At 48.6% G+C, this 60,948-nt stretch overlaps 1 protein-coding gene across 2 annotated transcripts; it reads right to left on the bottom strand.

Moving 5' to 3' along the window:
• Window positions 1-427: 427 nt before the first annotated feature.
• Window positions 428-27,438, bottom strand: HNF4A (hepatocyte nuclear factor 4 alpha). Of its 2 annotated transcripts, none has more exons than XM_037811835.1 (10): window positions 27,227-27,341; window positions 23,190-23,364; window positions 21,988-22,082; window positions 16,584-16,690; window positions 15,885-16,040; window positions 12,171-12,258; window positions 10,685-10,840; window positions 9,124-9,360; window positions 4,421-4,573; window positions 428-3,282 (listed from the first exon to the last, which is right to left on the bottom strand). In XM_037811835.1, the coding sequence occupies exons 1-10, from the start codon at window positions 27,339-27,341 to the stop codon at window positions 3,140-3,142; spliced, it is 1,425 nt and encodes a 474-aa protein (XP_037667763.1). In that variant the 3' UTR covers window positions 428-3,139. The 2 variants fall into 2 exon arrangements, with proteins under 2 accessions (XP_037667763.1, XP_037667764.1); XM_037811836.1 differs by having other exon boundaries at window positions 3,140-3,282; window positions 4,451-4,573; window positions 27,227-27,438.
• Between the last annotated feature and the right edge of the window lie 33,510 nt (window positions 27,439-60,948).

Here is a 60,948-nt window from a genome sequence, read left to right as displayed (position 1 = left end):
GGTAAACCTGGTTGGTCCTGTCCCTGGCGGTGACCTTGAACAGAGCTCCATCTTGGACCTGGATGGTAGACGACAGGCCCGTTGACCCTCTTGCTGGTCTCCCAGATGCTTTCATCACCTCCTCTCCACCCGTCTCCTCTCCAGGAGTGAAGACTGATTTTCACTCTCCAATCCGAGTACTTGGAGTCAAGAGACCACGGTTCGAGTCCAATGTCTGCCTTTCGAAGAAAATCACTTTCCCTGAACTCAATCTCCTAATTTATGGGGGTGGGGGTGGGGTATAATAAGAATGCCTAACCCACTTGTCTCTTGATGTGAAGATTAGAAAACAATAATGAATATGAAAGACTTTTGTACACTGTAAAAGATTATACAACTATTGTCATTTCTAACACCTGAAAGGAGGAATAGACACCCATCCAAGGACTTAGAAAACATACATGCCATTTATTTTGTTTTACAAACTTTTGTTAAAACGCACAAGAATAAGAAATGTTTTTTGCTTATTTGCCCCCTTGGGCGGCAGTGATGCAGGAGGCGGGGCCCAGCACGTCCTGATGACAGTCACACCTGCAGGAAGAGGTGGATCGGGCCGATGGCACCCACTCCACCTCTGGAACTGCTCTACGTGAGTCTGACAATCAGTCCCAATCAGGGTGAATCACAGATCAATTTGGCAAAAATAATTGGCGCTGCCATCACAGGAAATCGAGGCACGTCGATTTCGGACCCTCTCCTCAGTCCACTCTCAGGAGAGCCATGCAGACTCGGGCGCTCCTGAGAGCTGCCTGATGAAGGGCGTCTCAGTGGGAGAATTCTAGGGCCCAGGCCTGCCCGCCCTCCGTTTTTCAGTCCACCAGGCAGAAAGGGGCATTTGGCAGGGAAGACTGACCCCCTGTCCCAGGAGATTGCTACCGTTACCCCACTCTTTCCCTGGGGGAAATTCTTCTCACAACTTTGTTCCCCTGACAGCAACGTTCAGGTGCAGAGGAACGACGACTGGGAATGGCCATGATGACCAGAATGATCTCAACTTCCCTGCCTTGCCCTGTGGCTGGGATTTCTGGAGCATTGGAGGCAGGGGCGCTGAGGGGACCTGAGAGCCCTGAGCAGGGAGCCATTGTCGCTCCTGGGTTTGGGGGCAGGCTTGGTGGAGTGGAGAAAACCAGTTCTGGTAGCACCGGGAGCTGTACTGTATCCTCCAGCCAGAAGGGTCAAACCTGCTGGGGGAGTAGATACACGCTCCTTCCTAATCTTGCATCCAGGATTCACACTGCTTTTTTTTCCCACTGGCCAGTGGCATTTTCTAGAAGTTTTTCAAAGCCACCAAGATTCTGCATGGGTGAGGTAATGGCTACTACATCCTGGGGTTTAGTGTTTCCAGAAAGCTCTTAGAGTGCTGCTCCCCAGGGCAGATCTCAAACCCAAGACTTCTTACCCCTCCTCTGTCCGGCTCCCAGGCTGCCAGGCCAGATTGGCCCATCTCCCAGAGGCCAGTTCCTGCCACCTCTCCCCCGGATTTGTGTATTGGGGAGAGAAAGGGGATCCAGGAGTCATGAATTCTCCTTAATGTTTAACAACAAATGGGATTCTGGTCCCTATATGCATTTTGATGCAGCCTCAGGCCACTCTTAGTCCTAGGAGGGGGCAAAGCTTCTGAGGCCGAAGGTGGCAGAGAGTCTCTCAACATGATCACAGTGAGGCCAAGGGGGCCCTTTTGGAGAGGATGTTCAGCCACCATGGTTAAGAGCAGATCTGAGTTCCAGTCTTGACTCTGTCACTTACTAGCTGTGTGAGTTCCAGAAAAAATCACTAAACCACTTGGAACTGAATTTCATCTTCTGTAAAGATCTGAATAACTGGGAGGATTGAGATGACGCATGTCAAGTGCCTTAAGACAGTGCCTGGCAGCAAGGAAGAGCGCGAGGCAGGCCCTGGGGAGGATTCCTCCTTGCTGTCATTCTGACCTGGGGGACTGAGCCATCCTTCCTCTCCATCCCCCAATGGCAGCTGTTGCTCAAGCCTCCTCACTCTCACCTGGATTACATCATGGCCCCCATCCGACCACCCTCCTTCCTCTCAACCTTCCAATGTCTGCAGGACTGCTCTATTTGTCTTCTGAAAGCCCAGTTCATTGCACATCCCTTCCCAGCTATCCCAGCTAGGAAACCAAATCTACATGCCTTAGTCCTGCTGTCGAGGCCCCCGTGCTCTCCAGCCTGCCCTTTGCCCTGGACAGCCTGTTCTCTTTATGGCCATGTGCCCTGGCTGTTTCCCCTCACTCGGAATGTCCTGTCTCCCCTGCTCTCCTCTTTGGCCTCGGGCGCAGTCTACTTCTTTCTGGAGGCTTCCCGTGACCACTGAGCCCTCCCTCCCTCCGAGTTCCTGAAGAGGGTGTCCACCGAGGACTATTCTCTCACTGTTGAAAGCCTACAGGGATCATCACTCCCAAAACCCACCAAGCCCCTGAGGAAGGGAAGGGAGGCAGGGAGAGGGCAGGAAATGCCTCCTACTTCTCAATGGTCTCCTACACTGTGCCTAGTCGGTACTTTAGAGACGTCCCCGGAATGACTGGGGGTGTCATTTTGGAGTCTTCCTCAGCCTTCCAGAGAGGTGACTTCAGAGAAAATAGGCTGGCTGAGGAAGGAGACCCTGGAGGTGGAGAGGAGCATTTGAGGTTGGGGCAGCACGACTGGGTAGGTGCCACTGGCTGACCCAGCTTCAGAGGTCTTGCTGTGTGGACACTATCACCAGGACTAGACGGGTCTGAGGGAGAAGGGAGCTGTGTTTAAGCAAGGTTCCATAATGTCTCCAGACAGCAGCCTTTGGGGGTGAGGAAGTTGGGGGTAGGTATGGATGAAGGTGGAGGCGGGTAGCTTCGGCATGAGAAACGCTGTCCAAGGCAGCAGAGGACGTTCCAGCTGGGGTATCCCCAAGTCGAGGCCCCATCATCCAGAGCAGGGGGTGATGTCAATGGGGTGTGGCCCTCAGCCCAAGTTCTTGGGCCCTTTGCCCTTTCCATTACTGCTCCGGGACTGGCCCTGTTGACATGCCTTCCCTTGTTGTGATCATGAGATTGCCAGGTGTCCTCTGCAGGGGCTGTGGGGAGCCAGCCAAGCCCCCGACCCCAGGCGGCTTGCTAGATGACCTCCTGCTTGGTGATGGTCGGCTGGGGGATGGCAGACGGGGGCTTGACGATTGTGGAGATGGCTCCTGGCAGGAGCTTGTAGGGCTCAGAACCTGAACCACCTGGTGGTGAGGGCTGTGGAGTCTCAGGGGTGGCTGGGGGGACAAAGAGACAGGGCTGCTCAGAATTCCAGGCTTTGGGGGAGTAAAGGAAAGTCCCTGGGAAAGTTCTTCCCCCAATCTGAGACATAGTTTCCTCTTCTATAAAATGAGAGAAATTAGATCATCGCTAAGGAACCTTATGGCTGGAATCTTCTATGAGTTGCAGATCATAAAGTCTAGGTTCCATGAGTTCTGGAGCCTGTGGCTGAGACAGATTCTGTGGCCAGAATCTTTTCCCCAGGTCCTTCCAACCCCCCTAAGATGGATACCTGGGGTGCTTCTGCCAACCCAGGGCCCAAGTTTGGTTCTCCCCAAGGACAATGGGACCTGTGACAGGGATGCCCTTTCTTGGGAGAAGGAGCAGCAGTTGATGAGACCCAAGGGTCTGGCTAACTGATTCAAAAAATACCATTTTTAAATATTTAGATTAGTAACAGAAGCTAATTGGCTCCACAGCCTTCATAGGTTCAGAGAGTTACTTAGACCCAGTTGGCCAACTTTACCTCAACATGATCACAGTGAGGCCAAAGGGGCCCTTTTGGAGAGGATGTTCAGCCACCATGGTTAAGAGCAGATCTGAGTTCCAGTCTTGACTCTGTCACTTACTAGCTTCAGCCAATGGACAACCTTCCCAAAGAATAATCTCAACGAAATGCTATCTCATTTCATTGGACCACCTCATTGCATCTTACTTTTTGAAGTACTTTGTCCAATGACAAACCCATTCTTTGAGGTTTCACCTTAAAGAAGTCTAGCTCAGTAGAAATCCCCACCCAATGGATAGCCTTACCCAATTGTCTAATAGATAGCCAAACCCAGTTGGGCAGCTTTACATCAATGAAGAATCTTACCTAAGGGACGCTATCACCTAATGGAATTCTCGGTGGATGTCCTCACTAATGGACTGCTTCATCACAGTACAACTTCATTCAGTAAAGGCTGTCAGTCATTCAATGGACAGCCTTGCTGAATGAATGGCCTTAACAAATGGACAATCTCATCCCTCATTCCCTACCCTGGAGTACTGAGGATGGCTGTATATCAGTTCCTGCCTTCTAGACCCAACCTTCTCCTATTTCGTCTCCCAAGTCCCATCCTCACCCCTTGCTGGGTAGAGCCCCAGGTTGCCCACCTGCCTGCCCCCTGGGACGGGGCCACTCACACATCTGTCCATTGCTGAGGTGAGCAGGCATCGTGTTGGCGACAATGACGTTGGTGGCCATGTGTTCCTGCATCAGGTGAGGATGCAGGGGGTGGTGGGCGTGGGGTGCATCACTGGAGGACCCTGCAGATGGAGAGCGGGCTCAGTCAGATGGAGAGTCTAAGGTAGGACCACAGGCCTTGAAGCACCGCCTTCTTCATGTGTGACCAATCACCCTGCCCATCCAGCACTGGCAGTGCCTATTGGGTAACTTTCCTGGGTTAGCAAACTGGAGCTTACCATTCCTATTCATGGGCCTCAGGATACTGAGAGAATCCATCAAGCCAAAAGAGCAAAAGTGATTTGAAAGGAACAAGAAGCATATAAGGACGCTCTGAGATTATTTAAATATTATAGTGTACTGATAGCATAGTAATATAATGGATTTAATCGATGGCTCTCAAAGCTCCTTGATGTGCTAGGCCTACAACCATTTGGTCCCAACTCACCTTTCAGCCTCACCTCTAACACCTTTGCTCCAGCCAAACTTACCTACTTATAGCATCTATTGTTCCCTGTACTTCCCTGTCTCTATGTCCTGTTCATGCTGTGGCTTCCATTAAAGATGCCCTCTCTACCCCGTCCCCATGTCCACAAGTCCAGAAGTCCAAATCCCATCCAGCTAAGATATTTCCTCATTTTAGAAGCCTCTTCTGATTCTCCCCACTCCAACAGGCGCTGAACTTCTCCTACCTCTGAATTCCCAAATAATTTGTCTATAACTTGACTTTTGGGACCAACTACTCCCTCTGTCTATGGACATTACAATTAAAGATATAGTTTTCTCTCTTTGAGGGCCTAGTAAGGTGTCTGGAACTCAGTAACTGCTCAAAACTTGTGCGAGAGAGTGATAATACCATGTAGGGTGTGATTTAGTAACAGGCCATGTTCACTAATATGACAATGGCAACAACAGTGATGGAATCTTAGGGTTGGCAGAGATCTCTAAAATACACCTGCTTCGATGATTGCTAACAATGACTGAGTGCCCATTATATGCCAGGCACTGTTTTACAGCGATTTTCACATTTTAATAAACTTAATCCTCACAATCCTTAACCCTATAAGGTGGGTACAATTATTATCCCAGTTTACAGATGCGGTAGGGGGCACAGAGAGATTATTTTGCCCAAGTTTATCCGTCAACAGAGCACAAGCTCCTGATCCTGATCCCAGTGACAACACATTCATAATAACCCCATATTCACAAGATCAAGGAGAGAAGTAAGTCAGTTATTGTTGAGAGTGGTTCTCAACTGGAAGCGGTTCTACCAACCAGAGTTCACTTGGCAATGTCTGGAGACATTTTTGGTTATTACAATTGTGGGTATGGGGCTGGTGGGGGGAGATGCCACTGGCATCTAGTTGGTAGAGACCAGGTGGACTGCTAAACATCCTACAATATACTGGACAACACCCCCCCAAAAAAACACAAAGGACTACCTGACCCAAAATGTCAACGATCCAAGGTTGAGAACCCTTGCCAGGTAGAAAAGTGTTTTGAAACCTGTAAAATGCTGGGCACATATGCTGGGTTCCTACTATGGTCCCACAGGGAGTCAGGTCTCAGTTTACTTTCCAATCATCAAGGTTGTTAAGAGTCCAAGTGAGATTATTGGGAACTTTCAGGAGGACCCTCCCTATTGGGTGTCCAGGGAAACAGTAACTGCCTTGCCGGGCCACACCCCTGAGACTGAGGCCAGGGCTGTGTCCTGACCACTTCCTATTTGCTCTCAACCAAATGGCCTCCAACACTGGCCCACTCACCCAGGTGCTCCAAGGCCCAGAAGGAACCAAGGGCAGTGGGCTCTTGTTCTGCCAACCCTGGCATTCCTATTCCCATGGAGAAGACATGGAGTAAGGGGCACCAAGCAGCAGCAAGATTACTCAGATGCTCAGGCCAGCAACCTGGCACAATCCTTGACTCATCCCCATACCCGATCATTACCAAACCCTGTTACTCATTCCTTATAAAATCTCCTTTAGTTTGTCCATTTCTCTCCCAATAAAGAGATCAGATGTGACTTCCTCAGAGAGGCTCTGCCTCATCCCTAATCCAAATTATACTCTCCTTAAGCCTATCAGAGCATTTTAATCATTATGATAATATATTCACTATTTAGGTGATGATTTATCTAATGTCTACCTTCTTTCCCTAGAATTGAAATTCCAAGAGGGTAGGATCCTTGTGCATCCTGTCACCACTAGGCACTCCCACTGCCTGGCACACACCAAAGCCTCAATAAACATTGGCTGAATGAAGGAAGACTAGAGGGTGAGGTAGAGGTGAGTCTCTCTACCTCTTTACGGACAATTTCAAGCTGTTTCTCCTCCAGCTCCTTTGATGCTCACATGGCTTGATGCAGATACCATCTGTGAGCTCTCCTTGGTACTCTAGGCCCCCTCCCTGCACCCCACTGCCAGGCTCGGTGTCTTCCTTTCACCCCTGCTTCTCTCTTCTCTCTGGCAACTTCAAAAATCATATGGGAGATTCACTCTTCACCCTTCCCTCTCCTTATTTACCATCCGCACTTGACCGATGTATCTTTTCCTCTGCCTCACCTGTGCCATCTGCTTCATGGCCACACCCTCAGCTACTGGTCTCAACTGGGGATGATTTTATCCTCACTCAGGGACATTTGGCAATGTCTGAAGATACTTTTGCTTGTCACAACTGGGGGTTGCTACTGGCATCTAAGTGAGTAGAGGACAGGGATGCTGCTAAACATCCTACAATGCACAGGAAATGTCAATAGTGCCAAGGCTGAGAGCCCTCTTCCCTAGACCATGTTGTCATCTGTAACTGCATCACCTCCAAAATCTTGAGTTTAAGCACCCTTACTTTGTTCCTGCCTCCCATCCTTCCAACTCACTCAATCTAGTACCATCACTGCAAAAACTCTTCAACCCTATTCAGGCTGTCAATTCACTGATCCCCACTTTTCACTATCACCCCACCCTTATTTCTCTTTTAGTCTAGTCTAGATTCCATGATCCATCATTATAATCACTCTCCTGCAAACATCCTCAGCTCCCTTTCATAGTAGAACATATCCAAAGCGTGGTCTGCGCTTTCCATCTCCACTTCTGGACTTTCTCCCTCACTTGCTCTGTTACACCTTCCAATCTGGTTTCCATTTCCACAGTCCTCCAACACTGCTAGTAGCACACTCACCAAGAGCCGCCATGTTGCCAAATCCAACCAAATCCAATGGATACTCGCTCCCCTCCAGTAGCATTTAACTCCCTTAAACACTCGTGCTCCTTAAAACATGCTTTAGGCTTGTTGCCTGGAATACCACATTTTCCTGTCCCCCTCCCCCCCACCCCCCGCTAGTCTTTCTCTCTCTTGCGATGGCATCTCCTCCTCTCCTGACCCCTAAACACAGGACAGCCTCAGTGCTGCCTTTCACTTTGGGCTGAACTTTGGGCTTATATTTGAGCAACAGTCTCATGCATCTAACTGCCTCCTTGAAAACTCACCTTGGATATCTAATGTCATCTCGAGCTTAACTGAAATCCAAAGTGGATCTCTTGGTTCGCGCACTCACCAGCATCCCCACCGCCAGCCTCCAGTGTGTTTTTCTGTCTTCCCCATCTCAGTCAGCAACTCCACCCTCACTCCTGGTACTTAAAGCAGAAATCCAGGTTCATCCTTTATGCTTCCCCTTCACCTCACTCCCACATCTGATCAATCAGAAAATCCTGTGGGTTCTTCCTCCAAAACAGATTCTCAAGTCCATCTACGTCTCTCCAGCTGCCTGGTCACCCTTTCATCCGAGCCTCCCGGGCCCTTCGCCTCATCGGTATCTGTAATGTCCTAAGAGGCCTCTGGCCTCCTCTCTCGCCCCCTGAAACTCACTCTTCATCCAACAGACAGAAGTCCTTGACTGTTAATTGAACTAAGTTCACAACATTAGCCTGATTGTTTACTCTCATTTTGACAGTTGTCATAAGAATAAAATCCAAGTTTCTGACCATGGCCTATGAGGCCATACATTTCTGATTTATTTTCTACCCAACCTTGGTTTCATGCAACTGCCCCCATCTCACAGCCTCATCCTCCTTTCTTGCAAACAGAAATGCCTCCCGCCTCAGGGCCTTGGCTCTGATTACTTCTGCATGGAACATTCTTCTCTTGGCTTGTAAATATTGTTTCCTTTCATCTTTACATCTTACCACAGAAGTCACCACTTCAGGGAGGTCTCCTCTGACCAACCGTCTAAAGAGGCTCCTTTCAGTTACACCCTATTATATTACCTGTTTGTTTCAAAGTCTGCAGACACCTTGTTTACTATATACATGATTGTCATCTGTTCCCACCAACCCTTACACACACATGCACACACACTTGCACAAATGCATGTGCATAAACACACACATCTCCAGGAGGGCAGAGGTCTTGTCCTCTGCTGAATCTCCAGCACTCAGCACAGTGACTGGCACATGTGAGACACCCAGTGCCTCACCACTGCCGCTACTTTCCAGATGAAGAAACTGAGGAACAGGCAGGTTAAGTGACTTGCCCAAGACCCCCCAGAGAAGAAGCAATGGAGCTGGGAGGTGAGCCCAGGTGTGCGTGAGGCTTGTCTTCTGGAGCAGGACCCCCCGTCCTGCCCGGGGCCAGCACACACCTCCCAGCAGCATCTCCTGCAGCAGGTTGTCGATCTTGGCCATGCCGAAGAGCTTGATGAACTGGATCTGCTCGATCATCTGCCAGGTGATGCTCTGCAGCGTGGGCAGCAGCAGCAGCAGCTCGCCGAAGCGGCCGCGAGAGTCGTACTGGCGGTCGTTGATGTAGTCCTCCAGGCTCACCTGCACCTGGGAACGCAGCCGCTTGATCTTGCCCGGGTCGCTCAGCCCCTTGGCGTCTGCAAGGAGAGGGGGCAGGCGGGGAGGGTGGCGGGGCCCAGTTGAGAGTCAGGACCCAGACCTCCCATGAGGAGGGTCTCCTGCACATGTGGGGCCCAGATTGGGGTGCCTGGTGGGCCAAGGTCACAGAGTGAGTCTTCAGCAGTGCTGGGGCAAGGAAGGATTCAGGGTCCACAGCATCCAGGGGACACTAGCACACCTACTGTGCTAGTGTCCCCTGGTCTCAGCAGAAAAAGGTTTCTGGCACACTTCCTAAGATGAGAGGTAGGAGGGAGGGACTTCAGGAACACACCCATGAGGGCACCTAGCAACTGCCTCAGTTTACAATGGGGAAACTGAGGCACCAAGCAAGGAAAAGGCTTGCCTCCAGGACACACAGCCAGTAGCTGACAGAGCCTGCAGCCGAGATCCCACCCTCCAGACCTCAGCACGCTCTGCTTCTGCTGTCCTAGAAGAGTCTCCCCTTCCCCAGCCACAGGAGGTTCTCTGACACACATGGAGGGAAGGAAGCGAGCAAGCTTTTTGGCCTGAGGCATCTTGACATTGTGAAATGAAAATCAGGCTCTGCACAAAGACATAACTATAAGATGTTCTGCAAAAATGTGGATGACCCAAATCAGTCGACAGAACAGGGAGAGGAGAGTCACGAGCTAAAGGAAAGGGTGGGGATGCATTTTCTGCATCCTGCTAAGTCAGGAGTTAGGAGACACTGTCTACAGGACAAGAAGTAAAGGCAAAAGCACATAACTTAAGGTTACAAGGGTATTCAACAGAGAGAGTAAAAGAGCAAGAAAAATTTGTTGAGAAAGGATGGGAGTGGGGTAAAGAGTCTGCAACTATCATAGGATGCAAAGTTCCACTGAACATGGAAGTCAAGAACTGCAAAGATAACTGCCAGAAGAAACCGTTAAAAGAACTGGAAGTGTTTCCCCCTGGGGAGGAGACTGCAGGCTGGAAAAGTGGCATAGGGGAACTATTTCCATTTTTAAGCATGTGCAGATATTATTTTGATAAAAAAATTTAAGGAAAGATGAAAGGAAAGAAAAAAAGAAAGAAGATAGGAGGAAGGGAGATGGCATGAGGGAGGAAAAGAAAAGGAGGGAGGGAGAGAAGGAGGGAAAGAGAAAAACCAGGCCTTTGGAGTCAGTTTGCCCTGTCAAGTCATTGCATCCCTTTGAGCCTTGATTTTCCTCATCTGCTAAATGGATCTAATAAAATCTATGTCTCCCAGCTGCTGCAATCATGAACTCAGGGTAATAACCCATAAGAGAATTTGACAGTGTCTGGAGGGGCAGGGGTCGGGCGCGGCGGTGCGGGCCACACCTGGGTCGAAGAAGATGATGGCTTTGAGGCAGGCATACTCGTTGTCATCAATCTGCAGCTCCTGGAAGGGCGTCACCAGCTCATCGAGGATGCGCACGGACACCCGGCTCATTTCCGCCAGTTCCGGGCAGTGCCGGGGGACAATGTAGTCATTGCCTGGATGGGTTGGGAGCGGGAGGGGGTGAGACGGCCACCCTCAGTTTCGCCCTTTCTCCTAGCTTTGGCCGTAGGAAGAGGGTCCTGCAGGGATTGTCATACCCATTTTACAGAGGAGGAAGCCGAGGCCCAGATTCTGGGGGCTGAGCTGCCCGAAATTATGGGCTGAGGCTGGCGCTTGGCTTTCTAGGGCCCTTTTCACACCACCCAAGCTCCATTCCCCAGCTCAACTCACAAGATCGATGATGTTCAACAGCCACTTGGGAGGCACCAAAGCATACAAGTTAAGGGCCCAGATTCTGGAGCCAGACTTCCCAGTTAAATCCTGGCTTTTCCACTTACAGCTGGGCATATTTGGATAAGCTACTTAACCTCTCTGTGCCTCAGTTATCTCATCTGTTAAATGGGGGTAAATAATAGAATTTACCTCGTAGGGTTGTTGTATGAAAGGACTTAAAGCATGTAAAGTACTTAGAGTAGTAACTGGCATATAGTGCAGACTACATAAGCATTTTAAAATAATAAATAAAACTTGGTGTGAGGCCCAGGTGACATGGGCAGGAGTTTGTCCCATCCTTGATTCCTTGCTCGCCTCTTGCTCCTACTCCGGAAAGCACATGGGGAAGCAAGGGTAATTCCAGGGATAACCCTGATCGTGCTGGAACTTTAGTCCTGGGAAACTTGAATTTCTTAGGTCCATATTTCCTTTGCCATTTTAACCACTTTTATGTGTCCAATTTGGGGGCATTTATTACTTTTACAATCATCACCTTTCATTACTGCAAACTTTTCATACACTAAAACAAAAATTCTTTCCCCTGTAAGCAGTGGTTTCTCCAACCCTACCCCCCCACCCCCCACCCCCATCCACTCCAGCCCCAGGTAACCTCTAATCTTTCTGTCTCCATGAATTTGTTTATTCTAGAAAGTTCACATAAATGGAATCATACAAAATTTGCCCCTTTGTGTCTGGCTTATTTCACTCAGCATAGTGTTATCAAGGTTCATCCATGTTGTGGCATGTTTCAGAATTCCATTCCTTTTTGTGGCTGAATAGTATTCCATTGTACAGATAGACCACATTTGTTTATCCACTCATCTGCCGATGGACACTTGGGTCATGTCTACCTTTTGGCTCTCATAGACAATGCTGCTATGAACATGGGTGTTCAGGTATCTGAGTCCCTGCTCTCAATTCTGTCAGGTGAGAGGGCTGTTCTTGATCTGTCTCCCCACCCCCACCTGCCATCTTGGAAACCCCGATGCCCAGCATGGGCTGCACTGGGCATGTTCTCCGCAGGGCCCTGGCTGGGGCAAGTGGACCCCTCACCTAGCAGCAGCACATCCTTGAACACCATGGATCGCTTGGTGGCTCCAAGCAGCAGGTGCTCGCCAGCATGGGCTCTGAGCAGGGCCACCTGGAAGAGAGAAGGGAGAGCCTCTGGGTCTGCACCCCCGGGAATTCTGCTGCTAGCCGACTCCAGGACCCCAAGCAGGTCGGCTCAATGCTCCCCTCTGCCTTTACCTGCCCAAACTATAAAATGGGCATCATAAAACCGCTGTCTTCCTCCCATAACCGACAACCAGGGATCTGGAAAAGCTTTGGCAACACCGGAGAAGAAACCTGAAAGGGGAAAGACCTTGCCAGGAGCCAAGAGACCTGACCCTGCTTCTGCCCTTGGACTGCCAGGTCCTTGGGCAAAGTGTTGCTCCTCTCTAGACCTGTGGCCCTGGGGAAACTGGAAGCAACATTCTGTGTGTAAGTTTTTGGGTAGAAGCGCAAAGGTTTTCATCAGACTCTCAAATGGGTCTATGATCCCAGAAAGTTATAAAACGTTGGGTCTCAAATTTCTACCCATGGACAAGTTTCAGCTTTACAAAAACAAGATTCTTAGGCTTCACTGCCAGAGATTCTGATTCTGTATACGTAGGGTGGGGCCCAGGAATCTGCATTTAACAAGCTTCCCAGCTGATTCTATATGCAGCAATGTTTGGGAAATCACTGGCCTGGAAAATCTCCAAGGCATCTGCCCACTTGATGTAAGATTCTAGGATTCTGAGAGAGAGTTACAAGAATTTGGATGTGCAAGTTGATTCTCAGGGCTGGCTTTACTTTTACAGTCACCACTTTTCATTACTGCAACTTTTTCATACACTGAAACAGAAATTTTTTCCCCTTTAAGCAGAGAGGTGAGCCCTGTCCTTGGCAGGGGATCAGCTTGACAGATCTGTTCTCTGCAGGGAGGACAAGGCAAACTTTGAAGTCTGAGCTTCGAGGTAGGTGCCCAGCCAACTCACAGAGCCCTTTCAGAACCATCTGCTCTATTTCCACTTTCGTGCTTTCATTAGGACCAAAGCATGGGCTGGTAAAATACTGGTTGCCTCGGGGAGCTTATCTGCAAGGATGCGTTAGGGAGTTCAGAGGATCTGTAGCAGGCCAAACTAGGAGGCAAAATGCTTTTGTTCATTAATTCATTTAATTGTTCATTCTTTCAGTCATCAAATGCTAAGTGTCTACTAAGTGCCAGGTACTTTTTACATACTAAGGACCCAATGGAAAAAAAAAAAAGAGAGAGAGAGAGAGAGAGAGAGAAGAAGCCTAACTGCATAAAGCTCACATTGGGAGTAGTGAAGGTAGAGCAGATAACAAAGTAGAAAAGTAGCAAATAAATAGGACAAAGTGCTAAGAAGGGAGGAAGGAAAGGAGGGAGAGAAGAGGAGAGGAGAGAGAGAAGGAGGGAGGAAAGAAATGGAAGATAAGAAGAAAGGAAGAAAAGGAGGAAGGAGGGAGGGAAGGAGTAGATAAGGAAAGTAGGAAAATAACCACCCGGGGAGAGAGCACAATGGGGCAGGAAGGGCTGCATTAGAAGGGGAGATCAGAGAACCTCTCTCAGGAGGTAAAATGTTCTGAGGTTTGAAGGACACCTGGCACATAGCAACTGTTCAAGACATGTTTGTATGAATGGTTGGATGGGTGGGTGAATGGATGAAAGAATGAATGAACTTCCTGTCTTCCGCTCCAGATCTAGCCCCTCCTGGGCAGCCATCTGTCCTTATTCCTTTTATTCCCCCATGGTTAGGACCTAGTGAGGATGACAAAAAAAGCGGAGAAATGGGAAACAGCCTTGAGGGTGAGTCTGTTTCCATGAACAGTAGAAAGGCCGGCGAAGGAGGCTCCCGAGCCCCAACTCCACGCAAAACACTGTGTTAGGGGCTTTCACCACTTACCCAGCGGTTCTCCCATTGGGAGGTAAAAGGCCTGGACTGGAATCCCAGCTCTGTAGCTAAGGTGCCCTGTGACCTTGGGTAAATGGCTCCCTCTCTCTAGGTCTTGGTCCCCTTATCCCATTGTACCCGACCTCCCAGATTTCCATGGCTTGATATACAAAACAAATTGACACGCAAACAAACTTGGAAATTGGTTGCCGGGGCACTGTCGACAGATTTCAGGTGTCCTTTGGAGGACGATGGCTCCTAGTTCTCCCAGATGTGTCCCAGCCATGCCTGGCAAGGTGGGCTCCTTATACTCCATGAATGGGGAGCTGGGAACTCTGGTCCCAGGTTCAGCCCCCTGCCATGGCGGCTGTTCTGGGGGTAGGTGGGTAGGTGGGGGGTGGGGGTTAATGATTTTCCTGCGTTATTGGACACCCATCACTGCTCTCCGAGAATGCTCTGAGCTCTAGCCAGGGAGGTTTGGGTGGGAAACCGAGGTTAACAATTGCTCAGCTTGGGGGGATCTTGTTGCCCTGCTGAGCCCCTGGGAAGGAACAGGAGGGATTAAACATTAATGTAGACTCTCCAGCAGAGGGGTCCAGGGCCAGAGCACGAGGTGTAGGGGAGAAGGCAGGGGCAGCTTGGCCCAGATCGCTGCCCTGTCACCACTCCTAAAGGAGGGAGGAGCCTGTGGAAGGGGGCCTCTGTCCAGCCCCCGAGTGACACTGAGGACCAGCCAAGCCAGTGTTTTGACAGGATCCACCGTGGGAAAGTAAGAGGTGTTCCGGGAGAGTCTGGGGTCAAAGGAGTTTGGGAAGTCCTGGTTCCCACAAAGTTAAACAGCTGCTTGGCTAAAGGACTTCTCAGACCCTTCCATATACTGACGTACATTATAAGGCTCTTGTGCAAATGTACAAAACATATAAGCAAATGCTCCAGGAGCTGGTTTCTGGGTCACTGGTCCATCGGTGCCCCTGAGCTTACTTCAGAACTGGAAAGGCAACCCAGTCCAGCTCCCCTTTTCCAGACAGGGAAAACGTCTCAGGTTTAGGGGTGCTATGTGCAGGCACTGCCATCTGCAGAACATCAGAAGCTCATCCATCCTCAGAACTCTAACCCCCAATTCTTCCCCCAAATTTTTGATACTCTGGGAAATAAAATGCTGAGTTAAGCCATCTTGGTGGGATGCAGGGAAGAAACTGACATTTAAGGGGGCCAGCTCTGGTCCAGGTACTGGGTGGGCGCCACATGACATGATTTTTGCACTTTTCAATTAGCAATGTCCTCGACCCTCCCAACAACACTCTCATGTGGATATTATCATTCCCACATCACAGATAGGAAAACTAATGCTCAGAGAGGAAGTAATTTGTCCAGGATCACACAGGGAACCAGTCTTAGAGCCAAGGCTCAAGCCCAAATCCCCTAAGCCCTGGCCCCTGGCCCCTATCAGTTCCCCACCTCCACCCCCACCCCCCACCCCATCCCTAGAAGAGCTGCAAGGTGCAGTGTGTAGGGGCCTGGACTTTGGAGCTTGCCTGCCTAGGTTCTAATCCCAGCTCTGCTGGATGCTAGCTGTGTGACCTTAAGCAAGTCACTTCACTTCTCTGTGTCCCAACTTCCTCATGCATAATATGGGAATAATAATAGCACCTGCCTCATAGGGTTGTTGGAGGGATTCAATGAGTTAATATTTGTAAAGTGAGTAAAACACTTCCAGGCACACATAATCACTGTGTAGTTTTTGTTATCACGAAATCAAACCAGCCCAAGGTTGCATCCTGGGTGGGCCAGCAGCACCCTGGCTGCCCGGCGCCCCTGACGCCCTCACCTGGTCGTCTAGGGGGAGCTCACAGAAGGCTGGGATGTACTTGGCCCACTCCACGAGCACCAGCAGCTGCTCCTTCATGGACTCACACACGTCTGCGATGCTGGCGATCTTCTTGGCCCGGATGTCGCCGTTGATCCCGGAGATGGGGGAGGTCATCTGGGGAGACGAGGAGAATGCTGGGGATGGCCTGTGGCACCTTCCCAGCTCCCTCTGGGCCTTCACCAGCTGCCTGTCCCTCACCCCCTAATCCCCCACCAGCTCCCTAGGACCCCATGGAACCCCTCGGCCGCAGGAGAGAAGCACGGAAAAAATGATCACCCTCATCTGATAAATGAAGAAACCATGGCCAGAGAGGTGATGCAACTTGCACAAGGTCACCCAGTGAGTGGATGCCATCTCTGTCCACTGCTAGGTTCTCTCAGGGCTCAGCTGACCTCAGGCCCTCAGTGAGAATGCAGGCAGCAGGATAAACTAGAAAGTGCCCAGGGTGTCAGGCCTGGGTTCAAGTTCTGCCTCTGCTAGTAAACTGGCTGTGACACTGGTGGGTGCCCTGCCTCTGGCCTCAGAGTTCCCCTTCTATGCTTCAAGGGTCCTTCCCCCTGCTGCTCCAGGACCTGGCTGGGGAGGATAGGGGTACAGGAGGGTGAGGCCCCTGACTTGTGGGAGGGGAGCCTGGGCGGGTGGGAGGGGGTCTGGTACCTGCTGGGACAGGACCTCAGCCTGCAGGAGCACATTGATGGAGGGCAGGCTGCTGTCTTCATAGCTGGACCTGCGAGTACTGATCCGGTCCCGCTCATTTTGGACGGCTATGAGGAAGCAGAGAGAGAGGTAAGGATGGAGGGTGGGCACCAGGTGGGGTGGGGGTGGGGTTTGTTTGTGACTAATGGGAGGTGCTAGGGGAGAGAGTTCAACCCAAAAAGAGATACTGCAGGGCTGTCCTGAAGCAAAGGAAACACATTAGGGCATCAGAGGGGGCGTCCAGAAGCCAGAGCCCTGATCAGCATGTGGGAATGAGAGGAGATGGGGGCTCACTTGGCTTGGAGGAGAACTTTTCCCAATGCCAGAAATGCTCTCACACACCATGGGGTGGGTGCTGGAGTGATCCACCCATCACCAGAGGCATGTAAGACAGTGGTGACTTGGCAGAGGGCTTAAGATGGTCTTGAACATTGAAAAGGGGATCCTTAGAGTATAGATTTTCAAGCTCTGTTTTAGAAAAGGGTTCATTTCTTTCCAGATGTAAATGTATAAAACAAATGAATTGCTCTGGGTGACTGGGAGGTGGCCCGTGGATTCCTGAATACCGTGATAGAAGCTCCAGACAAGAGGGTCTGGAGACCCACCCCTGCCCCGGAGGTCCCCTCACCAGCAAGAGCTGCACCTGCTCTGGACTAACTTAGAGCCTGGAAAGCAGAGCTCTGTCTCCTGCCCGCTACTGGACTCTCTCTCAGGAACTTGGGGATCCAGGACCTCTGTCCATCAGTGCTCGCCCCTTACTGCCTGCCCCCACCCGAGTGTGTCCTGGCTTGGGGTGCAGGATGGACCCTGTCCTGTGGCCTCCAGGAGGCCTCCTGTGCCATGAGGCTTTGCTGAAGCTGGAATGAGGGAGAAGGAGGCAACAGGAGACCTGGGTTCCTGCCTGGAATCTGCCACTCACTGTGGACTTGTGGGAATCACGTCCTCTCTCCGGGCCTCAGTTTCCCCAGCTTGCTTTTCCCTCCCATACCAGGTGCTCTGCAGACTTTCCCTTCTCGGGAACTGGCAAGTTTACTCTCCCAGTTCCTTGGGCCAAACCCTGGGAATCTTGCTGGACTCCTCTTTCTCTCTGGCCCCACATCTGAGCCCTCGGCAGTGTTGTCAGGAATCCCTCCAAAAGGGCTCCTCCTCTCACCGCTTCTGCTGCCCCCACCCTGCCCCGGGCCCTCTACGCTCTCCCTCCTCACTGTTCTCCCTGCTCCTAGGGAGCCTGTTAAAACATCACTCAGGTCAGATCCCTCTGCTGCTCACAAATCACCTGGAGTAAAGCCACAGCCCTCAGCACAGCCTCTGAGGCGACACGAGGTCCTGCCGCTTCCTCCCTGCCCTCCCCTTTCACCAGCTCCCCTGGCTCCCTCTGCTTGCGGCCACTCCAGCCTCCCTGCCCCTCCTCTGACCGGGCACCCCCCTCTCCCCACCACCCCAGGACCTTGGCAGCTGTTGGTCCCACGGCCTGGAATTCTCTTTCCCCCACAGCGTGGCTTCTCTGCTTCACTCATGCTTCCCCACCAATGTCCTGACCCCGGAGACACCCTCCCTGACCATCCTGCCTGTCTAATGCTGTTCCCTCCCTCACGCTCTGCCCCTTATCCGTTTTATTTTTCTTTTGGGCACTTATTGGATAATTGTTCATTAATTTGTTTACTGTCTCTTCACAGGCAGCAACCTCATCCTTCTTGTCCACTGCTGGGCGCCTGGCAACTAGGACAGTGCCTGGCGCGCAGTAGGTGCTCAGTAATTATTGGTTGCGTGAATGAAAGAAGGCATTGGATGAGACAAGCTCGAATGCTCAGCAGCAGCCTATTTATTCCTCAACAGGGCACTGACAGCCCAACTACCAGCTTCCCCCTGGTTTCGCACACGGTGGGGTTGTTGCTGAATGAAACTCATAGTCCAGGCAGAGCCCGGGAATCGGGAGTGTAGAATAGAGATCCCAAGGTAAGTGAGAATCCTCTCTCCCGAGCCCCCGCTGGCCACCCCTGCTCCGCTGCCCTGGTCGGGGCCAGCTCGCAGCCCGGCTCCCTGCCCTGCCCGCCGACACCCCACACCCGGCACCCCAGCCTGCCAGGCCGCCCGCCCGCACCCACTGGGGCGCCGAGCGGCGGAGGCGAGCGGACTAAAAGGGCTGCTGTCAGCAGCTGCGCCTGGGGCTCCTCAAGGTTAGGCCGGCGTTATCAGTGCCCGGCGCGAGCTCAGTCACGGAATGATGTTTTCCAAATGTTTGCTCAGTATTAGCAGGGTCGGGGACCTAATGTTACTTCTATTGAATATTAACCGGCCGGGGCAGAGGCGGAGAGGAAGATGAGCCCGTCTTCCCAGAGAACCCCTGCGAGGGGTCTGGCGGGGGGCTGGGTCGGGGCTTCCAAGGAGGGCCCCAGTCAGACAGCCCCTGGCCCGTCCTGCTTCGTGGGCTGGGCTTCAGATGCCAGGAACCGGGCTGTTTTCCCTGGGCCAGACCTCTGACACACAGGCAGGTGTCCAGCTCCCCAGCTCCTGGTTGTAGGAAAAAGTCTCAGCCTGCTGGTGGGCCCACTGACCCCCAGGTTTCTCCCCAGAGACTTAGTCCCTCCAGGGAACCCCTTCTGACCACGTGGAAAAGTCATCTGGCTATTTGGAGCCCTTTCCTGTGGCTGGGAGGAAGTTTCAGGAAGCTAGACCAGAGAAGATGCCTCCCAATCCAGGGAGCTCGGGGTCTGCTCAGCTCTGGGGACCCCGAGTTCTAGTCCTGACTCCACCCTTGACCCATTGCATCACCTCTCTGGCCTCAGTTTCCCCATCTGTAAAGTGGGAGGAGGTAGATTTGATAACCTCTTATGGACCCACCTAGTCTATAAATCTAACATCCCCAGCTCACATTTTCCTTTCCTCAAGGACTTCTTTCGGTTTTCAGTCCCTGAACTCTACTAAGGCCATCAAGGAAGAGAAACGAAAACTTGTCCAAACCCTCCTGATCAGTGAAGCTTCCACTGAGAATTTCTGTTGGCTTTGGGAACCAGGCTGAGGAGGGGTGTGGGGGAGGACTGTAAGGCTTGGGTGGAACTCCTAATAACCTTACTTCTCAGAGCTTGACCACAGTGGCAACTAACCCTTTGCAACGCTGGCCCATTCTCAAAGCAACCAAGTGACCGCATGCGTCACAATCTCCGGGTCAACCCAGGCATGTAAATAAGCACCAACCTTTGCCAGCCCATATGCTACCAGCCAACTCACTCCAAACCTCCTGGCATAATGTCGCCTCCTTGGGCCAAGAAGCAAATGGTTATTTTCAAGGCTGAGCTACGGCTGAATGTCCTGGCATTCCCACCTACCTTCCAGGAGCCCAGATATGAGGCCTGCTGGCTTGGTGGCAGCTCGGCGGGAGGACCAAGGAACCAGCACACATGTGCTGTGGGAGGTGTGCACTCACACAGGTATATCGACAAGCATCTGACTAGATTCATAGAGCTGGAAGGGGATTGTCAGTCCAAACCCTGATTTTACAGATTGGAAAACTGGAGCCCAGAAGGGGTGGAAACTTCCCCAAAGTAACATATGCAAAAATGACTCTATGTTCATTTTAACACAAGACATATATGAAAACTGACCATGTGCAGGCCCAGGTCACACATAGCCTAGGTGGGGAGCCATCTGCTCAGTCGGTCCTCTCTCACCTGCTTGCCACAAGACCTGACATTTCGACATGAAAGATCCATTCTCTCAAACACAAACACACTCTGGATAACTTCTCTGGACAACCACAGAATCCTAAAATCTTAGACTATTGGGATAAGAGAACCACTGGCTTTTAGAACCACAGACTGATAGGCTCTTAAACTCTTAGTTCCCAGTCTACTTTGCGACTCTGTTTTAATGCATATCATGTTCCCATTAATAACATTTCTCATGGCACAAAGTCGTTCCCGACTTGGAGGTAAGGGTGGGTGGGTGAGAGAGGCTCAACCCCATTGAAAACTGAAAAGGGGAGAGAAGGGGCATTTAGAGCTCGAAATCCTCCACTTTGAGAATCACCGAGGTCTGGATGTTAAAATCGTAGTGTTTAGTGCAGGGGGAAGCTTTAGAGACCACCCTCTCCTTCAGTGGGGTCAGCAGGCCCAGATTTTCCAGCAGGGCTCATGAGCTCAAACTAAGACCTTGTAAGGATGGGACCAAAGATATTCCCCATGGAGGGGGCAGAGCAGACAGGGGCTCAGAGGCAGAGGCAGGGGAGGGCAAGACTACCACAGCCGAGTTTCCCCTCCTTTTCAGTCGGCCCAGGGCAGGCTGGGTCCCGGGTTCCTGCTTCTGGGGTGGCGTGGGGTGGGGTGGAGTGAGTGTGTGTGTTTGTTCTGGACTTGACCGAGGGGTTGGCTGGTGTGGCACAGCTGTGGGCTAGAAGTGCAGGTCTGGGGCTAGTCCCAGAGCTGGGAATGAGGAAGTCAGGGGAGAAAGAAATGAGGAGACTTGAAAATGAATTCAAATTACTTTGAGAAGCAGTTAAAAGCATTGTGATTCCTGAGCTTGGGCAAAAAACACTTTCCAATATATTTGGGTCTGGAGGGCATAGGGCAGGAGAGTTTGGAGTGTTATTCAAATGGCACTGAACTTGAGTCCCAAAGCACTGGGTTCAAGTCTCTGATCTTCCATTGACCAGGTGTGGGGCCTCAGGTGAGTTGCTTAACCATTCTGGATTTCAGTTCCTTCATCCAAGGGAAGGAGAGGATAATAGTGCCAGCCACATAGAATTGTCCTGAGAATGAAACGAGCTCTCAAACTTGGAAAACGCCTAGCCCAGGGATTGGTGAAAATGTCACACTCTCAATAACTGTCCTCCACCCAGGATACTGCCTTGTTCCCATTTAATAGGACAAGAAATCTTCAGAGATCACCTGATCCCCCAGGATGAGGATTAAGGGAACTGGGGCTCGTGTCCCTGGGATAGGAAACTCGGGAATTGAGCTCCCCGCTGTTGCCTTTTGCTAGTTCTTGGTGATGGGACCCGGGATGCACGTTAGATCATTCTCTACATGTCTCCTAACGTTTGAAATATTATATTAAGAAAAAACACCCAGCCCAGCTGCCTTGTGGTGGTGAGGGCAGCCAGGGGAGGTGGCTGCTGGGAGCCTGAGTAGCTGAGAGTGGGAGCTTATCTTTTCAAATCTTTCTCAAGACCAAGCCCAGCCCCTCCCTGTGGTCAGATTTCCAGGCCCTCCCTCCCCTCAGCCACTCACAAGTGATTTCTCCTCATAAGCCAGTCACCCCGGGGCCTGTCACTGAGTCATAAAGTTGCAGCCACTGTCATAAATGACTCTCGGGGAGCTGTGGGATGGGTGGGGTGGCAGGTGGGGGTGGGGGTGGGGCCAAGGCTCACCTTCCTTCTTCATGCCGGCCCGGAAACACTTCTTGAGCCTGCAGTAGCGGCACTGGTTCCTCTTGTCTTTGTCCACCACGCACTGCCGGCTAAATCTGGGGAGGGCTTTGGATGGTTGGCTAGAGGAGGGACACCCTTCCTCCTCCCAAGGAGCTAGGACCTTGGCCATCTGGTTGACCGCCAGCCTCCTTGTGCTAACCCTCCATCCCAGGAATTCTCATGCTAACTGACCAGGTTATGGATTCTCTAAGAGGCCAGTCCTGACATGTTTAGGATGGGGACACTGAGGCTCAGAGAGGCAACACAAGGCCCTGAGCCGCCCAGGCAGTCAGTGGCAGGGCTGAGTTGGGAACCCTAGCCTCTTGAGTACCAGCACACTGCCATTTCCATCACATCCCATGAGAGCCCATCCAGAGCCCATGGTGAGCAGGAGATAGGCAGAGGCAGTGCAGCACCGTGGTTATGGGTGGGGCCCTGAGTGCCGACCCTGGCTCTGCCATTGACTCAACCTGGGTGAGTGATCTTGGGAAAATCCCTAGCCCTCTCCAAGCCCCAGCTTCCCCATCTATAAAACGGGAATGATAGCAGTAACCACCTCAGCGTGGTGTTGGCTGGTGACAATGAGATGATCCGTGTAGAGTTGGGCACAGTATCTGCAAGTGGCAAGTGCTCATCATTGGCAGCTGCTGTTATTTTAGGATTGTTGTTACCCAGAATGGCAGATGCTTTTGAAGGAGGGCTCTCCGAGGCCTTGGGAAGCCCCGGGAGGTGGAAAGGCCAGGGACCAATCCCCTATTTGCCCCAGAGGAGCACCAGGTGGGAGGCACCCCATCCTCTGAGGCTTCTCAGGAGGCCCGATCCTAAGCTGTGTGGGTCCTCGTTTGCTTAGTGGGAATAATAACAGTGGGCTCCTGGGGATGGATCAATATAGTAATACAGGCAGGCTCAGGATGGTACCCGGCATCGGAGTCAGGGCCTGATAAAGGGCAGTGGATGACTTTATGGTCAGGGAATGGGGTTCCTAGAATAGACGCTCCCACCCAGATCCTCAGGACCTGAGAAACCAGAGGTGAGTCCCTTGGAGGTCTTGACAAGCAGGTGCCTTTGGGACCCAGGCTGGGAGAGGACAGACCCTGGGGAACACCAGCCCGAGGGCCTTCGTCTCCCAGCTCAGCACTCGGGGCCCGGCAGGGACTCCTCACCTGCAGGAGTACATGTGGTTCTTCCTGACGCTCCTCCGGAAGAAGCCCTTGCAGCCGTCGCAGCTCGAGGCCCCATAGTGCTTCCCCGTGGCCCGGTCCCCGCAGATGGCACACAGGGCGCTGACACCCAGGCTGTTGGGTGCATTGAGGTTGGCACCTTCTGACGGGGACGTGTCTGTACCAGAAGAGAAGGGAGGAAGGACTCAGGAGGGGCAGAGAGGTACTTCCAGGAGGCCCCGCTGCCTCGATGGTCTAGATTCAGAGACCTTGCCAGGGCTTTGTCTCCAGCCAGACCTGGGTTCTCCTCCCACTCCATCACTTCCACCCTCAGAGACCTTGGGACCATCACTCGGTCCTTTGAAACCTCAGTTTCACATCTACAAGTTGGGGGCAGTTGTGAAACGAATGTCACAGAGCAGCGTGTGAGGATGTGCTTCTCCCCGCGGTGGAGGCCATAGCTCCAGCTTTCTCTGGGAGGGAATGAAAACCCGGTCCCCTCCAAGGGTGCAGAAGACCCTTATGGACTCCTGGCTGGGGAGAGAGGGCTGTGGAGGCCTTCTCCCCAGAACCAGGCCCTGTCCTCATTTCTCACGGAGTGGCCTGGGATGGGCGGATCTCCGCTTGGTGCCCAGGGACCCAGCAGACTCCTCCAGGGAATGGGGAAGACATGCTTATTTGCCCTCTTGGGAGGAACCCAGTAAGGATGTGGGAAAAACTCAGAATACCACCTGTCCCCGAGGCAAACGCTCCTGCGTATAAATGTGAGGGAGGGCGGCTAAGAGGCAGGGTGGCAAAGGACATCTCCGACTGGGTCCCAGGAGTCCTGGGCACTGGTGCTGATGCCACCACTAACTTGACCTCAGGCAAGTTCCTTTTCCTTGCTTCAACTACCTTCGGGCCTCAGTTTCCCTAACTGTAAAAGAAGGCTGTTCCACTGGTCCGGTTCTTTTCAGTTTAAAAATACATAGACTCAGCAGCTGAACCCCCTCTTTTGAAAGGAAATCTTCCACCCTTTGGAGAATGTGACAACACTGTAGACCATCTCCCTCGAAAAATGCAAGCACGGGCAGATCACACTCAGAAACTCACACTTTTTTAAAGAAACGCCAGACTGTCCTTGGATGCCTCAGGGGACAGCCAGTTAAGAAGTGCAGTGGAGCATAGCGTTGTCACCGTTAAGAGCACAAACACCAGAGCCCTCGTGTCCAGGTTTACAGCCCACGTCTCCCGCTTTGCGGCCGTGTGATGTTGGCTGAGTTACTTAACTTCTCCACACCTTGGTTTCCTCCCTTATAAAATGGGGAGTATTATAGTCCCCCAGGGTTGTCACGAGGATTCCATGAAGCAATATGTGTCAAATACTAAGAACATAATAGACACTATATCCATGTTTGCTAAATAAAAACTCTTCTGCCAAAAAAAATTCTCGGAGCAGATGCCTTCCAGCCTCCACAGGCAGACGGGCCACCACGGCACCTCATTTCTGCCGTGGCCTGGCTGAGCGTCTCCTGACTCCCGAGTGTGCCCTGGAGGGCAGCCCCTTCTGCTTAGTGAATTATTCCCGGAGGTGGGGGTAATTGTTAAGCCACATTGGTGCCCTTTCTCCCTCAGCCCCAGCTCCCTGACCCCCAGGGAGAGCTGACCCCACAACTCCCAGTGCTTCGGGTGGAGGTTGTGGGGAAAGAGCTTGTGCCCCTGGGCAGGATGGGCTGGGTGCTGTGGGGTGTGCATCTCACCCCCGAGTTTGGGTGATCACCCCCTTTCTCCAGGTGAAGATGCAGAAGCTCAGAGATGACAAGAGACTTGCCTAGGATCATGCACTGCCATTAAGTAGCAGAGCCAACTTAGAGCCTTGGTTTGCTGGACTATCCGGTGCTGCTGGGGTGTCTGCTGGGGCCTCTGATAAGGAAGGCCCTCCCCCCCACTGCTGCTTCTGAGTCAGGGGCAGGGGTGGGGGAGATCTCCTTGGAGCCTGCAAGCCAACAGCCCAGGATTTATGCAAAACACTTAGAAGGACAACCTCACATGACCCCAACTCTCAGACCACCTCAAACTCCAAGGGTATCACGGACCCTTCTTACAAATGCTCAGAGTTCTTGAGACCACCCACAGTGGGGGCTAGGACCAGCTACCAGTGCTAAGCATCTCTGGTCAGCCCTGGCAGGCAGGCACTGTTATTTATCCCCATTTTATAGATGAGGAAACTGAAGCTCAGAGAGGCCAAGTGGGTTGCCATGTTCACCCAGAAAGGAAGGATCCCTGCCAGAATTTGAACCCAGCTCTTCCTGGCTCCAGAGTTGGAGGCTGTCTTGCCTCCAGTTCCCTCCAGGAAGGCCAGGATTCCTGGGAGCTGCAGGCACAGTCCCCAGGGAACAGGGGGCTGGGCAGTGGCCAGGAAGCAACAGTATATACTGTCCCTGAGGGGTCACACGACCCCCCTCCTGGGGAAGAGCCTCCTCATTTACCATTTCCAGTGATCCCTGCACACTCCTGAAAGCTGGCCAGCCAGCAGGCCTGGGGTGATCAAGCCCATTCTGTTGAAGACACAGTGGCCAGGGGAGGGGAAGTGGTGTGCCCCAGGTCACCCTCCTCTGGTGAGAGGGTGGCAGGGGCGGGTGAGCAGCCTGGGCAGACTGACCCTGGGCAGTGCCGCTCCCACTGCCTGGCTGCTGCCTCCTCTCTCTGGCTGAGCTCACCACAGGCTTTGCAGAGCTCAGCTGAGGCTCAGAGCCACGGAAGGCAGGCAGATGGCAGGCTGGAGCTGCTGCCCTGCATCTCCGAGGATGGCCCAGGACCAGGGGGCCTTCCCCTCCAGGGAGCTTCCTGGCTCCCAGGCCTTGTCTCTCCCCTGCCTCCTCATGGAGGAGGATGGTCCACCCCCTGCAGATGTGTGCTCAGGGATGCCGGAGCAGAGGAACAGACCAGGGAGGGACACACACAGGCCACAAAATCTGCCGACACAAACAGACGTACTGCTGACGGGAATCTCCTTTGGGAATGGCAACCTCACAAATGTGCACAGTGTCTGAATAATTGTGCACACCCGAGAGGGCTCACCCACAGTCCAGGGGCTGCACACACATGAGCAGGTACAAACACACACACAGCAAGATGCCCAGACAGAACACCCATCCAGAAAGCGCAGGCACACACACACAGTCCGCATCCACAAACACATGCAGGCGCTGACCCACATCCAGAGCACGTGTACAAACATCCACAGACACATGCACACACACACGCAGTCACTGGTATACACAAGCAAGATAAACACAGGCACCTCCTAGAGCACAAACAAACCCAGAGCCACTCAACAGGCAAATACAACTGGAAATGTACATGGGACGCACACTTTATGTGCACGCACAGATGAACACAAATATGCAAATGTATATTGCAGGCCCCGTACACACACACACACACACACACACACTTACATGACACTCATATGTGTACACCAAGAGGGGGGCCACAACTGCACATGTGACTATCTACACAGTACACACACTGCTCAGTTGGCTTCATAGTTAGCAAAACTTCTCTTGAGCACTCCATTTTCTCTAAGTGGGGCGTCCACCCCAGGAGGGCCCCTAAGACACCCTGAAATGCAGTTATGCCTCTACCCACCATCTCCAGAGACAGGGCACACCTTTCCATCTCCTTGGACCTAGGCCCAAGGGGATCAAGAAGGGGCTATGTGGGCTGGATAACCGGAGCTGGACACCAAGAGGGAGCAACCGTCATGCCAGCTCCCAGTGATGCGCCAACCAGGAACAGCTCTAAGGTAACAGGGACTGGAGGTGCCTGGCGGGAATACCTGGGATCTGCTTTTGCTGGATATCTGCCGCTGCAGGCCTCCCCTCACCCAGAATGCCACCGGGCACTGTACCTGGGCACACTCGCTGGCCCTGGCCACCCCTGTGCTGGCTCTAAAGAACCACCCTACCATTTTCCATCATTCTCTTCACCAATGCGCCAAAGACCCACTCCGCACCTGGGCACGCCTGCCCCCAACGGGCACACACGTCCCCACCTACCATGGCCCATTGTCAACACCTGCACATTCTCGAACTCCAGGGTGGTGTAGGCTGGGTCCAGCGCAGCACTGTAGTCGGCCATGTCCATGTCGACGAGGGTTTTGGAGAGGCGCATTCTCCCCTGCCTCCAAGCCTCGGCCACTCGCCCTGCCCAGGATGCCCACCCCAAAGGCTCTGGGCTGGCTCAGCCCTGGCCCCCACCTCCGCCCTCCCCCGGCCTCCTCCCGGGTGCCCTCTCTGCCTTCCTGCGTCTCAGACCGTCCTCTGGGAGGATCTGCCGGGAGTCCCGGCCTAGTCCCTGCGAAGGGGTGGAGGCTCTGCGGGGAGGGGTGGGGGTTAATGGTTAATCGGGCCCCCACTGGTGGACCGGCTGGGCGGGGCCGCAGGCATTTGGCTGTTTGTTGGTTTCTGGCTGACACCCGTGGTGCTAATTACAACGAAGACCCTAACTCACCAATATTCAGTTATGGATTCTGGAAGACTGGCCTTATAACTTAGCTCCACTGCCTGACCCCTAACCAACCACCCTCCAAGTCATTGTCAGCCCCCAAATCAGACACTCTAACTTATACGCCCAGATGCTAACAGCCCACCTCCCAGATGCCCTAATTCAATAACTTCCCAAATCATTGACTTTGTGGAGATAAAGCTGCCCCGTGGCTCATGAATTAGAAACCCAAATCCCAGGCCCCAGACAGGAATACTACTTGGCTCCTCCTTCTGGGAAACTCCTTATCAGTCCCTTCCAGTTTCCCACCTCCCTCTTCTTCTTGGGGCTGCCCAGAGGGGGCAGAAGGGACAGGAGGCTTGGGAGACCTTGCTATGGCTCCCACCAGGCTCCCACCAGGCTCCCAGCTGCTCCAGGCCAGACAGACACCACCTCTGCTTTCCCTGCCCCTTCCTCCAGTTTCCCGCACCCCCAGCCTCCATGGCAGGAGCAGACAGAGCTTGCAGCCCCACAGACCTCAATTTGCCGTCAGGCGCCTACCACCTACCGATCACGTGCCTTTGGGTAAATGATTCCCTGGCTGAGCCTCAGTTTCCTCCTCTGTAAAATGTACCATCAGCCTCTCAGGGTGGCTCACATATGAAATGAGAAGGCACAGGCAACGCAGCGGGGGTGGCTAGCGAACGTCCACCCTCCTTTGCCTCCTCCTTCTCACTTTCCCCTTTGCACCCCTTTTCTGTCCCCTTTGATCGTCTCCGTCCATCTCCTTCCTTCGGGGCCAGTTTCACAGGCGAGCCAGCTGTGCGGTCACACAGGGTGCCGCACTGAGAGGGTCCCCCCACACTTGGGTCAGTGCTCAGCCGTCGCTGCCTTGAAACTCTTAATGACTTTTGAACAACCGGGCCCCCCGTTTCTGTTTTGGTCTGGGTCCCTAAATTATGCAGCGGGCCCTGCCACCACCCCCCAGCGCATGGCTCACTCCTTTTCTTCTCACACCCTCTAGCCCTCTATGCAGACACTTCAAGGGCTCCCAGTCTGGCTGGGGTAAAGTCACCAGGTAGAAGGTAGAGAGTGAGGGCAGAACAGCAGGGCCTGCGACTGGGGGAGCCAGGAGCCTGTCCTTGCCTGCCAGCTTCAAGGGCAGGTCCGAGGGGCTCAGTGACATCCGTGCGAAAGCAGGTGACTTAGTGAGGGAGCGAATGAGTGGGGAGGAGGGTGCAAATGAAGGAGCGAGTGAATGGATCAGTGAATGTGTGAGTTAGTAGGAGAGTGACTACTGAGTGTGTAGGTGGCTGCATCGATAGGTGGGCAATGGAGAGGGGGTGTGTGCTTGTGTGAAAGAGTCATCCTCATTCTTCCCCTTACTAGAAGCCCTTTCTCTGCCCCGGGGTGGGGGGAGCTGAGATAACCTGAAGTCCGGTTTCTGGTGTGTGGAGGGGGGTGGGGTAAATGTGCTGGAGAAGAAGAGAGGCTGGATTTGGAGTTAAGACCCAGGTTTGGGAACTGGCTCTGTCACTATTCTGAAGACTTCATTTTAATCACCTTTCTTCTCTAGGCCTCGACTTTCCCACCTGTAAAATGGGGGGATGATTTGGTCCAGTTGTCTGTGGGTCAAGAGGAGACCCCCAAGGAAGAGAGGAAGAAAACCCCTCCTATCCCACCCCCACTTTGAGATTAGATAAGGAGAAGACTTGGGATATGGAGGGTTCCTTCCTCGCCCCACCCACCCCGGGCCAGCTAACCTGGGCCCCACAGGCCTTGGGGGAAGTGCTAGCTGGGAGGGAAGGGAAGGCGGACCCGGAGGCCTAAACACTGGGGAGACGGGAGGGGCAGCTCAGGGAGGGGCCTCCGAGGGCAGTGCCCAGGTCCCTGCAGCCTGCCTGGCACCCAAAAGGGCGCGTTCAGCCATTCCCCACGTAATTGGCAGTGTGTGGCCCACACGGATGTGTCTTCGTGATTCTGAGTCACACTTTTGCACATTTCTGAAAGTGGGATGTGATCATTAGCACATCAGAGTTTAACTGGTACAACAAGTAGCAATGCATCTTTCTGTCAGTGACTTCATAGATTCAATTAAATAAGATCTATGAGCAACGAGGGTTGACCATGGCACGCCACACGCGTGATCCATTATGTACGAGAACTACTAGGTGCACAGCCTGCACACAAGGGTCTACGGAGTCCACGGACCACGGCATACGTGGCTTATTAAACACACAGGACACACGACCTGCTGCACCTGAGAGGCAGCCCAGAAGCCCCTTTCTTACATGGCTCACCCCAGCCGGAACCAACACAGTAACACCAACCCCAGAAATAAATCCACACACTCACAAACCCTAAGTCACATAACCTATTACATTCATGATTACCCCAACCTTTGCCGATCCCAAACACTACCTTGTAGATACACATCCCACATATAAAGACCCACCACATATTAAGATCTACTGATTTGGGAAAGATGGTATTTCAGTCTCTACTTCTCTTTCTGTAAAATGGGCCTAACTTATAGTTTGTCTTAGGGATTAAATGAGATGATGCCATAAGGTTCTTAAGCTTCCTTTTTTTTTTCCTTCCTTTAGAGGCATAAAACACAGACCTTGAAGTCAGACAGACTTGGGTCAGAATCCAGGCACTGCCAGCTTTCCAAGCTCCATGACCTCAGGTTCGACCTCTCTCTCCCTTAGTGATAGTGTCAGAAAAATGGGTTGATACCTTCTCAGCAGGGTTGGTGGAGTGTTAAATGAGCAAGTGTAGGCCTACGGCACAGCGGTAGCAATAGTTACTGTCGGTTGTTGACTCGTGGACCCACTGGCCACATAATCTGTCGGAATCAGGACCCCCCCCCCCCACCTCAGGTGACCTCCTGGGTGCCACAAGCCCAGCCATGACACACAGTGGCCTCGGTGCACCAACTGCACCACTGTTCTCATATCTGTACCCCGACTCCTGGGGGACGTGGGATCCACCCAGTGCAAGTGATGGCAGTCCCTGGAAAATAACAGGGGACCTCAGAGCTCACCTAGAGCCCAACTCCTTCCTGTTCAGATGGAGAAACGGGGATCTCAAGAAGCGAAGGAGGAATTGTTTCAATAGCCTGCCTGGGGCAGCCAGAGGTCCAGGAGACAGAGCTGAGGGCAGGGAGCTCAGGCCTCCGGTGTGGACAGTGGTCCTGGGAGCTGCAGGTATGGGCCACATCATTCTTAAAACATTATAAATAACGGTTAATGTTTAGAAAGAGAGAATTCTGTGGTAGGCCCGGAGCTAAGAACCTTCCACTCTTCCCATTTTCTCCGCCCAAGGAGGTAGGGACCATTGTCATCCCCACTTTATTGATGACAAAACTGAGGATCAGAGAGGTGAAGTGGAGGTGAAGTGGACTTGCTTAAGTTCCCATGGAGAGTAACCCCAGAGGGGGTGGCATTTGAACTCGATCTGACTCCAGAGCTTGAGGGCTTCACGCTTTAGATGCTTCCTCTCCTGGGATCCCCGAGAGAACCTCAGCTTTCTGGAGCATTTTACTGCTGGGGAGCTCAAGGATCTGAGAAGCAAAGGACCTTGCCCCAGGGCACATGCGAGTTCAGGGGCAGCCCCCTGGCCACCCAGGGGCTGCCTGGTGTCTCCCTTTCCCCTGGGCTCTCACCACTCTGCTATCCCTTATCTTCCCACCCCCCTCCCACCACCCGGGCAGTAGTGCAGGGACAACCCGGACTTATCAAGACAAAGAACAAAAGTCGTGGGGGAAAGAAGCCAAGAGCCATCTCCACTGTGGGGTAGGGCCCTTCAGCTTTCGCCCCTTTGAAATTTCAAATTCCAGTTTGTGGACAAAGTCCTAACTATCTCACAATATAGGTCCCCAACCACTGACCGAACTCCAGTGCAGGCTGCCACCCGGCCCGGGGCTGGCCTGGCCTGGTGCTTCCCTCAGCAGCTCCCCAGACCCAGTGTAGGGACCCTGGGCCAGCTGGGGGCTGCCAGGCCAATACCACCCGAGAAGGACCCCCGCCTCCCGTCTGAGAGGCCAGTCCTCTTCCTGGAGCCGGGATCTGATGCTTTCTGGTACCAATGGCCAACGCAGGTAGGCTCCCTCCCTGCTCCTGGGCATATTTTCTCCTCCTTGAACTTCGGGATCACTGCTCATCCCAGCCTCCGTGCCCTGGTAAAAGGCCACTTTGGCTTAATTGAATCAGGGCCTCGCAGAACTTCAAGGCTGGGAGGGATGCCTCAGGCAACCCACCCGTAGGACGGACAGAGGCCCAGGGGCCCGCAGAGAAGTAGAGCTGGCTGCAGTTCCCACTGTAGACCTAGGGCCCCTCCCTGAGCCCCAGGAGGGTGGAAGGGACTTTCTCAAGGTCACACAGAGGTGGTGAGTGAGCCCGTCTTATCTAGGAGACCACAGGCTCCGTGTCAACCCCTGTGCTTCATCTCAGCTCTCATGGGCCCTGGTAGTGCCTCTCTTTGTCCGTGGATCTGGGCGTTTGCTCACTCCCTGACTGATGTCCTCTGGGTTGCCACGGAGGTATTTCCAAGAGGAAGATGAGGGACCTTGGGGCTGAAGGCCAGTGGGTTTGAAAGGAAACAACATTCGTGTGGTTAACTGATAACTGAGCCCATCCCTGGGCCCCCACGGGCCTCCTTCTTCTCCCTCCTCAGCACAATTAAGACGAACTTACCTGCCTGCTAATCATTGCTGAGCCTGTTGATTTTGCCTTAAAAAATTAACTGGGCATGAGTTTGCGGTTTGCCTCACCCCTAACCCTGAAAAGGCCCCGGTGGGCAAGAGGCCTCCTGGGTTATGCAAGAGGCCACTGGCCTCCACACGCAACATCCAGCGGCCCCTCTGCTGCTCTCCAAAGGGTAGGTTTTGCCCAACAGTCAACAGTCTGCTTGCTCCCCCTGCTTTGGGTCCTGAGCAAATTTGCTCTGTTACCAAAGACAGATAATGACAGCTGGGGGAAGAGCTTTCCAAACAGCGATGCGAGGCGGCAGCTTTGAGCTTGGGATTCTAGAATCCAGCAGTGTCAGAGCTTTTAGGAGGCTCTGGGCTGGGGATCTTCAAACTTGGTTCTGAGGTTCTCAAGAGCCAGGGGAGGGTGGCCACTCCTTTCTTCAGCCACTCCCTGCTTCCCTCTCAGCTGCTGTATAGATGGCAATGATGTTCCTTAATATTTCATCTGAAAAAGGGAAGCTGGCTGCTGCTGCTGAGAGCTGGAAAACCACCAGTCCAGCCTCATGGCCTTGGTGTCCAGATGGGGGGGAATGACTCATCCAAGGTCAGAAGTCACCCCCAGCATCCTGGGTCTCTGCTAGGATGGGGAAGACAGGTGCTCTCTCCAGGATGGAGCCATGTGCTCTGAAGGACGGCAGGGAACAAGACGGCTCTGAAAATGCCCTCCCCCACTGCTCTCCCCTCCCTCCCAGAGCAGGCTGGAAGCAGAGGGGGCTCAGGAGACCCCTGGGGGCCCATGTCAGGGGACTCCGCCTGGCCCTGCGTTTTGGGGTCCCCCGAAGGACACAGAGCCCTGAGGTCTGCTCCCAGCTCCGCCCGCCTCTCTCGACCTCTCTGGGCCTCACCAGTCAACTGGGAATCACAGCAATACCTAAATCACAGGGCTGACAGGAGGATGAAATGGGATGAAATGTTGTGCAATGATAACCATGGCCCGTGTTTATAAAGCTGCTTTGGGGGCTTTACACTTGTCACACTGTTAACCCTCACAGCCACCCCATGAGGGAGGTGATGTTTTTATCGCTGTTTTACCAATCAACAAACTGAGGCACAGGGAGGTGGACTAGCATGCCCAAGCTCACCTGGCTTATAAGAACTGGGACTCAACCCCTGTAGTTGGCTCCAGAGTCTGTGCTCCTAACCACCAGTCTACCCTGCTTTTCCAGGGCCTCACACATAGTAAGTGCTCAATGAAAGCTGGCCAGTCTGATTATGAAATAAGCCCCATCCCAGTGCATATCAGGGCCTTGTGGAAAACATGGACTGTGAGTGCTAGAGGAGGTGGGAGGAGGAAGACATCTCTCTGGGCTGGAGCAGTCAGAGAAGGCTTCCTGGAGGAGGTAGCATTCTGGGCAGAAGGAACGTTCATGGATGGAGAACATGGTGAGCAATGGTGAAAGGGCATGGAAGCTGCTCTGGTCAGAGAGCAGGAGATTATAGGAGGTAGGGTAGGAGGTATGGTCTGGAGAATGATCAGGAAGGAAGCCAAGAGGACTTGGGTCTGCGTGGGTGGGGCCTCCCTGCCAGCTGCCTCCCACCAGCCAGTGACTTGTGACTTCTGGTCTGAGGCTGTTGCTGCCCCCGTTTATGTTCCTGGCTTTATCTGCAGGGGTGACCTTGGGAGTCGGATAGGGCCTGTCCAGCCCCCATGGGGCCTGAAGGATGATAGAGCACCTCTGTCTGACTCAGGACCCAGTCTGAGGGTGAGGACTGAGCCTACATCCCAGGAACCCCCTTGGACTCCCAGTAACATTGTTCTGAGGGAACCCAGGAGTTTGCCTAGAGGTCACTGAGGTGAAGTGTTTGAGAGTTGTGAAACTCAGACCAGGATCGCTGTGCACAGTTGTACAAGTTGCTCACTGCACAAAGCTTCCCTGGCCAAGGGGCCAAATGGGATCGAAATCCAGCCCTTGTCCCATTCGCCAAGCCAAGTGCCCGTGGAGCCTCGCCTGCCCACAGGGAGCACCTTTTACTTGCACAAAGGCCCCGTGTGAGCTATTAGAGCCCTGCCCCAGCTCTGGTTCCAGCCACCATGTGACCTGGAGCAAAGTAATTTCCCTCCCTAGCCTTGCTCTCCCCATCTGAGAAATCGCCAAGTATAAAGCAGAGATTCAGCCCTGGAGCTGAACTAGAATCATCTGTGGGCCTTTAAAAAATGCTGATGCTCAGGCACCCTCACAGCCCAAGTGATCAGATCTTGGGGAGAAGGGGTGAATGTTGGGCCTCAGTATTTGTTAAAGCTCCCAGGTGATTCTGACGTGCAGTCAGGACTGAGACCCAATCCTGACTGTAGGGCTTGAAATTTGGAGCTGGAAAGGCTTTACGTGTGTGCCAGTTCTGCTGCTTGTTGCAACTAGAAAGTTGTGAGCCCCACTTTCCCCATCTGTTAAAGTCAGAATGCCGATGATTAAATGAGATGATGTTCAGCCAGGGCTTGGCACTGGGTCCCGCATGAAGGACCTCTTGATTCCCAGGACTGCTGCTGTTGTTGGCAAAATGAGATCAGCTTAAAATAATAAAGGGCCCTTCCAGGCCAAGGATTCAGCGACTCACACATAGGCCTTTTCTGTGCTTGGAGTCAAGTCCTAGTACACAGATATCAGTCTTGGCTGCACCGCTGTCATCTTATTGATGTACATATTTCATCTAATTTGATATTTCATCTAATTTGTTAAACATTTTAAATTTATTTTTGAATCAGAACTATATTCACGTGGTTCAAAAATCAAAACAATATAAAACAGCACCCACTGAGCAGTCTGCTTCCACCCCAACCGCTGTTCACCCGTCCACCCCTCCCCCACAGATAACCACTTCTCTTCCCCTTGTGTCTTCCAAGGGTTCTTCATACAGACAAGCAGCACCTAAGAGCATACATTGTATCACCCCCAGACCCCCTTACATTGTTCCCATCTTGCTTTGTGCTGTTAACACCCTAGCCCAGAGATTTTTCCTTAGCAGTTGAGAACATACTTGGACAAAGAAAGGGACTATTATTGTCCCCTTCGCAGGTGAGGAAACTGAGGCTCTGAGAGGAGATGTCATTTTCTCAGTGGGCTGCATCAGTGGCGTTTGAACCATCTCTGCCTGATTCCACAGCTGGTGCTTGTCCCACGGGGCCTTCCGGAAGCTTTGGGGCCTGGTCTAAATCTCTCTAGCACAGGAGCCTGGCCTTCCTGGGGCAGGGGATGGGTGGGGGTGGGTGGGTCATCAGGACCCTGACTGTCTCCAGGCCCCACAGTCACAGAGGGATTGGAGGGTTGAACAAAAAATGTCTAAAGTCGTCCAGTGGGTGACCCAGCAAGGGGATGTCCCCGGATGGGGCAGTCGGGGCCCGGTGACCGTGCCCTCCAGCAGTGCGGCTGTGTGGGTGGCAGGGGAGGTCAGCAGGAGGAGAGGCAGGGAAGGAAGGGAAGCATGGCCAAAGGGACAGGTCCAGGTGAGTAGGAGACTGGGGGTATCCCAGTTCTGGAGGTCAGGGAGGCGGATCTGGAATTCCAGGCAGAGGTGGCAATGAAGATTTAACCGAATGCTTTCTGCTCAGGCAACCTCATGGTAGCCTCTGGATACTTGACTTGCTTCAGTTCACTGGCTCACTGACTTTGGGCAAATCATTTTCCCTCTCTGTGCCTCAGTTTCCCCAACTACAAAACAAAGGAGATCAGATAGCCATCATTTGAGAGACCTGGAGCACCCCCAGAAATGCTCCATGAAGCTCCCCTCCCCTTGTCGAAGAATCTCGGCCCCACCTTGATCCAGGATGTCATCCACCCACAGGGGCTCTGGGCCTTCCTGGGACAGGGGCTGGGAGTACAGGGTCTTTACATTGCTCCAAAATCTGGGCTCCTCCCTTCGGTTCCATGTCTCTCTCCCACCACCCCTTCCTCCTCTCCAGGCAGATGTGGACTCAGGACCATACCTGGGGGGTCCTGGGAGAGGCCCTGGCCCCAGCCTGTCATCCTCCTCCTGGAGTTACGGGGTCCCACACAGCGGGCAAAGACTTCATCCTAGAGGGAGCTTCCACCACCACCCTGGCACCCCGGACCCCGCGAGGGCCGCCTGGCAGAGCTAATCTCTTAATACTGGTCACAATGAGATTTCAGGGATGGTGGGAGGTGGTCTCCATGGAAACTGTGGAACTGTCTAGGACCCACACAAGGAATTAGCCCCAGGCCTTGACAAGGGGCTCCCAGAGAACTAACACAAACAGTCTCAGGAGACACAGTGGCCTGGACCCCTGGGTCCTGCTCCAGTCCTCCTCTGTTCAAGGCCCTCCTGTTACATAGGACAGAGTATTCACAGGCTCACCTTTCTCAGCCTCAGTTTCTTCGTCTCCAAATGGGGTCATAATCCTTAACCCATGGGGTTTTCTAGAAAAGCGCAGGCTTTAGAGTCTGCGAGACCTGAGTTTGAAGCCCAGCTTTGCCCTCCCAGACTGTGTAAACCTAGCTCAGGCCTTTCACTTACCTGAGCCTCGGTTTCCTCATCTGTGTGATGGGCACAAGGCCAACCTGGCATCACCACTGTGCCTGACTGGTAGGCAGTGAGGCCCAGTGAATGTGAGTGGAAACCCCACCTTTTTCCGACTGCCCCGCCCACACCGCACTCCCCTCCCCAGCAACCTGCAGCTTTTGGAACCCGACAGCCTCTCTCTTGTCTCTGGCCTTTGCACATGCCAAGTATTGGGCAAAGGAAGCCGTCAGGCCTCCTCCTTTGCGTCTTCAACCTTCAGGGCCCATCTTTGTCATTGTCCTCCAGGAAGTCCTCCCTAGCTCAGCAGGGTTGGGGGCTCCTCCTCTGTGTTCCCACAGCCCCCAGCACTTTACATCGTCATAGTTTAATCAGATGGTGGTTACTGGTCTGCCTTCTCCATTGGACTGTGTCCTGTCTACCGTCGTATTCCCAGGACCTGCTGATACTTAGTTTGAATGGGTTGGATGAATAAACGAATGAATGAATTCATCCACCCAAACATTCAACATTCATTCAGCGCCTTCTATGTGCACTGTGGTAGGTGCTGGAAACACAGCAGTGAACCCATCAGGGAAGATCCCTCCCTCACAGGGCTGCAGCTTTAGCAAATGGAAACACAGGATACCCACTTAAGCTTGCATTTCAGATAAACAACAAATAAGGCTTTAGAACAAGTATTTCCCAAATATTACACAGGATAGACTTCTATTATAATAATATGCTGCCTATCTGAAATTCCAGCATAACTGAGCAGACATTCTGTATTGCATGTGGCACCTTTACTTTGTCTCCTGTAGAGCCTACATTTTACAAACAGTAAGGAAGCAAAGAGATAAAAGAAAAAACAAGAAGTGAATTGGAAATGACGGTTAAGTGCAGTGAAGACGATGAAACAGAGCAATGTGAAAGCGCCTGGTGTGGGCAGGGGGCTTCTTGGATAGGGTGTTCTCAGAGGAGGTGGCCTTTACCTGGCTGGACGGTTCTAAGCTTGGAAAAACTCTTCCCGGACCTTAAAGAGCACGGTGGAGAGTTATTCCTGGGAGCGGGACGCAGAAGTGGGCAGAGGGTGCAGACCAGGTGGGAGTGGGGGTGGGGTGGGGGTGCGCTGAGTCTCACTCGACAGACTCCGTAATTTTGCAACCTGGATCTGGGCCTTTGCAAACCTTAGCTAACCCACAGCCCCACCCCTCGGGTTAGCCAATGTCCTTGGCAGGGCTGGGAGCCAGAGGAAGGGGCCGAGGAGACTGTGCAGAGGAGCGTAGCCACCCGGGCCTGGGCCGGGAGCCCCGACGCCCTCTCCTGCCCCACCTCTCTGCTGCGGTTGCCCAAGGACGCGGGGCAGCAGCAGCAGCGCGCTAAGCCGGAAGGCGTCCAGGAGGAGGCGGCCCAACAGGCCGCAGTGCAGCACTCTGCGCTTCTCGGGTTCCTCCTAGTGGCCGATGCAGGAACTGGCGCTCAGAAACTTTTAAATAACCTCACGGGTTTCACCAATCACAGAGGAGGCTGTGCACTATAATCCTCCCGATAGCAGGACGCAGGACATCGGGCCACGATCACCAATCACAGTACGCTGGGTCAGGTTAATCTCCCTCCAGTCACAGGCCAGCACCTGGGCCACTGCACCAGTCAGAATCCAGTTTAATAACCTGGCTTTTTGTGAAAGGAAATGAAATAAGCTTCAGTGGCAGAGAGATTCCAAAAGGAGCCGAGAGGTCACTCTGGTGGGCACTCTTACGCACAATATAGACAACCCTTTTTGGTTCTAATGAATTGGAATAGCTAGCAGTAAATACTTGAAACTCTCAAACGACAACCCAGAACCCTTGAATCTTGAAGACTATTGTAAAAAATGTAGCTTATGAGGGGTGACAGTGTAATTAGGAAAGCCATATGGACCACACTCCCCTTTGTCCATTGTATGGATGGATGAGTAGAACACTGGGGGCAAAAAAAAAAAAGCACCCAGTTCTCTTTTTTACTTTAATTGTTCTTTTGCACTTTAATTTTTATTCTTATTATTTTTGTGTGTGTGGTAATGAAAATGTTCAAAAATTAATTTTGGTGATGAATGCACAACTATATAATTGCACTTTGAACTGAATGTATGCTTTGTATGACCGCATGGTATGTGAATATATCTCAATAAAATTGAATTAAAAAAAAAACCCTAAAAAAGCACAGGCGCACAAATGAGATCACATTTCCATATCTCCCAACAACTTGTTTTTTACCTTAATAATTTACCTTGGACGTCTTTCCATGTCATGAAATAAGTATCTTTTATGCATTTTTTTTTGTGTGTGGATACAAAATATTCCTTGGTATGGATTTTCTTTTAATAAAAATGATTTCAAGCATGAAAAAAAAACAAAACAAAAAACTGGCTTTTTAGAAATTGGCTTCCCAAGGCCAGTACCGTGCTTCCATTCCACGGTCTGCAGAATTTTTGTTTCCAAGCACCGGCTGCAAAGTGAAGGCACTTTTGAGGAGAGTCCCAGCTCCATGTGTATGCCCATGTTTGCATTCAGGAGTACTTACATATCTTAATATTTACTATGGCTTCCCCTCCTAAACATAAAAATCCATGTGTAGGTCAGTAGAGTGGAAAAGTAAGAATTGGAGTCCGGTTACTTGCTGTGTGAAGTAGGGCGATTCAATTCACTTCCCCTTCCTCAGTCATCAAGAGAATCATGATAATACCTCCACCACCTGGTATAGTTTGTCATGCCACCCTCATCTCAGTTTTTCCAGCCCAAAACCCAGGAGTCATTATTATCTTTGTACCTCCCCTCCCCCATCCCTCTCAATCACCTCCAACAGGGATCTCGAATTTTCCTCATCTTTCTGTCTCTGTCACTGCTAACATTGTCCGGGTCATCATCTCTTGATGTTTGCAAAAGTCTTCATTTCTCCTCTGCTCCCTGCTGGCTTCTCTCCCACCAGGGGCCAGGGGTGATCTTGTACAAGCATAAATTGGATCAGGTCCCTCCTTTCTTTGAAACCTTTCACGGCTTCCTATGCACTTAGATAAAACTCATAAAATCCAAAACTCTGGCCATGGGGCTAGAGGCCACACCTGGCCTTGCTTCCATACCCCTACCTCCTCAACCTCCGTTCCTCCTCCTCAGCCCCACCCCAGGTGGCTGCAGCCAGGGTGACCTCGCTGTAGTTTTTCTTCCCTGTTTCAGGGTCTATGCATATCTTTTTCCCTCTTCCTGGAAAAAGGTCCCTCAGTTCTCGGCTTTACTGGCAAGGAAAGATCTTTGACACCTGCCTTAACTGTCACCTTCTCCAGAAGGGAACTCTGCTTTATGTATGTTCCCCACCAGCCCCCCATGCCTCACCCCTTTGTTCTCTGTCCCTACTTCACACATCACAATTTGAAATTACACATATGTTTAGTTACTTGTATATTATCTACTTCTATCCTCCTTCCCTATTAATTAGATGACCCTTGCCAGTTGTATTCCCCAAGGTGTGTGTACCCCACACCTTGAACAGTTTACAATTAAACACATAATAGGTGCTTAAAAGATATTTGTTGGAGGGATGGAGAAGATGGCAGCACAGAGAGGAGTGGAAGCTAGTTTGTCCCCCTGGAACAACTAATAAACAACCAGGAACAACTAGTAAATAATCTGTAATAACTGTGAGGGGACAAATATGACTATCCACTCATCACACAACAGCCTGAATTGGGAGGAATGCCCGAGATTGCAGCATAAAATCTATAAGTAAAACTGCAGATCCAAGCTGGGAGTCCGCTCCCCCCACAGCCTGAACCACAAAGCCTCATGGTGCTAGAGAGCAGCACTCTCCAAGCAAGCGAATATAGCTCAGCTGAGCTCCAACCAGGGTTTTAATTAACAAATGTGGACTGCTCAATACAAGATACGAATCACCAACAAGCAGACTGAGGCTTTGGGTGAAGGCTGACCTTGGAGAGCCAGAGGGTGGCCATGGACTGGCCCTGAAGGGGGCTTTCTGTCTCTTTTTTGGCTGAGTGGAGAAAGCCTCAGCCATTTTCAGTTCCCAGAGCTCTGACCCAGACAAGGGTGGAGATAGACAGGCAGAGAGACAGGGAGAGACTTCTCCCTGGGGGGTGTATCTTCCCTAAGAGGAAAAAGGTGGTGCCAAGCTCTACTACCCATCTTCCATTCAGGACCAGACATCAGAGTCTTGGGGAAAACAGCCATGGCCCACACCTCCTTACACCAGTCTGGAGCTACAGGCTGATAGGTACTACCTGCTCAGCAGAAAAGCACAGTGACTTGAGGCCTCACAGGCTGTACCAATCTTCTAAGACACACCCTCAGGGAAGCTGGATACTGAATATTTCTTCTTTCTGGGACCTGAACAGTTCTGGTCTGGGAAAACCTGACTGGGGTAACCAAGGAAACCAGATGGCTGGACAACAGAAAATTAGAACCTAAACTAAGAAAAACGAAGTTATGGCCCAGTCAAAGGAACAAACTTACACTTCAACTGAGATACAGGAATTTAAACAACTAATACTAAATCAATTAAAAAAGTTTAATGAAGAGATGGCAAAAGAGATGAAGCATATAATGAAAACACTGATTTGATTTCTACATAAGGTAGAAATCAAAAGTTCGAAAAAACAGCTGGCAGAATCCATGGAAATGAAAGCCACAACACAAGAGATGAAAGACACAATGGAAATATAAAACAGCAGATCTCAGGAGTCAGAAGAAAATACTCAGGAACTGGAGAACAAGGTACCTGAAAGCCTACACACAAAAGAACAGATAGAGAAAAGAATGGAAAAATATGAGAAACATCTCCAGGAACTTAAGGACAAAACGAAATGCAGGAATATACGTGTCATTGGTGTCCCTGAAGGAGAAGAGAAGGGAAAAAGGGCAGAAGAAATAATAGAGGAAATCATCAATGAAAATTTCCCATCTCTTATGAAAGACATAAAATTACAGATCCAAGAATCACAAGGTACCCCAAGCAGAACAGATCTGAATAGGCCTATGCCAATTCACTTAATAATCAGATTATCAAACATCAAAGATAAAGAGAGAATCCTGAAAGCAGCAAGAGAAAAGTGATCCATCACATATAAAGGAAGCTTGATAAGACTATGTGCAGATTTCCCAATAGAAACCATGGAGGCAAGAAGGAAGTGGTGTCATATATTTAAGACACTGAAAGAGAAAAACCACCAACCAAGAATCCTATATCCAGCAAAACTGTCCCTCAAATATGAGGGAAAACTTAAAATATTCTCTGACAAACAGACAATGACAGAGTTTGTGAACAAGATACCTGCTCTACAGGAAACACTAAAGGAAGCACTGCAGACAGAAAGGAAAAGACAAGAGTGAGAAGTTGGGAAAACAATTTTGGGAGATAGTAGCACAGCAATGTAAGTACACTGAACAGAGATGACTGTGAGTATGGTTGAAAGAGGAAGGTTAGGACCATGTATGTGGGACACCAGAACGAAAGACAAAAGATAAAAACTGGGACTGTATAACTCAGTGAAACCCAGGGTGCTGGATTTCAGTATCCATAAGAATCATGTAGGGCCATTAAAAATTCAGATTTCTACAGTGTTTAGAGTGCTCCCAGGTGTTTCTGGTGTAGGAAATCCTCAAACCCCACTCTGAAAACTCCTCCAGGAAGGCCTCCCTGATAACCAAAGAGTGTGTGAGTCTCCCTATCCATTTGGACCTCCTCCCTTATTTCCTCTCCTTTCCAGTTGCCCTTCCCTGGATGTCCTTTCCAAGTAGTGACAGAACCCAATCCTAGCTCAGCCAAAGGCCAGCTTCCTCCAGGGAATAAACAAAATCCGACTGCAGAATGCATCTGAAAGCACTTATGAAATAACAGCAACTGCTACCAAACAGAATCCTGAGTTGCTGGCCAGGAGATGTGGTGGTTTGGAGCTGCGTATCCCAGAAAAACATGTTCCTAATCTCAAATCCATTCCCATGGGTGTGATCCTGTCATAAATAAGATCTTGGATGAGGTTACTTCAGTTAAGGTGTGGTCCAAGTGATCAGGATGGGTCTTAAGCCTATGACTTACTACTTTGGGGAAGGCCACAGAAAAAGAAGCCAGAGGGAGCAGCTGAAAGCTGGAAGTCAACAGAAAACAGAAGAGAACTCAGGAGGGGCCACTTTTCTAGGCCCATCTATCAGGCTCCTTTACCCACAGTCTATCTGCAGGCTGTTCTCAACTATTCCACTTCTCTGCTCCTTTCAGGCAAGGGGAGTGAGATTGCACTTGCTTGCTTGCCTTGAAGTTAGTTGTGACCATATGACTTGGCTAAGGAAGCATGAGCAAAAGCACCATGTGTCACATGGGGACAAAGCAGTGCTGCCGTTGTGGCACCAGGTGTAGAGATGGAGTCTACGTCATCCCATCTCGATCACTTCAAAGGAAGCTGTGTGACCTTGGACCAGTTACATCACTGCTCTGTAACTGTTTCCTCTTTTGTAAAATAGGGATGATGACAATATGTATGTCATTGGGTCACTGTGGGGATTCTTTGTGTTAATGTATATAAAAGGCTTAGAACCCTGCCCAGCATGTCGTGAGTGCTCTAGAGGGATTAGTTTTAAATAATGACGGGATCACAATCCAAATGGATTTGGAGAAATGTTGAACGCAATGGAGATAAATGAAAAATCCTCCACATTGGTTAAAAATAATTCAACTGGAAAGTGTGGATGGGAGAGAGCTGCCTCAGTGCAGGTGACACGACAGAGTTCTAGGGGCTTTACTTGGCGGCAGATGCCCAAACCTCTAACCCAGCTCTAAATGCCACTAACGAGGAATATAGAGACCTGATCAAAGAAGCTAAGAGACTCTCTGCATTCTGCCCTTGAGGGAGCACACATGGACAATTGTGGGAATATCAAGTCCAAGCTAAATGACCACATGTCAGAGAAGGTGGTGAGAAGGCTCCAGCAGTAGGCCAGCCATTAAAGCAAAACAGCATCTCTCAGGTGCAAAACTCTTAAATAAAATACTATCAAAGCTAAATTCAGCAACTGCATCATGACCAAGTTAGGTTTACTCCAGAAATGCAAGGGAGATTTAACATTAGAAAATCTATTAATAAAACAGCAGTCTAAAGGAAAAAACAAAACAAAATGTGCTTACCTCAGCAGATGCACAAAAAGCAATTGAGACGATTCAATATTAATTGTCATTAAAAAAACAAACAAAACCCTAGGTTACTTGGAAGAAACCTTTAAAAACCCAGTAAAAATTACTTATAAGAAATCTAAAGCAGACATCATGCTTAAAGAGGCAAAGGATCCCTTTAAAGTCAGGAATAAGACAAGGATGAACACTACGGGGCAGAAGCTGTGAGCTGTATTCTCTAGCTTCTCTGTCTTCCTTTGTAATAGAATCTCCATTTTCAGCTGGGCACATGGATGCCCTTCCAAAAGACTTATCTTAAGCCTTCCTTGAAGCTAACTGTGACTTTTTTAATAGGTTCTGACCAATGAAATATAATCAGAAATTTAGTGTGGCTGCTCCCAGGAACTTTTCTTAAAAGACAATGGAACATGCTTTTACCCGTATTTCTTCTTGTCCCCTCCTCCATCTTTCTGCCTGGAACATGCAAGCATGGCTGGAGCTCTGGTGGCCACCTTGGGCCATGAGGATGAAGACCTCATAGGGAAGGTTGAACAGTAGCTAGGAGGAGCCTGAGTTCCTGAGGACTTCTGTGAGACAGAGGGGCTACACTAGCCTTAGACTGCCGACTGCTGGACTTTTACAAAAGTGAAGATTAATCTTCCATCTTGTTTAAGCCACTATTAATTTGTGTCTCTGTTACTCATTGACAAATTCAATCCTGTCTGATATAACCATTATTACTTCTTCTGTTTGATATTTTACTGGAGACTATAGCAATGCAGTTAAGACAAGTAAGAAAAAAATATTAGAAAAAAACAAAGCTACAATTATTTATTAACAATATCATGGTCCATGTATAGATAACCAAAAAATATCTATGCATAAACTTTAGATCTAATAAGAGAATTCAGCAAGGTTACTGAATATGTTTTAATATATTAAAATCAATTGGTTTATACATACTAACATCACAAAAGAAAAAATGCAATTTAAAAAAAAAAAAACTATTTCCAATTGCGATAAAAATTATAAGTTACCTAGGAACTAATCTAAGAAAAAACCCTTACAGAAAAAATTATAAAATTTTATTTACCTATGTAAATGTAGAGAATATAATAGCCATACCAGAAAGATGCATTATGTAGAGATGCCAATGTATGTAGAGATTGGCATTATGTAGAGATACCAATTCTTCACAATTCTTCTTTGTCCAACCAGACAAAGAAGAAGTTAGCACAGTGCTTGGCAAATTGCAAGCACTCAAAATGTGATAGTTGCTATTATTGCCATGCAGCGGAGGAAAACTGCCAGGTGCCTCTAACCTTCATACTGTCCTTTTCAACTTCAACATAAAATTTATGTGAATGAACTAAGGGCACAGAATAGCCGAGATGATTTTTAAAAGACAACAAGAGAACTGTGGCCCAGAACTTCCCTTGAGGGACGGCACTCACCTGTGACATAGCACAGTCTTCCCTCAGCAGAGACCCTAGGAGAGCATGGCTGGGAAGAGGAACCCACACGGAAATCCCAGAGACCCTACACCAATACCAAGGACTTGTGGGTCAGTGGCAGAGACAATTTGTGGTGAGACTGAAATGAAGGTTTAGACTCTTGCAACAGCCTTAAATCTCCAGGAACACCTGGGAGGTTTGATTATTAAAGCTGCCCTGCCTCCCTAACTGCTCAGACACATGCCCCACATTCAGGGCGGACAGCACCAACAACACACCCAAACTTGGTGCACCAATTGGACCCCTCAAGAACCAGACCCCCATACACTGCAAAGACAAAGTTGGGGAGAACTTACTTGAGGGGAATAGGTGACTCATGGACGCCATCTGCTGGTTAGTTAGAGAAAGTGTATGCCACCAAGCTGTAGATTTGACAAATTAGAGATTGGTTTCTGAATAATCCTTTATATTCTAAAAGAACCCTATCAAGTAAAGCAAATGTCAAGAGCCCAAAAACAACAGAAAATTTTAAAGCATATGTAAAAACGAGACAATATGGATAACCCAAACCCAAACACCCAAATCAAAAGATCAGAGGAGACACAGTACTTGGAGCAATTAATCAAAGAACTAAAGTCAAACAATGAGAGCATGGCACAGGATATAAAGGACATGAAGAAGAGCATGGCACAGGATATAAAGGACATGAAGAAGACCCTAGAACAGCATAAAGAAGAAATTGCAAGAGTAAATAAAAAAAATAGATGATCTTATGGAAATAAAAGAAACTGTTGGCCAAATTAAAAAGATTCTGGATACTCATAGTACAAGACTAGAGGACACTGAACAACGACTCAGTGACCTCAAGAACCACAGAATGGAAAATGAAAGAACAAAAGAAAGAATGGGGAAAAAAATCGAAAAAATCAAATGGATCTCAGGGATATGATAGCTAAAATAAAGCGTCCAAATATAAGACTCATTGGTGTCCCAGAAGGGGAAGAGAAGGGAAAAGGTCTAGAAAGAGTATTCAAAGAAATTGTTGGGGAAAACTTCCCAAACCTTCTATACAATATAAATACACAAAGCATAAATGCCCATCAAACTCCAAACAGAATAAATCCAAATAAACCCACTCCAAGACATATTCTGATCACTCAAATACCAAAGAGAAGGAACAAGTTCTGAAAGCAGCAAGAGAAAAGCAATTCACTACATACAAAGGAAACAGCATAAGACTAAGTAGCGACTACTCAGCAGCCACCATGGAGGCGACAAGACAGTGGCATGACATATTTAAAATTCTGAGAGAGAAAAATTTCCAACCAAGAATACTCTATCCAGCAAAACTCTCCTTCAAATTTGAGGAAGAGCTTAAATTTTTCACAGACAAACAAATGCTGAGAGATTTTGCTAATAAAAGACCTGCCCTACTTCAGATATGAAAGGAAGCCCTACCGACAGAAAAACAAAGAAAAGGAGGGAGAGATATAGAGAAATTTAACAGTCATATATAGAACATTACATCCCAAATCACCAGGATACACATTCTTCTCTAGTGATCATGGAACTTTTTCCAGAATAGACCATAGGTTGGGACATAAAACAAGCCTCAATAAATTTAAAAAAATTTAAATTATTCAAAGCACATTCTCTGACCACAATGGAATACAAATAGAAGTCAATAACCATAAGAGACTTAGAAAATTCACAAATACCTGGAGGGTAAAAATGAGGGGGAGATGAAAACATTCCCGGATAATCAAAAGCTGAGGGACTTCATCACCAGTAGATCAGTCCTATAAAAAATGCTAAAGGGAATTGTGCAGGCTGAAAGGAAGGGACACTAAACAATTGACCGAAACCACGTGAAGAAATAAAGATTTCCAGTAAAGATCACATGGTAAATATAAATACCAATACTACTGTATTTTTGATTTGTAACTCTACTGTTTACTTCCTACAGGATCTAAAATACATGAAGTGTAATGATAAATCAGTGGTTTTGGACTCAATGTAAAATATGTAATTTTTGACAAGAACTACATAAAGGTGGGGGAATGGAGGAGGATAGGAACATGGTTTATGTGTCCTATTGAAATTAAGTTGGTATCAAAGAAAACAAGATTGTTATAGATTTAAGATGTTAAATTTAAGCCCCACAGTAAACACAAGGAAAGTATCAGAGAATATGATCATAGAGATGGAAAGTAGAGTATGGGTTATGAGAAGTGGGGGAAGGGGCAATGGGGAGTTACTAAGAAATGAGTGTAGGGTTTCTGTTTGGGGTGAAGGGAAATTTCTAGTAATGGATGGTGGGAAGGTGATGGCATTGCAACATTGTGAATGTGATTAATCCCACTAAATGGAATGCTTGGAGGAGGGGGGGGATTGGAATGGGAAGATTTATGCTGTATATATGTTTCCACAATTGAAAAACAAAAAAAGACAGTCTAAATAGATAATGACAATTACATGCCATAGATGATCCTGAATGAGATCTAAGAATAGAGGAGAAAAGACTCAAAAGGACACAATAGGGACATAAGAAAAAAATGAAATATAGAATGTAAGCTTTATATCAATGTTAAATTCCTTGCACTTCTCAACTGTACTTAAAGTAATTACATAAATGAATATTCTTGTTCATAGGAAATGTATACGTGAATTACATTATTTGTTCAAGGATGTATGCAGCTTGCTCTCATACGTTCAGAAGACAGAGCAATAGATGATGGATGATAGACAGGGAGGGAGGGAGGGAGGGAAAGAAAGAAATGGTAAAGTGAAAAAATATTAAATTTGGTAGATTGGGGTATCGGTGGAGGGGGGGTGGGGTATGCTGGAGTTCTGTGTATGGGGTTTGTATTATTTTTGCAACTGTTACTGTAAGTTTGAATTTATTTCAAAATAAAAATTAACAAGAGAGGCAATAGCCTCTTTAAGAACATCAACTAGAGGTATCACCCCTTTTCAACATGAACAGGTTAGGGTGGTCACTGCCTAGACATCCCTGAAGATTGAGAAAGTGATTAAACTAGAGGAAGGCATAGCAATAGACAAGATGGAATTTAACAAAGGATTATGAATACTGAATCTTTACATAATTTTCTTTTTCTTAGTTGCTAGAGTATTAGAATAGCTAGAAGGAAAGAATTGAAATGGTGGAACTGTAACCCACAGCATCCTTTGAAATTTGTTCTACAGCTACTTGTTAAATTGTAATTTGAAAGCTATACCTTTTTGTATATATGGTATATTTCATAATAAGGAAATAACTGAAACTATGGTACTATAACTCATAACAACTTTGGAAATTTCTTATGTATCTACTTGTTAAATCATACTTTGAAAGATACTACCTTTTTGTATGTATGTTATATTTCATAATAAGGAAATAACTGAAACTGTGGAACTGTAACCTATAATATTCTTTGAAATTTGCTAACTAATTGTTAAATTGCACTTGGAAAGTTACTACTTCTATGTATATATGCTATATTCAACAATAAAAAATATGATAAAAAATAAAAACAACAAGAATGTGGGGGACATGCTTTACAATATATAAAGCTCTAGAAGCTCATTTAGTATGGCGGCCGCTGGCCACATGTGGCAACTGACCACGTGAAATGTTGCTAGTTCAGACTGATATGAGCTATAAGTGTAAAATACACCCCATATTTTGAAGACCTAGTATGAAAAGAAAAGAATGAAAAATATCTTATTTTTTTATATGGATTACATGTTGAAATGATATTTTAGATATATTGGATTCAATAAAATATAATTGATAAAATTAATCTCATCTTGTTCTCTTTTTGGTTTTGTTAAAATCAAATCTTTTATTTTGATATAAATGAAGATTTATTCACCTGTTTGGCTTTTTTTTATTAAATTTTTAAATGTAGTTACTAGAAAATTTAAAATTACATATGTGGCTCACATTTTATTTCTATTGGCCAGTGCTTGAGCTATAGTGATTAGCCAGTATGGTATTTGTGTATATACAAATAGATAAGCAGAACAGTATAGAGAGCCATATTTGAAAATGAAAACAAAAGAGATGGCCTTGCAGATCAGAGGAGAAAGAATGCCCTATTCAATAAATGGCCCTGGGCCAATTGTGATCTAAATGAATATAATGGCACCCACCTCACACCTCACATTATACACAAAAATCCATTTTTATGGAATTAAAACCTAAACATGAAAATTAAAGCTTTAAAACCTATAGAAAACATTTAGGATACCATCTTTATAACATCAGGGCACAGAAAGTTTTCATAGACGAGATTTAAAAAAAACCACAAGCCATAAAGGAAAAGATTGCTAAATTTAACCACCTTATTTATAATTTAACAACATTAAAATTGTAAACTTCTGTACAACAAAAGCACTCTAAAGAGAATGAAATGACAAGTCACAGAGCAATTAAAAACATTTTCTGTCAATATAACTGAAAAACATTATCCAGAATAAATCATTCCTAGAAATTTATAAGAAATGGTCAATAAAACAACAGCAAAGGAAATGAACACGCACAGGCACAGAGGAGGGGACACAAGGGGCAAGCATGCAAAAGAGCTCTGCCCTCTCTAGTAATAAAATGCAAATGAAAACAAAGTGACATTGTGCATTCATTATCCTACAAAAACTAAGTGCTGGCGAGGGTTTGAAGACCCTGGAACTCCTCCAAAGAGTGTCCCTGATTGACATGGCAGTTGATGGGAGAAAGAGGGAACGAGTTACTCATGTCTCCTAAAAGTGACATGTTACCATTCTCCAAGGTCCAGCAATTCCACTCCGACGTGTTACCCTAGAGAGACCCTCATCCACAAGTATAAAAATGTTCTTCATAGTGTTGTTTGAAATAGTGACAAACTGGGAGACAACTCAGTTGCAAAAAAACAGATTAAATCTATTGAGATATTCATAGGTAGCATTTTTAATGAATGATCTAGTGCTACCTGCTTTAGCATGAAAAGATCCAGCATGAAATTACTGAAGGATACATACAATATACCATTTATACAAATTTTCCAGATATGCAAGATTATATATATTTTGCTTATGTCGACATGTATAGCAAAAGTATGAAAATATGTCTGGTCCTGATAAACACCAAACGCTGGAAAATGGGGCCCTCTGAGAAGGATGGACGGGGCCTCACCTGGAGGTGTAATGTTTCATTTCTCATGAAAACAAAGATAAATCCAAAGAAAATGTGGCCACGTAAGTAGGATTTGACAAAGCTGCATGGTGGGCTCATTGATGTTCACGATATTATCTATACTTTTCTGCATCTTTGTAATGTTTCCCACGTAAAAAGAAGAAAAGAGACTGCCAAAAACATCTACTGCCTTCCTCTACATCAGCAACAGACAATTCAGTAATGTAATTTTTAAAAAAGATTACATTTAAAATACTGATAAAATTATTGTTAAAAATCTAGGAACATAGCTAAGATACAGTAACATTTCTCAGAGTTCTTTAGGGGCAAAGAGGGCTTTAATAGGTGTTAATGTTTTTAAAGGGGCTCTGTGATTAATTAATTGGGGCTCTGCATACTGTAGGCCTCTCTTGGAGTTCATAATGAAATTTGTGCAGCTTTCTTTAATCTTACAGTAGAATCCATTTTGAGGAGGAGAGATTGACTTAGCCATTTCAAAATTTCCTTCCAATTCTCATGGCTCTCCATCTGGTTTTGGCTCTGCCACTAATGTGCTATATGAGTTCCGTCTCAGGGCCTCAATTTATTAAGCTAGTAAATGGGTGTGCAAAGCTTGCACTAGAGGTTCTCTTCCCTGCTTCCAGCTCTAAAACCCCATATTAGAGCCCTGCGTCAGGACTTTGCCTCTTAATTTTATTTCTCCTCCCTCAATGATCTTTTTATTACTTAACTAAAGCAAGCTCATGGCAGAGAATTACAAAAATGCAGAGAAACAAAATAAAAAAGAATTATATTTACTCCAAGTGCTACTTTGGGCTCCTTTTCAAAAGGTATGATAATAGCTAGCTAGCATTTGTAGAGCAGTTACTATATGCAAGGCTCCGGATTAGGCTATCTTATCTTAATTCTCACTAATGTGTAAATCAGGTCTATTCTTATTCTCATTTTACAGATAAGGAGCCTGAGGGTCAGAGAGGTACAGTCACTTGTCCGGAGGTCTCAGTTTGTGTGTCTCTAACCCAAGTTGTCCTGACCCAACTCTTGAGTTCTCAGCCACTACCATGTAAGGCCTTCCAATTTAAAGGGGGTCTTCATCCTCCCAAGATTCATGCCCACTCCCCACCCCGGGCTCCCTAACATCCTTCAGGATGCTCCCATCTCCTGAAAGTTGCTCTGGACCTCGGCCCCTCTGAAAACAAAGTCAGCGCCTTCATCAAAGAACAGTATACGTCAGAACTCCAAACTCAGCCAAACATCTCCAGAAAAAGTATGACTTGGCCTGGGAGAGGGGGAAAAAATAAGCCTCTTCCCCACCCCAACTCCATCCCCCAAATCACGGGATTTGGGCTAAATTTGGCAGGCGGAGATAGAAGAATGGGTGTGTAATTAAGCTTCAAATTGACTATTGTTTTTTGTGGATGTCTGATAAAGAAGATACAATGGCTGCCAGATGGGGGCTGGGAGGTGAGATTTCCCAAGTGGAGAATTCCAGAAGACAGGTCACTGGGCTCAAGTATGGAGACACCAGATATAGTCTAGTGGGGCCGGGAGAAGACCCAACCAGGAACAGAAGCTCAGGAAGTTCGGCCAGGGCTGGTCTATACAGGAACGGAATACGGAGGCAGAGTGAATCAGCCGTACACCTGGTCCCTGCTCTGGACTGGAGGGACTGGAGCAGCCTATCCAGTAGAAATATAATGTGAGCCACATGTGCAATTTTAAATGTTCCAGTAGCCATGTTTAAGAAGTAGATCTATGAAATAGGGGATTGCTTTAACGATCAGGGTTTCCAAATTCAAGTGCCTTCAAAGCCCAGGTAGGTGATAGAAATATATGAAACAGAGGGGCCATGAGCAAATGTCACTCTTTGCTGTAAGAAAAACAACACAGCAAGCGTAATGACTCACATTCATTCAATATAACATCAGTGTAGGGACACTGAGGAAAGGTGGGGGGCTGTAGCAAACTGTAGAATGTGCACTCAGTCCAAATTGGCTCCAGTGGACTGTTGGCTGCCTTATGAATACAGGAACTCAGTATTGCTACAGCTTCCAATTTTTTTTGAAAGAAGCTGGAAGTCAGGATTCTTAAAGGTGAGCTCTTGATTCACATTTTATTAAAAACAAACAAACAAAAAATTTGATGGGCTGGATCTCAACCTCTGATCTCCTCTAAACCCTTGACCTTGTTTTACAGAGGAGGAAACTGAGGTTCAGAGTGGTTAAATATTTTCCCAACCCACAGCAAAGATAAAGAACTGGGTCTTCAGGTTCCTATTCCGGGTCATATTTATTACTGGAGATAAAAAGCAACAATGATTTTAACACTGATATTGAGTTCACTAGTTCTGGGCTCAGCACCTAATTATGACACCAGGAGGGAAGTAGCGTTTATAATGCCAGGTTTACAGAGGGAGGCGGGGACTAAGGCTCAAAAAGGTGGAGTAAATTGCTCAAGATCATACCTCCTGGTCTGTGTTAAATTGCGACTGTTCTCATTGCTAAACCACCAGACCGTGCAGCCCTTTCTAGATGCTTCCTCTTGCTATACCCCCTTCCACCTCCCAGTGGATGAAGACCCTCAGAGTCTAAGGGCAAGGGGCTGCTGGGCAGGCAGCCTCCCTATCTCCACTCTGGCTTCAACCCCAGCACCTCCAGTTATAAGATTTTGTTTGAAGAAAGAATAACACTGCCCCTTTTTATTTTTAAGTTAGAAAACCACTGGTGTATCTACAGCCCCTCGATTTACAGGTAGGGAAACTGAGGCCCAGAGATGCCAAGGTCCCACAGCCAGTGGTCAGGACCAGAGTAGAGTCTCCCTGCCCTTGGCGCTGAGGTCCACAGGCAGCTGAGCCCTAGAGGTCTCTCCGGGAAGCCAGGCCCTGTCAGGGAAGCTGTCCACTGGGCGTGCCAGGGCCTCCCTCCCTCCCCTCCTCGGGGTTCTGCCCAGGGCAGGGCCAACCGCCGTCTCTGCATCTCACCACCTTCTCCCTTCCTCATGCCTGTTTAGATAACTTTTTGACCTGCTCCCTGAGGTGCGGCTGTCTCCACTGCTTGTCCCGGGGAATCCTGGGCCTTAGCAGTGTAGCGGCAGGCAGTTGTCAAACAGTGGCTGTCTGGCAGAGAGAGGCCTGTTTACCCAGGGCAGGGCCCCGGCAGAGAGCTGCAGCTTCCTCCCCACGCCACTGGCTCAGCCTTCCCATCTGGATTTGCTCATTCCACAAATGTTTATGGAGCACCTACTGTGTGCCGAGCACACATTCCACATGCTGGGGATACAGCAGGGAACCAGAGAGCCAGTTCCCCGCTTTGGCACTTACGTTACAGTGGGGGAGACAGATGACAAACAGATCAATAAATGCATAATTTCAAGTAGTGGTGAGAACTGTGAAGGGCGATGGGTTTGGCAGTGATGTGGGAAGAGCTGGGGTACACTTAGATGGCAGTGGCCCAGGAAGGCCTCTCTGAGGAGGGGTCAGCTGAGCTAAGACCCAGGCTAGGAGAAGAAATCAGCTCTGGGAAGACCTGGGGAAAGGGTGTTCCTGCAGAGGGCATAGCAGGTGCGAAGGCTCCGAGGCAGGAGCAAGCTTGGCAGGCTTGAAGGCTAGAAAGGAAGCCCGTGTGGCTGAAGTGGAGTGAGCCAAAGGGAGAATGGCTTAGACAAGGTCCAATCCTGCAGGGCCTTTGAGGTTGGGGGAGAAAGTTTGGGTTTTAAGTATGATACAAAGCCATGGTGGTGGTGGTGGTGGTGGGGTTGGGGCAGGGATTTGAAACATAATTGAAGCCTAAAATTTCTCTTCTAACCCTAACTCTATTTTTTTACCTCCAGAACTCTCTCCCCAGACTCTTGAATGTGTTCTCAGGTACTTTTGAGGATGTATGAAAGTGTTTAATTATGTTCTTTTCTTTTTAAATTTAAATTTTTAATCAAAGCTGTACATCTACACAGGTGAAAAAGTCAAATAAGAGTAGCTGCCCACCCCCTCTTCCCTGAACCCGATTCCATGGCAACCACTTTCAACTCTTTTTAGCTGTTTCTGGTTTAGTTTTTCTGATATTTTCCTCCATATTTCTAAATGTCATACTTTTACTGCTACTTCTTGATTTTTCAGTTTTAGATATAGTGTGTTAACTCCCTCATAGGAAAGATCCTATCTAGCTTGTGATGGTTCGAAGCTGTGTGTTCCCCAGAAAAAATCATGTTCTTTTAATCCATTCCTGTGGATGTAGCACTATGTAGGTGAGACCTTTTAATTAGGTTATTTCAATTGCAACGGATGTGACTCACCTCATTCAAGGTGGGTCTTAATCCTCTTACTGGGGTCCTTTATAAGAGGGTCAAACACAGAGAGAAAGCTCCGTAGAAGCTAAAAGAGACAGAAGTTAAAAGAGAGAAACACACAGAAGCTCAGACAGGAAGCTATTGGAGCCAGAAGCCAGAAGCAACAAAACTCCGGAGAGAAGGAGCAGCAGACGCTGCCATGTGCCTTGCTAGCTAACAGAGGAGCCCAAGTGCTCCGGTAGCCGGTCTTCAGAATCCAGGTATTACCCTGTTGATGCCTTGATTTGGATATTATCACGGCCTCAGAATTGTAAGCTTGTAAGTTAATAAATCCCCATTGTAAAAGCCAACCAATTTCTGGTATATTGCATTTTGTCAGCTTTATCAAACTAAAACATAGCTACATCCCAATATAAGGCAAATTAGTAGTCAGAGTTTCGTTAGCAAAACCACACTACAATTATTCACAACAGGCGTCATCTATACATGAACCAAGGGCTTTCCATGCATTATCTCAATCCTCATGATAATGCTACTAAGTCGGTATTGTTATAATGATGATACTAATATATGTCATAATAATAATATGACATAATTATAATGTGTTAACATTACATCCAGTAAAACTATTGGGAGTTTGCAGAAGATCTTGGCATCCATCCCTTTGATGTGCAGAGCTCTTCTGAGGGTTAAGCACACTTGGCTTTATTAATCCCATTTTCAGAGGAGGTCATGTAGCCTGGAATGATAAAGAAAATTCCAGGTGTGGTGATTAAAATAAAACCCATCTTCCAGCCAAGATGGAAGGAATTGGGGTCCCTGGATGACTGTGAAGGAGATAAACTTCTACCTTACATTTTGGGTTTGTTTGTTATATCAGCTAGTAATGCCCTTACTAACACAACTGCTTGGTTTTGTGGGCTGTGTGGTTTGGGGTAAGTTACTTAAATTCTCTGAGCCCTTATTCCCTTTTCTAAGAAATGGGTATGCTGACAGTACCTACTTCAAAGGGCAGTTTTGAGAATTAAAGGAGTTAATTTTTGTGCAATACTAAGGACTGCACCTGGCCCGTAATACAGAAGCTAGAAAATGAATGAGGTGGGACTCAGATCTGGGCCTTCTGATGCCAAGTTCACGGTCTGCCCCCATACTTCAGACATTTGTATTCTTCTTTATGATTTTTACCATATCTGCCTATTACCTGTACTATCTATTAAAGATTTTTCTTTATTTTGAAGGTATACATTAATTTTTCCCATACATTAATTTTTAAAAGGACATTCTATATTACTATTTGATAAGCTAGTTATACATTTTTCTAATACACAGTAAAATAATTTCAACAAAATTTAAAAAGTATTTGTCTACGTACTACCTAAAATCAGCCTCTGTACTCTGTGGGCACACCTAATGAAATTACACTACTTTCAGGTCTGTGAGGGACCTTGGGAACATTCTGTCCAGTGCTTTTAAACCTTTTCATCCATAATCCTCAGTTGAAACACATATTGCATCAGATCCCTAACACATAGAGGGTGGGAGTCACAGGACAGCCTCTGGAGTTGACCTGAGTTGGAAACTCAGCATCGCCTCTCACTGCCTCTGTCACTCTGGGCGAGTGACTCAACCTCTCTGTGCTTCTGTTTCCTCATGTCAAATGGGGATAACAGCAGCATCTACTTCCTGGGTCATTGTGAGGATTAGGAGCTGATATGTAGAAAGCCCCTGTTTTGTTATTATCATAACACCAAACACACACCATAAACATGGTAAGGGAAAACTTATTCTTACTACATGAGTGCACTCTGTTGTCTTCTAGTCTATTTTCTTTCTTTTTTTAAAAAACTGTGGTCATGTTTGTGAAATTTCATCAAGCTATACATTTAGGATTCATGCCCTGTTCTGTATGAGTTATACTTCAATAACAAATATATTTTTTCAATTAGCACATTTTTATTTAAAGAAAAGGTAAGCAATGAAAACAAAGGAAACCAGCTGATTATGTGAACAGCAAATGTGCTGCAATTATTTAGTCTAACAAAAAAAAGCTATAGAGGGTTGCACATCAGCAGATTGGAGTCCCTAACAGCTCGGCCACACAACTCACCCATAATTTCTGATGATGGCTATTGAATTGTACAGTAAGAATAATATATCTACTCAAAAACAACAACAACACAATACCTCCCCCTTCCCACCCCCAAATGCAATTATGCGCTTCAAGGGCTTTTTACAAACTACAACCCCTGGGCCAAATGGGGCCCCCATGTCTGTTTTGAAAATAAAGTTATATTGGAACACAGCCACACTCATTCATTTATTTATTATCTGTGGCTGCTTTGGGACTAGAATGCCAGAGCTGAGTAGGTGCCCAGAGCCCATATGGCCTGGCCTCAAATATTTACTATCCGGCCCTTTATAAACTAGGAAATTTTAATGATTACATTTTCCCCAACATTTTACTTTGAAAAATTTCAAACCTACTAAAGGCTGAAAGAAGAAGGCAGTGAACACTAATAAGTCCTTCACCTAGACTCACCAATTGGTAGCATTCTGTCATACTTGCTTTATGGCTGCCTATCTATACATCTACTTTTTGGTGAAACATTTGATCTAAAAAATTGTATATTCATGTTTGTTATACATATTTCACTTCTGCATCTGTGTTCAAATTTAAAAGAGAACATAAAGACTAAGCTTCTTAATGTTAACTTGAAACTGCCATTCTGCCATTTTAAAAATGTGTGTGTGTGTGTGTGTGTGTGTGTGTGTGTGTGTGTTTTGATGACTGTGTGATAAGATGGCCAATTGTGTACCAACAAATTCATGCTCCCCCTTCCATAGCGTAGAGCTATTCCTGGGAAACAGCTGCCCGGCTAGAGACCGTATGTCTCAAGCTTGTTTGTATTTGGTCAGGGCCACGTGACCAGTTCTCACTAATGGAAAGTAAGTAGACGTGCTAAGTGTCATTTCTGGACCAAGGTGGTTGAGAAGCAGGTGTATCTCCCATCCTACTGGCCTCACACAGATGAGCCTGCCAGCCCTGGAAGCCGTGTGCTGAGGGTGATAGAGCCAAAAGGGAAGGAGCCGAGGTCCCCGGATGACTGCGTGAGGGAGGTAAGTAAACTTCTAACTTGCATTTTGGGTCTGTTTGTTACATCTGCTAGTACAGGCCTAACTAATACAACCCAAAAATGGACTGTGTCAAGACTGCAGTCTGAAACACAGTGATCTGATCCTCTGGTTTTCCAACGATTTCTGAACCATGGAGTCCTTTCATTAAATGTTTTATTAAAAGGTCCAAATGGAGCTTCTCTGGTTGACCCAGAGGTCGTGGGGTGGGGGGAGGCTAAAAGCCTGGTCCCTTTGAACACCCCTCATTGCCCTCTAAGTGAACCCTGAGGCATCCTTCCTGACTCCTAGGGCACCAGTGAGTATTCTGTGGCAACAGCTGAGCCAGGCACACGGCTCCATTTCTCAGAAAAGGAGACGGAGACCAGCAGGAGAAGGACCTGAGGAGGTCACGAATGGCTGCCCAGGGCCAGAGACAACTCCCAGATGTCTGGCCAGGGCACCTCTGTCCCCTCCATCTGTGCCTCCCATTTGCTCTCCTCAGAGAAAGAGTCACACAGGCCCGGACCCATGAGCTGTGTCCCAAGAACAGACTCCGGCATCTTAGAGCATCTTAAGGCTTAGAAGTAAGCTTTGTCCTGACTCTTCAGCCAGAGAGTTGCCCCCTAGAACCAGTTGCACATCCCTTATTCATTTCCATTTGTCCTACAACAGCCAGCAAAATGCCTAGAATGTAGAAAGCATTCTGTCCCTTGCACATAGTATGTGCTTACCCTGCAGGTAAAACCATAGCAATAATAGTTAAAATTGACATAGCACTTGCTATGTGCCGTGTTATAGATTTAATTTATTTAAATTCTCACAGTAACCTCATTTAATTCTTATAATAATCCCACGCAGTAGATGTTACTATTCTCATCCTCATTTTATAGATGAAGCAAATTAAGTAATTTACCCACAGCTAGTACATGGCAGAGCTGGAATTTGAACCCAGGCAGAGTCCAAGCCTGCAGGGTCCAAGCGGCGTCTGCCATTCAGTCCCTCACATGCTAGTATGAAGGGGAAAAAGTGCAGCCGAAAGAATGAAGCTTTGCTGTCAGACAAACTAGATTTTAATCAGTTGTTTGCTGTGTGATGCAGAGAAACTTATGTAACCAATGTGAAGCTCAATTTTCCTGTTTATAACATAAAGATAATACTTTCCACCTTGATGGTGAGTGCAAGGATGAAAAGGGAGAAAACATATAAAGTAACCAGCGCCCTGGTTTCTTTCTTGCTTGCAGGCCCAGCCTGAGTCAGAAAAAGAGGGGAGGCACAGCTCCTGCACTAAGCGTCTCACATTATTTTTAGGAACAAGATAAAGCATCCATGAGACAATCAGAAAAGTCCCAAGATACAGTCCAGTGTAGAGCAGTGTAGAGCAGGGGGTGGCCAGGCTCTAGGGCTCTGCACATGCAGGACCCTCAGTCTGGAACATTCTCCCCCCTCCCTCTCTGCTCTGGGCAGACCCCTGCTGAACCTTCACATCTCAGCAGAGACATCAGCCCTCTCCTCCGGGAAGGCATCCTGTCCTGTGCTTCCTTTCTGTCCTTTGTGTTCACATGGTGTCCTGTCAATCCCATATCACTCATCACACTGTCCTGGATTCCCTGCTGGCCTTTCTGTCTGCCCCACCAGACTGGGTGAGCTCCAAGATCTGAAGCCAAGGTTTATCCTCCTGTGTTCCCCCAGTGCCTGGCCGAATGCCTTGTGCACAATAAGCCTCCTGTGGATGTTTGTTGAAGAAGTGAGCAAATGAACATCAGAGGAATGAATGCAGGAGGTGTCCTGTTGGGGCAGGAGTAACCTTGGGTATATATTTTTTGTTTATAAAATGGGACAAAACAAGGTGATGGTTTCCAAATTCCGGCTGACCTGGATACCCAACATTAATGAGGAAGTTAAGAAAAATTACAGATTCTTGGAACTCACCCCAGGAGATTCTGATTCATCAGGTCTGGAGTGGAGTCCCAAAATATGAGAGTTTAAGAAAGCTTCTCATGTGCAGCCAGGTTTGTGTGCCATTGAATCACAGTGTCTGAAGACTGAATAGGGAGGGGGATGGGAAGCAAGGGGATGGGAGGGTGATGCAGAAAGGGGAGAAAAGGAAAAGGTGAGGGGAGAAACTGTTTTGGAAATAAAGAGTAGGAACAGCTGTAGCCTGATATTGGACACAATCTCAAAATCATCCAGCATCTGGGGTCTTATCTAACTTTGAGACCATCAATCCCTCACGGGGATGCAGCACTTTACAGCTTATAATACCTCTTTTCCTTCATGAACGGAGAAATTGAGGAACAGAGAGCTGAAGCAAAGCACCCACTGTCACACAGCTGTAAGTAGGAGAGCCACTTAACCAAACTGCCTCTGATAAGAGCACCTGACCTGGCCTGAGATTGATGCCAATATATTTGGGGAAAAGCAGACACATCTGGCGTTTAGAAACTGATATGCTGCTCTGATAGAAGACAGTAGACCAGTGACCAAATCACCCCTTGTCTCCTCACTTGTCTTGTCCTGAACATTTGCAAGTGCTTCTATTCGAGCTCTTCTCAGCCCAGCCCATCTCATTCATCTATACCATCCATTCATATTTTCATCTACATACCCACTCTTCATATCCATTCATCCATCCATCCATCTACCCACCCATCTATCTAGTTACTTATACATGCACTTTTCACATCCATCCACTTACTCCATCCATCCCATCCATCCATTTATCCCTACACCCATCCACTCATCCATTCATCTGCCTATCCATCCATCTACCCACCACACCCACTGCAGCTATTCATTAGTCCATTATCCATTTACCCATCCACCCACCCATTTCTGGTTTTCATTCATCCATTTACCAATCCATCCATCTCTATATCCATTCCATCCATCCATCCTTCCATCTCTACATCCATTCCATCCAAC

This window comes from Choloepus didactylus, chromosome 19 (assembly GCF_015220235.1).
Source record: "Choloepus didactylus isolate mChoDid1 chromosome 19, mChoDid1.pri, whole genome shotgun sequence".
NCBI classification, from domain to species: Eukaryota; Metazoa; Chordata; class Mammalia; order Pilosa; family Megalonychidae; genus Choloepus; species Choloepus didactylus.
The sequence above is the reverse complement of the archived record's forward strand: the minus strand, read 5'-3'. Positions and strand labels throughout refer to the sequence as shown.

Excerpts from the sequence above, each read along its gene's own strand:
- HNF4A (XM_037811835.1), bottom strand. The coding sequence starts at position 27,341 with ATGCGCCTCTCCAAAACCCTCGTCGACATGGACATGGCCGACTACAGT. Across the intron at positions 16,691-21,987 it reads GGCCGGCATGAAGAAGGAAG|CCGTCCAAAATGAGCGGGAC; the intron begins GTGAGCCTTGGC and ends GCTTCCTCATAG. Across the intron at positions 9,361-10,684 it reads CATCATCTTCTTCGACCCAG|ACGCCAAGGGGCTGAGCGAC; the intron begins GTGTGGCCCGCA and ends CTCTCCTTGCAG.